Consider the following 72,089-nt stretch of genomic DNA (forward strand, 5'->3'; position numbering starts at 1 on the left):
TCATACCAAGTAGGGGCGTAATTGCTGGGGGCAGTGCTCAAATATTGCCGGCATTTGTTGCCAAATTGCGAGTATTGTGACAAGGTCCAGGGTACTCGCTGGAAGGTGTCCCTCAGAGATGACAAATCTGGGATCTTACGATTTACCAACAGATCGCCTATTGCCACGTCCCCTAATACAGCCCACATTCCCATATCATCTCTGAAATCGGCTTTAAGCAGGTAGGGTAGAAATTTGATGGGTGTAAAGGGGGAGATGCAACGAGTGGGGTGCAAATATTCTGATAGTTTGTGCCAAGAATCAACCACACCCTTAAGCGTATTAGGAATACTATGCCCACTGGGAGGTTTATGACCAACGTCCCATAATATAGCTAGCCCTCTGGGGCCTAATAGCTTCCTCGCTATTTGACACCCCAATTTATCCACCTTGAGATTTATGATCTCAGAATGCATCCTCATTTGAATTGCTCTATAATACCCATTCCCATCCGGCAGTCCAAACCCGCCCTTATGTTTGGGTAGTATTAACCTCTTATATGCAATCCTGGGCTTGGCCTGATTCCACACAAACGAGGAAAAAATTTTCCTTATCTGATCCAAGAATTGACGGGGTAATGCTACTGGTAAAGTCTGCATTAAATACAATAGTTTGGGCAAGACATAAGTTTTAATAACATTTTTCCTCCCTAACCATGTCAAAAAAAGTATTTTAAGTTCTTTTAGTTGCAGCTTAATGCTCTCCAGTAGTTTGGGGTAATTTTGGGAGAAGAGTTGATCAGGATGTTTCGTTATTTGTACTTCAAGGTAATCACTACTCTCGGTTTTCCATTGGAAGGGGTAATGTGCTTTAAGGTGAGCTATGGTCGACTGCGGAGTGTTAACCCCTAAGGCGACGCATTTGGCTAAGTTTATTTTAAAATTAGACATAGTCCCGAAATTATCCAGTTGTCTTAGTAGCGCGGGGAATGCAGCTCTAGGATTTGACAACAAAAGGAGCATGTCGTCGGCGAACCGTATGCGTTTGGGGGCCAATCTTAAGTCCCTGTATCTCATTGTTCTGTCTAACCGCTTGAAGAAAGGTTTCTAAACAGAGGATGAACAGGGTTGGTGATAATGGGCAGCCCTGCCATGTCCCATTCCTGATATCAAAATGGGCAGAGAGATTGCCATTTATGCAGATTTTTGCCGTGGGGGAGGAGTACAGGGACAACTCCGCGTTCACAAATTGGGAAGGGAAACCGAATTTGTGAAGAGAGGCCGCCATAAACTGCCAGTCCACTCTATCAAACGCTTTTTCAGCGTCAGTACTCAACAAAGTAATACTAAGTTCTCGTGACAAAGCATATTTTTGTGCCATTATAACCCGGAAGGTGCTATCCCTGCACTCCCTACCACCCACAAAGCCTGACTGCTCAGGAGAAATCAGGCTCTTGAGTAGGGGGGAAACTCTGTGGGCCAAAACCTTCGCCCATAACTTAACATCGGAGTTAAGCAGTGAAATCGGCCTATAGCTAGATGGTAGGTTTGGGTCTTTCCCAGGTTTCGGCAGAACTGTAATATGGGCTTCCAGTGCCTGCTTAGGTAATGGGGTTCCATTCAGTAGTGAGTTAAAAAGGGAGACAATATGGGCCTAGTACTGGAAAAAACTTTTTGTAGTATGCCACCGTCAGCCCGTCAGGACCTGGACTTTTCCCTTTAGGTGTTGATTTTAGGACCTTCTCTACCTCCTGAAGTGTTATTGGGGCAATTAAAGTCTCTCTTTCCTCTGCCGACAACGATGGTAAACTCAGTGCCTGTCTTTCCCTTTCTAATTTGCAGCTCCTCACTCGTCTCACCTTTCCGCAAGTTATACAGATCGTGATAATATTTAGTGAATACATTAGAAATCTCCATGGGATCTACCGTAATCTTCCCCTCCTGAGTCGCCATTTGCTTAATGAAGGTCTGCTCTGTTCGTTTTTTGATCATGGCGGACAAGACTTTGCTGCCTCTGTTCCCATGAATGTAGTGTTTGTGCTTCACCCTTAAATAGGCTTTAGCAGCTTTAACATTAAGCAATGACTTAAGTTCCTGTCTAAGCCTCACAAGTGTCTCTAAATCCTTAACTGCTAAGGATCTTTTATGGACTCTTTCAACTTGGGAAATACGGGCCAATAACTCTGTCAGTTGTTTTGTCCTTTCTCTTTTAAGATGCGCACTTAAAGCTATAAATTCCCCTCGTATAACCGCCTTATGTGCTTCCCACGTAATAGCGGGTGTGGTTGCGGTGTTCACATTGAGATCAAAGTACTCCTGTAGTTTCCTGGTGATAGTATCTACCTCAGATCGGGTGTCCAATAGCGTATGGTTTAGCCTCCATGACCACTCTTTCCCTCTCATGTTAGGGACCTGCAAGGCACAGTGCACCATAGCATGATCAGAAATCGCTATGCAATCTATAGCAGCCGATTGAACCAAGGGCAGGCTGGTTTCCTGAATCATAATATAATCCAGTCTCTGGTACGATTTATGAGGGTTCAAATAGAAAGTGTTATCTCTTCTATCCCCATGAACCGACCTCCACACATCCACTACATGAATATCCCGTATGCGAGTCTGCAAGGACTTCAGTGCCCTGAACGATATAGCCAATTTCTTGGATGAAGAATCCAATAGCGGATTCAGAGTCAGATTAAAATCTCCTCCAATAATCAACCAACCAGAGGCAAACGCGGCTATCTTGTCCAAGGTTTCTATGAGCCAGTGGACTGTTTTTATATTCGGTGCATATAGATTGCATATCGTATATTTAGTATGCCCTATCTCGCAGTTCAGCAGTAGGTATCTGCCCCCAGGATCTGACAATTGTGAATGGAGAGTGAATGGAACATTCTTTTTAAACCCAATACTCACTCCCCTGGAAGCAGCATTATCGGAGCACGAATGGTACCAATAGTGGAAAGTAGAGTTACCCAGGTTGGGAGTATGACGGGTCGTAAAATGAGTTTCCTGCAGCATAATAACATCAATCGCTGCCTTTTTAATACTCCGGAACACACGGCTCCTCTTCACCGGGTTGTTGCAGCCATGTACATTGTATGTGGCGATATTTAAAACTAACGGTGCCATTCATGTGCCAATAAAATGAGATAAAATCCCTTGCAAGCATAAGAACAACCAGAAGGTGGAGCACAAAACAATAGTTGAGAATAATAACCAACTGAATATGAAACCTGCATATATGAAACATGGTAAGAAACCCTTAGTGAGTTCCTGATAGTAGAAGGGGGTAGGTAACCAAATAACATCAATATACCCTGATCGGCCTAGACTCCCCCACAAACCTATTGTGCAGATAATAAATCTACCCAATCATAATTATGCCATGAGGGCAACTTAACTGACCAGCCAGAGATTGCATTAGTGAAATAATGAACAGTAGATTCATAACCATATGAGCAACTAATAAGATATGGAGAGCATAAGGGGGAAAAGGGGGGAGATGTAAATTGCATTAGTAAAGTACCCTAATAAACAATGTCCCCTTATGCTTACTGGATCGTAAGCATCCGCGTCGTGGCCCCAACTTCAAGTGTCCATATCTCTGTTTGCTATCTTCCTGCTGCCGCCGATTCTCTGTTGCTTCGGCTTCTGCCAAGGAGAGGCCTGAGGCAGTGGTGGGAGTTCTTCCTCTGAAGGGACAGGTAGCCGGGAAGGAACATCTACAGGCGCCAGCTCTAACATTTCCCAAACTGGTGTTAAGTCCGCAGGCGTTCTGACCGTGAACTGGCGATTCCCCGCTGTGATCAAGATGCCAAATGGGAACAACCACCTATAAGGCAACTTAGAGGACCGGAGGAGGTCAGTCAGCGGTTTAAGCATTCTTCTTTTCTGAAGCGTGAAAGCCGCCAGGTCCTGGTAAATGTGAATGCTTCTCCCCTGTAATTGTATTTCTCCTTTAGCTCTTGCTTTTTGTAGAATGTCCTCTGTGTCCCTATAGCTCAGTAAGCCACAGATAATGTCTCTAGGGTTTTCCGCCGATCCAGGTTTTGGCCTCAATGCTCTGTGTACTCGTTCCACTATGACACCTTTAGCCCGGTCTGGCCCAAGCAGTGAAGTGAAGAGTAGGCCTATGGAGCTCATCAAATCCTCCTTCTCCTCTGCCTCTGGCAATCCTCTAATTCTGATATTGCACCGTCTACTCCTGTTCTCTTGATCTTCCATCTGGAGGAGTAAACTGTTTGTGGCTCTAGTATGTGCCCCCAGCGTGTCCCTGACCGCCGTATTGAAAGACAGCATAGCATCTTGCACTTGCTCCAGGGATTCAACTCTGTCCCCAATATGGCGTACATCCGCCTTGATGGTGGCGAGGTCCGCTGCAATCGGGGCCAGCGCTTTGTGGAGTGCTTTCTCCAGAAAGTCTCGGGTGAGTATTGCTGAATCGTCTTCAGGACGTGACCCACATACCTCTCCCGTTTCTGTGTGCTGAACGTCATGACTCAGATCACCAGAGGCGCCGTCTTCCCCATGCCGCTTCTGCGCCATCTTGCCTGAGCGTGCGGGTGTCTGGGGAGTCGATTTCTGGAAGTATTTCTCCATGCCGGGCTGCTGCGGAGGGTCTCGCTTCTGGTCGGTAGCGACTCTAGCAGGAGCCTTAGGTTGGATCTTCATCCCTGCTCACGGGTAATGCTAATAAATAGGCTGTAGGGAATCTAGTGGCGGGAGCTCCGCTCTCAAGCAGCCGCCATCAAGCTCGGTCAGGCCACGCCCCCCGATTTTTTCAAAAGTTTAATATAAATTTGTTTTACTGCAAAACCTTGTCAAAGTGTTTTCTCACTGATTATATACTATCTACTAAAGATGAGCGAACCAGTCTGTAACGAACCGGGTTCATTTTGAACTTTCCAAAATTTAGTTTAGCAGCCAAAACCAAAGATTTTCTGGCTCATTTTGGAGCATCACAACTTTACTGCACATATCAGCGGGAAAATGCTTTAGGGAGAAAGAAGAAGGATTTTCACATAACCCTAAGAGAAAGTGTGCAGGTGGGGTTGCCCTAATTGGCTCACAGATTGACAGCCAATCAGAACTGCAGCAGGCAAGGGTGACTTGCAGAACGAGCAGAACATCATTCTGTGTTGGGCTGAGAATGAGGTTGGATGGGTATGAGCATTGTCTGCAAGAAAACTATCTTAGGGGCAGTGTCCAGTCACAATCAAGCTTCTATTCTAGTGTCAGGGACTGTGAAGGTAAAGTCTAGAAAAGGCAATTGTGTACAATAGGAAAAGACTAGTGTTGAACGCGAATATTAGAATAGCGAATTTTAATGGCGAATATTGAAACTTCGAGAATTTGCGAATATTTAGAATATAGTGCTATATATTTGTTATATTTAATATTTTTTTTTTTTCATTCCTCCCTGCTTCTTGCTTGTGGGCCAATGAGTCATGAGTTAAGCAGGGATTCGGGAGTAGGGTTGAGTAAACCCGAACTGTAAAGTTAGGGTCCTGTAAAGTTAGGTTTTTTTTGTACCCGAACCCGAACCTGAACATTTTCATAAAAGTTTGGGTTCAAGTTTGGTGTTTGGCAATTTAATGGCGCTTGTTGAAAGGCTGCAGGGCAGCCATTCAACAACTATTTAACTTGTGTGCCCTTAAAAGCCATCACAGCCATACCATACTAATGGCATAGCTGTGATTGGACAAGTGAAGCATGTGACCCAGCCTCTATATAAGCTGGAGTCACGTAGCATCGCACGTCACTCTGCTCTTACCAGTGTAGGGATAGGATGCTGCTGCTGCTGTGAGGGAGAGATTAGGAAAGACTCTGAATCTGATATCTGCACTAGGTGCGAAGTCTACGATCTACAACGATTTTTTTGTCTTGGTACAATGCAACAATGTTGTACCCTGCCCTGAGCCCAGCGGCACTGAACAAAAAGTTTTCATCCCTCTGTTAGTTATGTGGGCGTCGGCAGCCATTTTGTGCAAGTGCAGTGCACCAGCACTGCATATTTGCCAGGGACAATCATTTAATCCTAGTTCAGTGGGCGACATATACCCATTTTACAAGTGCACCTGCACTGCATATGTGCCAGGGGTGGAGAAAATAATACTATCTTTGAGTTCAGGGCCCCAGGGGGTGACATACAGGTCCTTCTAAAAAAATTTGCATATTGTGATAAAGTTCATTATTTTCTGTAATGTACCGATAAACATTAGACTTTCATATATTTTAGATTCATTACACACAACTGAAGTAGTTCAAGCCTTTTATTGTTTTAATATTGATGATTTTGGCATACAGCTCATGAAAACCCAAAATTCCTATCTAAAAAAATTTGCATATCATGAAAAGGTTCTCTAAACGAGCTATTAACCTAATCATCCGAATCAACTAATTAACTCTAAACACCTGCAAAAGATTCCTGAGGCTTTTAAAAACTCCCAGCCTGGTTCATTACTCAAAACCGCAATCATGGGTAAGACTGCCGACCTGACTGCTGTCCAGAAGGCCATCATTGACACCCTCAAGCAAGAGGGTAAGACACAGAAAGAAATTTCTGAACGAATAGGCTGTTCCCAGAGTGCTGTATCTGGACTGAGTCTGGAGTAGAAACATCCAGAGCCACCATGTACAGGCGTGTGCAGGAAATGGGCTACAGGTGCCGCATTCCCCAGGTCAAGCCACTTTTGAACCAGAAACAGCGGCAGAAGCGCCTGACCTGGGCTACAGAGAAGCAGCACTGGACTGTTGCTCAGTGGTCCAAAGTACTTTTTTCGGATGAAAGCAAATTTTGCATGTCATTCGGAAATCAAGGTGCCAGAGTCTGGAGGAAGACTGGGGAGAGGGAAATGCCAAAATGCCTGAAGTCCAGTGTCAAGTACCCACAGTCAGTGATGGTCTGGGGTGCCATGTCAGCTGCTGGTGTTGGTCCACTGTGTTTTATCAAGGGCAGGGTCAATGCAGCTAGCTATCAGGAGATTTTGGAGCACTTCATGCTTCCATCTGCTGAAAAGCTTTATGGAGATGAAGATGTCATTTTTCAGCACGACCTGGCACCTGCTCACAGCGCCAAAACCACTGGTAAATGGTTTACTGACCATGGTATTACTGTACTCAATTGGCCTGCCAACTCTCCTGACCTGAACCCCATAGAGAATCTGTGGGATATTGGGAAGAGAAAGTTGAGAGACGCAAGACCCAACACTCTGGATGAGCTTAAGGCCGCGATCGAAGCATCCTGGGCCTCCATAACACCTCAGCAGTGCCACAGGCTGATTGCCTCCATGCCACGCCGCATGGAAGCAGTCATTTCTGCAAAAGGATTCCCGACCAAGTATTGAGTGCATAACTGAACATAATTATTTGAAGGTTGACTTTTTTTGTATTAAAAACATTTTTCTTTTATTGGTCAGATGAAATATGCTAATTTTTTTAGATAGGAATTTGGGGTTTTCATGAGCTGTATGCCAAAATCATCAATATTAAAACAATAAAAGGCTTGAACTACTTCAGTTGTGTGTAATGAATCTAAAATATATGAAAGTCTAATGTTTATCAGTACATTACAGAAAATAATGAACTTTATCACAATATGCAAATTTTTTGAGAAGGACCTGTATCTACATTTTGTTCTGTAAAGTACCCCTGTGCTGCATTTGTGAGAGTGAAATAAAATCTGTGAAATAAATCTGTTCCATTGTGGGGTGACATATCCACATTTTTTTTCTGTAAAGTACCCCTGTGCTTCATTTGTTAGAGTGAAATATAATCCATCAGTTTCATTGTGTGTGAAAAAAAATCATTTTTTTAAAAAGAAAGTACCATTGCTGCCTGCACTGCATAGCAGACAGAGCAAAAATCTTCAAACATTTGTCTGTTCCATTGTTGGGCGAAATTAACCCATTTTTGCTGTAAAAAAAAACCCTGCTCTGCCTAAGTCACAGGGACCCAAAAAAATTTAAATTGTCTGTTCCATTGGTGGGTGACATTAACCCATTATGGCCTTAAAATTAACCAGGCATGGATCCCTTAGGACTTGTCCGTACCGTGTGCAGAATGGACATGTATACCGGCCTTTACCAGCCATTGTTATACTCCAACACACTTTCTCTTTGTTTTATTTTTTTATATTTCCCAATGATTTGGGGTTTACCCTCATTTAAACCAAACAATAAAATAAAAATTAAAAACAAAAACAAAACCCAATGTTGCCTACCTCCTCCTTCATCGCCACTTCCACCTACACCGCCACGTCCACCGCCTCTTCAACCTCCTACTCCATATGGACCTCCTCCTCCTCGATCAAGATCATTATTTCTTATTTTTACGCATTTTATGTTATTTTAAGTAATTTCCCTATCCACATTTGTTTGCAGAGCACTTGCCATGCTCTTTTTGCTGCCTTTTGCAGTGAAATATAATCAGTAAATACAAACCGGATTCCCAAAAAGTTGGGACACTATACAAATAGTGAATAAAAACTGAATGCAATGATGTGGAGATGGCAAATGTCAATATTTTATTTGTAATAGAACGTAGATGACAGATCAAACGTTTAATCCGAGTAAATGTATCATTTTAAAGGAAAAATACGTTGATTCAAAATTTCACGGTGTCAACAAATCCCTAAAAAGTTGGGACAAGTAGCAATAAGAGGCTGGAAAATGTAAATTTGAGCATAACGAAGAGCTGGGAGTCCAATTAACACTAATTAGGTCAATTGGCAACATGATTGGGTATAAAAAGAGCTTCTCAGAGTGGCAGTGTCTCTCAGAAGCCAAGATGGGTAGAGGATCACCAATTCCCACAATGTTGTGCAGAAAGATAGTGGAGCAATATCAGTCCATATCTTTCACCTATAGAGAACATTTGGCGCATCATAAAGAGGAAGGTACAACAAAGAAGGCCCAAGACGATTGAACAGTTAGAGGCCTGTATTAGACAAGAATGGGAGAGCATTCCTATTTCTAAACTTGAGAAACTGGTCTCCTCGGTCCCCAGACGTCTGTTGAGTGTTGTAAGAAGAAGGGGAGATGCCACACAGTGGTAAAAATGGGCTTGTCCCAACTTTTTGGGGATTTGTTGACGCCATGAAATTCTGATTCAACATATTTTTCCCCTAAAATGGTACATTTTCTCAGTTTAAACTTTTGTTCCGTGATTTATGTTCTATTCTGAATAAAATATTAGAAGTTGGCACCTCCACATCATTGCATTCAGTATTTATTCACGATTTGTATAGTTTCCCAACTTTTTGGGAATCCGGTTTGTAATTTAGTATGTGATGCTGTATTCTCCTGTATATTTTGTAGCACTGAATGCAATCTCGACCTAAATCTGTCTTTAAAGGCTGTGTACTGTACAACTTTTGTGGCAATCTTTTTAATTATTGCATTGTACTTTGAGCTAAAAATCATTTTTCAATTGGTCTTTAATAAAAATATAAATACTTTTTTCTGTACATAGCAGAGGTGTTTGAGTAGCAGACTCTGGATTTTCTTTCTGTTCTGTCAGTTGAGGAGCTGATGGGCTCCTTATCTTTGCTCTCTGATATTATAAACACTCATTATAGCTCAGTTCTTATCTTACTCATAAGAATGTGGTTTAAATAAGTGTTTATCACCTCTTATTAGTTCATTGATAAGGTTTATTAGATGGCTGGCAGAAAGTGAAAGTCACACAGTTAGAAAAACAATTAACCCTTAGTGACAGAACTGCTCAGTATCTAATATATAAAGCTGAGTGCATGTATATGTGTTAGTGTATGTATATGTGTGTGTGTGTGTGTGTGTGTGTGTGTGAGTGCATGTATGTATGTCCGCTAAAGAAATCTGCACTATTGCATTTACAATCATAAAACCATTGTAAGTCAGTGGGTGCCGGATCTGTTTTCTTTTGTGTCCGAGAAAACGGACCCAACACCATTGACTTACATTGTGTGTCAGGACGGATCCGTCTTGCTCCACATCCCATGACACACTCAAAATCGCTGCTTGCAGCATTTTTCTTTCTGGCATGGGAACGCAAACAAACGGAACAGAATGCATTGTGGTGCCTCCCGTTCAGTTCAGGTTTGTCCGCATGGACAGTGAATAGGGACAAAACTGAAGCTTTTTCCTCTGGTATTGAGGTATTGGTCCTATGACAGAACTCAATACCAGAAATGAAAAGCGCAGATGTGAATGTAGCCTAAAAACAGCCGGGTATATGATGTGACTATTATTAAAAATATAAAATAATGCAGTTTACTGTATTTTATGATTATAGTATTTTACCTGTAACATTTGTAAACTCTCCTTCTGAGCATGGGACGCAGTCATAGCAGCAGATGTGATATCCTTCCCTGAGAATCTTTCTGGTTCCTGGAGGACAAAGTTCGCTACATCGACCTTTTGGCATCTATTAATGTAAGTAATTTATGCTGAAAAGTTTTAAATAAGCAATAAACATATTATTTTTTATTGACTTGGATCTGCAGACTATAGACTGAGAAAGTCATCATTTACTATTTTTTTGAGTCATAAATAGATGTTTTGCTCATTATTAGAGATGAAAATTTGAATTGGCTGGTTCGCCGAATAAAAAAAAAAACTTTGCTCCATGACGAAATACTTTGTCACAAAGCGCATTTTTTTACAATTAGCGGGTGCAATGACATGGAGCTGCGATAGCACTGCTCCCCATCATTGTACCCCTCAGATGCTGGGTTCATACTGTACATGATTGTGGCATCTGAGAGTAATAATACAGCGTAAAATTAACATAAAAAAAATATTAAATCGGACTTACCGCCTTCATTTTCTCTTGACGGGCCGGCCGCTGCCATCATACGTCACCACACACAGGATTTTGGCTGAGATCTTCTATCAAGATGGTGGCGGCCAGCCCTTCGCGAGCAACTGGAGGAGGTAAGTATGATCATTTAGTTTTTTACACTATTTCAGGTTAAATCGATTCACTACCACAAAGCACAAGGAAATTCGGCTTTGCTGTGAATTGAATTTATCCTGAAATTCCGATAAAATTCACCTACATTGGATTTTATTCGCTCATCTCTATTCATTCTACTCTACCATCATCAAAGAATCCAAAATTCACAATATTAAAATCTTAAGGTTTTACTCATATCTGTAGTGAAATTGTGCACCTAGGGGTTTGAGGTTTATGTCACTTTAATGCAAAGGATTAATCAGAGGATATAACTAACTCAAGTGGACCCCACTCTATTATTGGAGGTCACGCCAACTCCAGTTCCCCAACTCCACTATAACCTGCAAAAACACACATCAAAGAAAGGTACAAGGCATCCATATCAAAACATGGTTCCCTTTATTTATTTTTTATAACATTTTTATTCTGAAAAGCATAAATATAGTAACAGATACAAAAGTTGGTCAACGTGACCTATCAAAGACACATCACAGTTAGAGTTGAGAACTAGAGATGAGCGAACATCTTAAAAATTCGATTCAGCTGGTTCGCAAATTTTCTGGAAAAATTAGCTTCGATCCAAATTTATTTGTGGCAAATCGTGTTGAAAAGACTATTTCCGGGGGCGTGGCTAGCTGCGGACTGAGGAAGACGTCTCTCTCCTCAGCTCTGAGACTGCAGACCTAATCTGACCTCATCCGCTCATTTTATAAAGTATAAAGACCTCATTTATGGTCTTAGGGGGCTGCTGATAACGTCTGCCAGGATTTGAGACCTCTCCGGGATCATAGGACAGCCCCGTTCTGAAGCTATCTGTGAGGCCTAGCTGAGAAGGAATCCCCGGCCTAGATTTGCAAGGGGGCGCGGTGGATTACAGAACCTGACTTCCGTCCTAGTCCGCAAGAACCAAAGTCCGGTTATAATAGATCGGTGAGACTACAAAATACACTCCGACCGGACTTGGAGGAGCTCACCTCGGACCGGATCGCAAGCTCAGACCCGCGGCCTGAAGTTTCAACAAGATCGCGCTGCGCCGAAGAAGACTAACACATACAGAGCCGGCTGTTACCTACTAAGTTCACTCCCTGGGATCGGAAGAGATAATCCTCATTAGACGGAGAATCACCACAAGTGCCGCACTCCAGGTTACCGCCATAAACAGCACTCACCTGGACAACGTGGAGACCCGCCATCTTGCCCTGCAGGAGGGAGCCGGTAAGAGACTGTTTCCTCTGCGTAGTTGTTTAGCAAGGAAGCGGTAACCCTACAGAAACCCGTTCTTATCGACAGTCGCAGACTCAGCGACAAGATCCCTCAACATACAGTAACACTCACCTCCTAACCACAGGCCACATACCTACAAATAGAGGACCAGTCAGACGCATCTCAAGTGCGTTATTGAGCTCTCATCAGAGGAAGCGCTGGCCGGAGGGTTTAGGTAAGGAGACAGTGCCTGATCGGGATTTAGATCAATTCACATAGGTCTGAGGGGCCTTTCAACCCCCCCCCTTATACCCAAAACCAGGCTTCACTCACCCCTACTGAAGGCATAGCCTTAATTTTTATAAAAAAATTTCTGGACCTCCACATTTAATATAGGAGATCTAATCTAAGTATATATTTAAAGGGACATTGCACTTCTGTCTGGGAGAAGTCCACCGTTACTAATCTTAATCAGACACTTTGCATCATCTAACCGACTTAAATGGCCACAGCCCTAATTTTTACGGGACCTCTGTCAACATAAAAGGAAGCCCCTATCCTTAATCCAGAGAATCAGCTTACACATGCCAATGTACTAATATAATATACCGGAAAAGGTATTTAGAAGCTAAAATAAAGAGTCCACTCGAGTCCACATATGGTGAAAATAGGCAAATATAAGGGCCATTCACAGGAATCTTAAATGCCCTACAAAAATTCAGCTCTAGTGCAATCTGACTTAGACAATTACGTCATGAAAAAAACTCTACCACCAACATCTTTGCACCCAGCCGCAACAAAAGGCACGCTGTCTCACCTAGAAAATGAACATCTTGAAAGAGATAGTGATGATGAAGATCAGGTGGAGACTCATTCAGACCTACCTATCTCCAGGTCATTCATTTCTCAAGCTTTGTCTAAGGCTTTAAACCCAGTGATGGAAGAACTTAATGTAATAAAAAATGAAATGAGACAAATCGGCCACAGAGTAGAAGCTTTAGAAGCTACACAGTCGACTTTAACCAATTACACAAAACAAAACTCAGAAGCCCTAGCTGTCTACAAACTGCATATAGATCAGCTATATGACTACATAGAAGATCAAGACAATAGAGGCAGACGGAACAACATACGTCTAAGAGGAATCCCAGAATCAGTAGCTTCGGACGCAATACCTAAAGCAGTCTCAGAGATCTGTCTATCACTGCTAGGTGAAGATTACTCAGAATAAAAGGATAAAGTCTCTATTGAAAATACTTGTCCTCTCTAGCGCTGCAAATCCAAAAGACAATGTGGGAAAAAGTCCGCTATGTAGGTAAATGTAGAAGAGGATTGCGCTGCAGGAAAGGAATCTTCTTGTAAATGTAAGTTCCCTTTTGAAAGTCTTAAACCAATGGGATCACAGACCAACTTTACAAACCTTCACTGGTATGGAAATCTGTGGTATAGAAAAAACGCACTATGGTGTAGCGAGTTCAAACATCTAACGCACCATGTGAACAGGATATACTCACAAGATTCCAGATAGGTAAGTGCACGTACAGATCTAAAAGATGTTTCCTATAGGGCTCTGCTGAGAGGAGACAACTATAGTGTAATATGCAAAGACACGGTGCACGCCTGCAAGACAATTGTACTCACAGAACTTCACTGGAAAAATGCATGAAGAATCCTGGCAAAAACTTCACAGGCAGCTGGGCAGATCGAACAGACGGAGGTCCAGGGGCGTCGGTATAGGAAATTTTGAATATCAATCAGCAGATTGAATACTCCTACACCTGGATGGTATCGGACCACAGCTTTCAGAAAGATCTCAGTAGAGGAATCGCAGATGTAATACGCACCAAAGGGTCAGATGAAAATATATTTAATATGTTTGATAAAAACAAAAAGTTACAGCTAAAACTGTTTTAAAATATCTCTGTAAAGCCCAGAGCAATACTTCTTTTCCAAGATCTAGCACCAGCTACCCTTAACAAAAGACGCGCTCTCAAACCCCTGACGGACTTTTTGAGACATAAACGCATCCCCTATCGATGGCTGTTCCCATTTGGTTTACTAATAACCTGGCAGGATAAGAAATTCGTCATTAGAAACCCGAGGGACCTACCGGAGATATTATCTACCATGAATATTACAGATGTGGACGTTTCTGATTGGACCACCTCAAATGATATCATTATTCCAGAAGAGATCCCACCATCCACACTGTGGGAGACGGTACCTACGGGAAGAGCTCTGAAGAATAAGAAGAGACACGGGAAGATGACTCCACGACGTATTATTATGGGGGAGGACTGACCGAGCCGTCCAGACAAGTCCCTACCGTCCTGCAATTAAGCAGGCATCGATTCAACACAATATAGACCTCATATGGTCTGATTCATGTACAGGCATTCCCACAGGGTTATCTTTTCTCTAATATGTTTTGTTCACCACTCACCTCTCGGGTGGTTTCCAATCTGGAGAGATGATGGAGATTGGATGTGGGACCGCCTGATTTAATTTCATTTAACACATGAATATTCCTTCACTTAATATGTTTTTGACTCTGTTCAAATGTTTTAAAATATGCCTCTTCATGGTTTGCTACAACTACTATGCAGCTCTCTAAGTTATTAGTGACCTGCTTCCCTCTGATATTTTTCAGAAGGTTAACATTTACTAAGTCCCTTTTAGGACTAACAGTTCCTCCTGCAGTTTTAGCAAACGGGAGGACCAACTGTCTTTATGTTCTCATTAATATGATGTTTTATTTGTGTTTTGTCTCAGTTGCAGCAACTCTTCCCTTCCCCCCCTTTCCTATATGTGTCCTGGGATACTTAAGTCCATCAACCTTCAACCTGGCCTGGAAGTCGTCAACTACAATATACACACTCAGGGGTATGTACGAGTCTTACATCCACAATCATGCACTTGTTTTATGGCGGAGACACGGATAGCTTCGTACAATGTTAGGGGCTTTAAACCCCCAGCTAAACGTTGTCAAATCATAAAGCAACTGCATAAAGAAAAAGCTAACATCATATTTATACAGGAAACACATTACAAACACAATAAAGTACCCAATTTTTCCCGTTCCTATTATAATTTATGGTTCCATAGTTCATCTCCATATTCAAACAGATTAGGGGTCAGTATAGGATTTCACAAACATCTGGATTTTGATTTAATTGACTCCGAAGTAGATAATGAGGGTAGATTAATTCTCGTGAAAGGAAACATTAATAAACAAAGATATACCTTAGCAAACATCTACGCTCCTAATTCAAAACATAGTCAGTGGTTTAGCTCATTCTGGGAAAAACTGGAGGGGTTCAGAGAGGGCATACTGATCTTAGCCGGAGACTTCAATCTAGCTCTCAACCCAAGGATTGATACGTCCACAGGTAAATCAAACGTGCCAAAGTCTACACTAGTCAAGGTTAAAAAACTCCTGCATAAAAGTTCCCTGGCAGATGTTTGGCGCTCTCTTAACCCCACGTCAGCGGATTTCACTCATTTCTCAGCACCGCACAATTCCTACCATAGAATTGACTACATATTCATATCATCAGATAAACTACAGATATGCACTGATGCCCATATTGGCTCAATATTACATTCAGACCATGCTCCAATTTTTATGTCACATAAACAACCCAATGCCTACCCTAAGTCCTTTTTGTGGAGATTAAATGAAACACTCTTAGATAACCCAGAGGTTAAAACTAAGATTAAAAATATACTTCAGGAATACTTCTCTATTAATACAACAGAAGATGTTTTCCCCAACATCGTCTGGGAGGCACAGAAATCAGATAATAGCGAATCTTTATAGTAAGATAGCCAAATTGGAGAATTTACACAAAAAGATCGCTGAACAGTAAAAAACTAGAGGAGCTTATGTCAACTAGAAATGAGTTAAAAGGGATATTAAATACTCAATCAGCTAAAATATACCTGTCATTGAGACCAAAAAAAATTCGCTCACGGAAATAAGCCCACCAAATTCATGTTGGCCACACTATGTCAACGGAAAAGAAAGCAAAGAATATCAGCTATTAAGGGCCCAGACAACACATTAACCAAAGATGACAATTATATAGCAGATGTGTTTAGGAAATTTTACTCTGACCTTTACAATATAGATAAGTCTGACTCTGAAAAGACCAGAGCAGATAAACTAGCTAGAACAAGAGAATTTCTACAGAACATAAACCTTCCCTCAATCACCAAAGAACAAGTTCTCAAACTTACCTTACCTATTAATGAAACAGAAATCACTTCAACTCTTTCCCAAATAGCCAAGGGAAAGTCCCCCGGCCCAGATGGTCTCCCTATCCTTTATTATATAGCCTTTAGGGACACCTTAACACCCTATATGCTTAAAACATACAATGCAGCCATGTCTGGTAGCCCTTTCTCACCACAAACTCTAAGTGCCCATATAACCCTAATTCACAAGCCACAGAAAGACCCTACAATGTGTTCAAACTACAGACCCATTTCATTGTTGAATTTAGACATCAAAATATTTGCTCGCATTCATTCAGCAAGAATAAAACCGATATTAAAAGACTTGATTCACCCAGATCAGACAGGGTTTATACCTGGCAGAGAAAGAAAAGACAATACTTACAAGATAATAAATTATATTGCTTTAGCGAAAAAAGTAAACGGCTCCATGGTCTTACTAGGTGCAGACGCAGAAAAGGCATTCGATAGAGTGGCCTGGCCCTTTATCAAAAATACAAAGTCCATGATGGGATTCCCATCTTCTTTCATTGAAGCAATCTTCACAATGTATGAAAAACCGAGTGCCTTTATTAAAGTAAATGATATCATCTCCTCAGCGGTGAATATTAACAATGGAACCAGACAGGGCTGTCCCTTATCCCCAATTTTCTTTATATTGACAGTTGAACCTTTGCTACAATCTATTAGGAAATCCCAAGAAAGCAAAGGTCTAATTTGCAATGAAATGGAATTCAAGCAAGCTGCATAGGCAGATGACCTCCTTTTAATGATCACAAACCCTAGAAGAGCTTTTCCAGCAATTGTTAACTTGTTTTGCAATTTTGGCTACATCTCTAATTTTAAAATTAACCTATCAAAATCACAAGCGCTAGGAGTTAATATCCCGGATAAAGAAATCCGAATCTTAAAGACCATCTCTTCCTTTGAATGGACCTCCACCACTTTGAAATTTCTAGGGATCAACATTTCAGCAGATTATAAAAAACTTTATGAACATAACTACCGCCCACTACTGAGAGATATACCGGAGATTCTCGGTTCATGATCACCTTCCTTTATATCCTGGTTAGGAGGTAGGAACATATTTAACTCCCTAATAGTACCGAAAGTCACATATATTCTGCAAGCACTTCCATTAAAACTCCCACGTAGCTTTTTCGCATCCTTTAGGAAGATTTGTTCAGCATATGTTTGGGGAGCGAAAAAACCCAGAATCGCTCATAAAATCCTCTTACTCCCTCCAGACAGGGGGCGGAATTGGTCTCTCTTCTTTAGAAAGATTTTACAAAGCTGTTCTTATCAGCCGTATAGTTGACTGGATCCGCAAACCAGCCCACAAACATTGGATAACCATAGAGGAGATCCTAATGGATACCCCCTTGAGGAAGTTGATTTTCTCAGAACATTCAACACTCATCCCTATTACTAGAGATAATAACCTTCCCACAGCTGCCTACGGTATCTGGCAATGCCCGGAAATAAGAGACCTTTGCTCTAAATACCCATCTCCACTGTTAACCATTGGAGATTGTTTCAAAATGTCTGAGGACGGCTTTCAATCTTTACCACCTCAACTCCGGAATTCACAAATAGCCCCTATAGAGCTCTTAGATCCTGATGGAGCTATCTTAGACTTAAATGCTATCAAAGATAAATTTAAACTTCCAACACTTAATGACCTTCGCACCACACTAAAACATGTATGCTCAAAGGATAATTGGGGGAAAAAAATACATGGTTTGAAGACCTTCTTAGGCTACTTTCACACTAGCGTTCGGCTGTCCGCTCGTGAGCTCCGTTTGAAGGGGCTCACGAGCGGACCCGAACGCTTCCGTCCAGCCCTGATGCAGTCTGAATGGATGCGGATCCGCTCAGACTGCATCAGTCTGGCGGCGTTCAGCCTCCGCTCCGCTCGCCTCCGCACGGACAGGCGGACAGCTGAACGCTGCTTGCAGCGTTCGGGTGTCCGCCTGGCCGTGCGGAGGCGTGCGGATCCGTCCAGACTTACAATGTAAGTCAATGGGGACGGATCCGTTTGAAGATGCCACAATATGGCTCAATCTTCAAGCGGATCCGTCCCCCATTGACTTTACATTGAAAGTCTGGACGGATCCGTCCGAGGCTATTTTCACACTTAGCTTTTATATGCCAAAATAATGCAGACGGATCCGTTCTGAACGGAGCCTCCGTCTGCATTATTATGATCGGATCCGTTCAGAATGGATCCGATCGAACGCTAGTGTGAAAGTAGACTTATACAAACTAAACAACCTTCAAAAGTGGTGTCCGCTACTTGCAAGAACCTACTTTCTTTAGAATCCCCACCATCCTTATACTTTCTGAGAGAATGGGAAAGTGATCTTAAGACTAAATTCTCCAAATCAGAAATTAACACAATACTTACATCGGCAAAAAATACATCTAGATGTATTACGGTTCAAGAAAATACATACAAAGTAATAGCTAGATGGTATCTTACTCCAGTTAGATTAAGTAAGATGTACAGGTCCACTTCTGACCGTTGTTGGAGATGCAACAGTGATAGAGGCACATACCTACACATATGGTGGTCCTGCCCTAAAAAAAGCACTTTCTGGACAGAAATACTAGACATTCTGAACACCATCCTCAAAGACAAACATCGCACACTACCTCAATGCCCCAAAATAGCTCTCTTAAATTTACTTCCAGACACTAAATCTAACGTGTCCCTTAAAGTGTCAGACTGGGTCGACAGAGTTGAATCACTAGCTAGACTAGAAGAATTATCCCACTGGGAACTGAGATCCCATGATAAATATGTAGCCATATGGCATGGATGGAGACTCTGGAGGAAAGGTTTGGGGACAGTCACAAATGACGATTAATGTTTTAGTTTTTTCCTCTGACCTTTCACTTCCAGATTCGCTATTTTGGACCTTTGGTAGGGACAAGTCGTCATAGCGGGCAGACTCTTACCCTTTACCCGTATATCAGACATTCCGAGGCAGGTTACTGCATAGACCAATCCAGAATATCTACTTCTCCACTCTCTACCCTTCCCCTCTTCCCTCACGTTCTTATCCCTTTGTCTAAATTGTGAGTCTCTGATGTTTCCCCCCCTCCCCCCGCCACACGGCATGGCTTTATCTTATGGCATAGGTGTTTGACATTATGTCTTGGATTCCTCTGATACATTCAGATTTACTCCATGCTAATTCCAGTCTTAACTAAGTTCAGACGTACATCACAGCTAATTTGACCACAATGCTTTGAAGCTAGACTTTTGAACTTTAATGTGCCACACTAGCAGATGTGGGAAGTATTACTATGTTATGATGCACCTTTTGGATCACCTGACAGTAATGACCTATCCAAATGTCTGTATGCCTATTGAGTATGCCATTAATTAATTCCTTAATGTATGCCGTAAGTTCAAAATGTTTAAATACGTTGAAATGTTTACTTACTTTTAAATGTTTACATACATTCAGAAGTCTATGTACTTTTGGAACTATTCATACCTTTGAAATCAATAAAAAGATTTTAAAAAGAAAAGAAAAGGCTATTTCCTGTCTGCAGAGAGCCGTTATAGTGGTGTAGAACACTGTGTCTTGCAGTAACACACATAGAGAGTCTGCTGTGGTAGTGAAATAATACTCTGAGTCAGTATGACATGCAGATGACAGGCGTCACCATTAGAACCACTGAACACTTCACTTATTTGGTAGGTCACGGGGCCAAAACTGACCAAATAACTAATGTGTGAACTCAGCCTTACAGGTCAATGTTAGCATCAAGAAGAATCACACTCCTTTTTCACCTGCATCAGCTGATTCCACATAGATTTCTACAGAACCTGTTCTATTAAACACTTCTACAAGTAGAGCCCCCGACAGAGTGGAGATGGTGTCAGCAGTAAGTTTGTGTTGGCGTCACTGATTATTTTGCTCTTCCTCTGATCCGTCAGAAGAATAACCCAGAAAAAACGGAACCTGTTTGTGGAGCATACGCCTTCACTCGGTCAGCATTTGCTCAGTAATCCCTCAGTATTGCTAATGCACAAAATAATAATGTAAAATTCGGTGTCTCCATGATAGATCTGCCGCGTGGAGTTCCCCCCACAGCTTCTACACACTTTCAAAATAAATAAAATTTATAAATTATCCCTCAGTGGGGAAAATAGATGCCGGATCACCGGGAAGCTCCATGACCTTCCTTTCCTGGAGCTGCTGTCGGGAGCCGCGGTTCATTTCTGAGATGCGCTGGGAATCTGAAGACCCTCTGCATCTCAGTGCACCACAGGATGTCCTTTTCCTCCTGTTTTAGGAAAAAAAATTATATATATATATTATTAAATTTATTGAACATTTTTACTAATAAATGTACTAAATATAAATAATTTTGTATTAGAGGCCAGTTCCCCCATAAGTATCTTCTGGATGAGCAGACAATAATCCAGCCCTTGCATTAATCTTGACAGGATTTGGCTCCAGGTGGAGAGGATTCGGTTTTTTTTGTTATGCTTTCTCCATTGCAACACCACGTCATTGAGTAAACTGAAGACTGGCTGATTCTCTCCTGTCTTATGCAACATTCAATATTTATTATTAAATATAATCATTTTATTAAACCAAAACTTGATTAAAATGATAAAAAAGGATACTTAAACTGGTCTAATAACTCAAGTATGAACTCAGCCTTACAGGTCGATGTTGGCATCAAGAAGCAAGCATCAAGAAGATCAAGCATCAAGAAGAATCACACTCCTTTTTCACCTGCATCAGCTGATTCCACATAGATGTCTAAAGAACCTGTTCTATTAAACACTTATACAAGTAGAGCCCCCGACAGAGTGGAGAGGGGGTCAGCAGTAAGTTTGTGTTGACGTCACTGATTATTTTGCCCTTCCTCTGATCCGTCAGAACAATAACCCAGAAAAAACAGATCCTGTCTGTGGATCATACGCCTTCACTCGGTCAGCATTTGCTCAGTAATCCCTCAGTATTGCTAATGCACAAAATAATAATGTAAAATTCGGTGTCTCCATGATAGATCTGCAGCGTGGGGCTCCCCCACAGCTTCTACACACTTTCAAAATAAATAAAATTATCCCTCAGTGTGGCAAATAGATGCCAGATCACCGGGACGCTCGATGATCTTCGTTCCCAGGAGCTGCTGTCGGGAGCCGCGGTTCATTTCTGACATGCGCTGGGAATCCGAAGACCCTCTCCATCTCAGTGCTTCACAGGATGTCCTCTTCCTCCTGTGTTAGGAAAAAATTTAATGTTATTATTAAATTTATTAAACATTTTATTATTAAATACTTATATAATATTTTTTTAAATTAGGTGTCTGCAGTGTAGAGGTCCCCCACAGCTTCTACACACTTTCAAAATAAATAAAATTAATAAATTATCCCTCAGTGGGGCAAATAGATGCCGGATGACGGGACGCTCCATGACCTTCCTTCCCAGGAGCTGCTGTCGGGAGCCGCGGTTCATTTCTGAGATGCGCTGGGAATCCGAAGACCCTCTCCATCTCAGTGCACCACAGGATGTCCTCTTCCTCCTGTGTTAGGAAAAAAAAAATTTTTATTATTAATTTTATTGAACATTTTTACTATTAAATGTATTAAATATAAATAATTTAGTAGAGACCTGTGGGCAGGCAGGCAGGTTCCCCCATAAGTATCTTGCTGGATGAGCAGACAATAATCTGGCACTTGCATTAATCTTGACAGGATTTGGCTCCAGGTGGAGAGGATTTTTTTTTTTTTTAATGCTTTCTCCATTGCAACACCACGTTGTTGAGTAAACTGAAGACTGGCTGATTCTCTCCTGTCTTAAGCAACATTCAATATTTATTATTAAATATATTCATTTTATTAAACCAAAACTTGATTAAAATTTTAAAAAAGTATACTTAAACTGGTCTAATAACTCAAGTATGAACTCAGCCTTACAGGTCGATGTTGGTGCCAAGAAGAAGCGCACTCCTTTTACACCGTCGGCAGCTGATTCCACATAGATGTCTACAGAACCTGTTCTATTAAACGCTTATACAAGTAGAACCCCACGACAGAGTGTAGAGGGTGTCAGCAGTAAGTTTGTGTTGAAGTCACTCATTATTTTGCCCTTCCTCTGATCCGTCAGAACAATAACCCCCAAAAAACGGATCCTGTCTGTGGTCAGTAATCCATCAGTATTTCTAATGCCAACAAAACAGGAGTGGATCTAAAACAGACATGACACGTGAATGGAATATTTGCATGTCTTCTGTGTTTTGTACGGACTCCTGCTTTTGGCTACCAAATCATAAGCCAATTCTGATGGGACCATGCAGGCCTTACAGCTGCATCTCATCTTTCCTTCCTTCTGACAGATCAGAAGAAAGGTAAAATAAATGATGATGTCAGCAAGGCCAAAAGGCAAAATAGTGGACCTTTCATGAAGTGCTGAGGTGGAAATAGCATGAGGAGACCACAGAGTGGACCAATGACCAAGTCTGGAGGTGGCGGCAGCATCAGTAAGCCACAGAGTGGTACGGTGACATAGTGGGTGACATAGTGTAGACATGGCAGCATCAGTAGGCCACAGAGATAAGGAAGTTAATGGATGAGGTGGACATTTTTATTTACACCAGAATAATTCACCAAAGATTATACCGCATATAAGTGCAGCGTTTAACGCAGAATACAAGTTTTTTTTCCACCAAAATAGTTTAAAAGAGATTTTACAGCATATAAGTGCAGCGCTGATCAACAACTATCTTTTTATTTTTCTACTGATATATGCCTCTTAAGCCTTTACCACATATAACTGGAACAGTGAACACCTAATATTTTATCTTTTTCCACGTATATACGCCACTAAAGGCTTTTCAACAGAGGGTGATAGGCTGTCTGTAAGGTTAAAAAAAACAACGGCGCCTGAGGTGGAATGATCTGAAGTGAACGGGACGTTAGTGGAGGAGGTAGGTCCGCGCTGAATGAGCGAGACGCAGTCCTTGTGCAGTTTCTAGGCTGCAGAAAAGTCCCCGTAGTGTACAGTAAGCAATACCGCAGATAGATGCGGGCTGGTGTGAATTATTTAGCATTTTTGTGCAGGGTTAGTGCATAGTGTATTCACTTGTATTGGTGCGACGCTCTTATGGACGTCGTCATGTAAGTGTGCAGTGTGTGAAACGTAAATACAAAATTTCAACACAATGCAATTCAGTCTATACCGCAAAAAGGACTTTCCATAATTAAAACTGCAGCGCTGAATGCTGAATATATCTTCTTGATTTTTGTACAGAAGTACGCCACTAAAGGCTTTACCGGATATAACTTCAACAGTAAACGCTGAATATATTGTTATTTTTCTAATGATAAATGGCAAAGGATTTTCAAGATATAAGATCAGCAGCGAATGGCGAATGTATAATTATTTTCCTACTGCAAAACGCCAGTCAAGGCTTTACCAGATATAACTGCATGTCAAGGAACCATGAACCAGACGTACAACAAGAGATAAGTGGAAAATAAGAAGGTTTTATTGAAGAGCAAGCCGTAAGCAAAGTCCGAACGGATGGCTAAACCGAAGCAGGGTCTTGCGGAGACAGAGGTCAGGAACCAGAAGGGTAGTCAGACGAAGCCAGGAACAGGAACCAACGGGGTAGTCAGACGAAGCCGGAATCAGGAACCAACGGGGTAGTCAGACGAAGCCGGAATCAGGAACCAACGGGGTAGTCAGACGAGGCCAGGATCAGGAACCAGAAGCAGCAGCAGTCTTGGAAGCACGTGAACACAGGAGGACCAAGCAAGGAACTGAAGCCACAGACATCCTATATATATGAGCTAGGCATCCAGCTCCTCCCAGTGGGAAGGAGGAGCCGCAGGGTGGGAGGCTACAAGAAACCCAGAAACCAAGATGGCCGCCAGCACATGTCAAACGAAGGGAACAGCAAGGAGGTAAGACCATGACAGTACCTCCCCCTCAAGGGCCCCTCCTCCGCGGAGTAGGGAACGGTTTCTGAGGGAAGCGTGCGTGGAAGGCTCGGAGCAAGACAGGAGCATGTACATCTGCGGAGGGAACCCAGGAACGCTCCTCTGGACCATAACCACGCCAATGGACCAAAAACTGCACCCGGCCGCGGACCAAGCGTGAGTCCAGGATATTGCTCACCTCATACTCCTCACGATTGTCCACTTGGACCGGACGAGGCCGAGGAATCGAGGAAGTGAAACGATTACACACCAGTGGCTTCAACAGGGAGACATGAAACACGTTGGAGATCCGCATGCCAGGAGGAAGCGCAAGGGCATAGGCTACCGGGTTTACCCTGCGAAGCACTCGGAAGGGACCAACAAAGCGAGGCGCCAGCTTGGGAGTGGGCACTCGAAGGTTGAGGTTGCGGGTGGACAACCATACGCGGTCTCCGACCTGGTAGGAAGGAGCGGGCGCTCGTCTGCGATCAGCCTGGAGTTTCTGGCGCTGCGCAGAGACCTCAAGGGACCTCTGGATCTGTACCCAAGAAGCACGTAGGACGGAAAGGTGATCCTCCACAGCCGGAATATCCTGGGGAGAGAATACCTCCGGTAACACGGCAGGTTGGAACCCATAATTGGCCATGAAGGGAGACGTCCCAGAGGAAGAGTTCACCGCCGTGTTCCTGGCAAACTCAGCCCAAGGCAGGAGGTCAACCCAATTGTCTTGGTGATCGGAGACATAGCAACGAAGGAATTGCTCCAAGGCCTGATTGGATCGTTCTGCGGCCCCATTGGACTGAGGGTGGTAGGCCGAGGAGAAAGAGAGATGAATCCCCAACTGGGAGCAAAAGGCGCGCCAGAACCTGGACACAAACTGACTCCCCCGATCCGACACAATCTCCTTGGGCAAACCGTGCAACCGGAAGACCTCCCTGGCAAAAATCGAGGCCAACTCTTGTGCAGAGGGTAACTTCTTGAGAGGAACACAGTGGCACATTTTGGAAAACCGATCCACAATCATGATAATGACCGTATGGCCTCGGGATGCAGGGAGGTCCACAATGAAATCCATCCCCAGGTGTGACCATGGACGCTCCCCGGTGGCTATGGGTTGCAAAAGGCCCAACGGAAGGTGCCGAGGGGACTTACTCTGGGCACAAACGGAGCATGCCGCTACATATGCGGCGATGTCGGAACGTAGAGAAGGCCACCAGAACAGACGTGAAACCGCCCAGGACAGCTGATTCTTTCCAGGGTGCCCCGCGGCCTTGGAGTTATGGTAGGTTCGCAACAACCGAGTGCGCAACTCCTCAGGCACAAAACATCTGCCGTTGGGTCTCCCAGAGGGAGCACCAGATTGAGCCGCCAAAATCTGCTCACCCAGAGGAGAAGTCAGGCTGGTGCGAATAGCGGCCAGGATCTGATTCGGGGGTATGACCGTAGTCGGAATTGACTCCTCCCCGGACAGCTCGGAGTACTGCCGTGATAAGGCATCCGCTCTGATGTTCTTGGAGCCGGGTAGGTAGGAGACCACGTAATTAAAACGTGACAAGAACAGAGCCCATCTGGCCTGACGTGGTGTCAATCTCTTGGCCTCAGAGAGGTAGGTCAGATTCTTGTGGTCCGTCAGGATGAGAACCGGAACCACCGAGCCCTCGAGCAAGTGCCTCCATTCTTTAAGGGCCTGCACGATGGCCAATAACTCCCTGTCACCAATCTGATAGTTGCACTCCGCGGAAGACAGTTTCCGGGAGTAAAACCCACAAGGAAGCAGAGGACCCTCTGGTGTTCTACGCTGAGACAGGAGGGCGCCTACTCCCGTCTCAGACGCGTCCACCTCGAGGACAAAAGGCAACCCAGGGTTGGGATGCGACAGAATCGGAGCCGACACAAAGGCGGACTTTAGAGCCTCAAAAGCTCGGATGGCCTCGAGCGGCCAGACCTGAGGATTACTGCCCTTCCTGGTCAGATCCGTGAGAGGCTTGGCTAGCATGAAAAAGTCCCTGATGAACTTCCGATAATAATTGGCGAAGCCCAAAAAGCGCTGCAGGGCACGAAGCCCACTGGGCTGGGGCCACTGTAAGACAGCCGAAACCTTCTCAGGATCCATGGAGAACCCCTCAGCGGAAATGATGTAACCTAAGAAGGTTACCTGGGATCGGTGAAATTCGCATTTCTCAAGCTTACCGAACAGCTTGTTCTCTCGTAAGCGTTGCAACACTCGTCTGACATCCAGAATGTGGGCCTCCATGGATGCAGAATATACCAAGATGTCATCCAAATAGACCACCACACACTGCTGCAACAGGTCACGGAAAACATCGTTGATGAATTCCTGGAAGACTGCGGGCGCATTGCACAACCCAAAGGGCATAACCAAGGATTCATAATGACCGATCCTGGTGTTAAACGCGGTCTTCCACTCATCGCCCGCCTTGATCCTTACCAGGTTATATGCCGCCCTCAGGTCGAGTTTGGTAAAGACCGTGGCCCCTTTGAGGCGATCGAACAGCTCGGAAATCAAGGGTATCGGGTAAGCGTTCTTGATCGTGATGCGATTGAGACCCCTGTAATCGATGCAAGGCCTCAACTCGCCGCCCTTCTTTTTCACAAAGAAAAATCCAGCCCCTGCCGGGGACGAGGATTTGCGAATGTGTCCGCGTGAAAGCGCCTCCCTCACGTACTCCTCCATGGCCTCATTCTCCGCTACCGACAGTGGATAGACTTTGCCACGAGGAGGAACGGCACCGGATTGTAACTCTATGGCACAATCGTATGGGCGGTGCGGAGGTAGGGCAACCGCGCGCACCTTATCGAATACATCCCGGTACTCTTCGTATTCAGGAGGCAACAGAGAGTCCGAGGAAGTACACAGCAACTTGACAGGCCCATGGATGCAACTAGCCCCACACTGCGGTGACCACGAGAGGATCTCGACCGATCTCCAATCGAAAGTCGGATTATGCTTCTGGAGCCAGGGGTACCCCAAGACCACCGAGTAGTGTGGAGACGAAATAACCTGGAGACAGACCGACTCTCTGTGAACGGCACCAATGGCTATCCCCACTGGAAGGGTCTCATGATTCACGTGTGGCGGCAGAAGGGGTCTGCCGTCTATCGCCTCAAGAGCCAGTGGGGAACCTCGAGGCTGCAGAGGAATGGAATTGGCGGCAACGAACACTCTATCAATGAACAAACCACCAGCACCAGAATCCACCAACGCCTGGGTCGTCACCGAGCCCCCGACCCAGGAGAGGACAACCGTGATCAGTGGTTTGTCAACACGGGAAACCGGGGACGAGGAGACTCCACCCAAGATCTGCCCCCGACAGGACCTCAGGTGCGAGCGTTCTCCCGGACGGTTCGGACATGCCAACCGAAAATGCCCACCGAGACCACAGTACATGCATCGGCCCTCGCGTCTCCGGAGTACCCTCTCCCCCTCAGACAGGCGAGCAAACCCCCGCTGCATGGGTTCACCCCCAGACAAGTCATCCCCAGGAGGCGTGGGAGGAGAGGGAGGCACGGGTGGGACAGCAAACGTAGGCGCCAATCTGTTAGGAGACCTCCGCAGGCTCTCCTTAAAGGAAGGTCTCTCCCTGAGTCTGGTGTCAATCAAAATCAGGAAAGAAATATGAGACTCGAGCTCCACTGGTAGGTCCTTAGCTGCAACCTCATCCTTCAAGGCATCCGAGAGACCATGAGAGAAAGCAGCGACCAGAGCCTCATTATTCCAGCCCACCTCTGCTGCCAGGGTACGAAACTCAATGGCGTATTCAGCTACGGATCGTGAACCCTGTCTGATGGACATAAGGAGCTTCGCAGCAGAGGCAGCACGAGCCGGCACATCGAATACCTTCCGAAGAGAAGCAACAAAACCGGAAAACTCGGCAACCACCGGATTGTTGTTCTCCCATAAAGGGCTGGCCCAGGCTAAGGCCTTGTCCGAGAGCAGCGAGATCAAGAAGCCCACCCTTGATCTCTCAGTAGGAAAGGCATGTGGCAGCAACTCGAAGTAAATGCCCACCTGGTTAAGGAAACCTCGGCACTGAGTTGGCTCTCCCCCAAAGCGCTGTGGAAGGGGGGCAGAACCGGTCATACCCTGAAACACCACAGGCGCAGCAACAGGTGTCAGGGTAGACTCTGGCGCAACAACCGGAGCGGCAGTAGGAGCGGGCCCAGGAGCGACAACCGACCCATCGGCAACGGAAGCTAAATGAGCCGTGCGTTCAAGCAGGGTTTGCAACGCCACAGCGAACCGACCCAACAGGTGATCCTGCTGATCAAGTCTGGCAACCAGCGTAGGTAGCGAGGGTGGCCCTGTACCGTCAGAATTCATGGCTTGGTCCTAATGTCAAGGAACCATGAACCAGACGTACAACAAGAGATAAGTGGAAAATAAGAAGGTTTTATTGAAGAGCAAGCCGTAAGCAAAGTCCGAACGGATGGCTAAACCGAAGCAGGGTCTTGCAGAGACAGAGGTCAGGAACCAGAAGGGTAGTCAGACGAAGCCAGGAACAGGAACCAACGGGGTAGTCAGACGAAGCCGGAATCAGGAACCAACGGGGTAGTCAGACGAAGCCGGAATCAGGAACCAACGGGGTAGTCAGACGAGGCCAGGATCAGGAACCAGAAGCAGCAGCAGTCTTGGAAGCATGTGAACACAGGAGGACCAAGCAAGGAACTGAAGCCACAGACCTCCTATATATATGAGCTAGGCATCCAGCTCCTCCCAGTGGGAAGGAGGAGCCGCAGGGTGGGAGGCTACAAGAAAACCCAGAAACCAAGATGGCCGCCAGCACATGTCAAACGAAGGGAACAGCAAGGAGGTAAGACCATGACACTGCAACAGTGCAGTGCATATAAATATATATATATATATATATATATATATATTATTATTTTTTACTGAAATACGCCCCTATATGCTTTCTCCAGAAATAACTGCAGAAGTGACCTGAGAAAACATAGTTCTTTTTGGACTGAAATAGGCCACTATACGCTTTTACCAGAAATTACTGCAACAGTGCAGTGGGTATATATTTTTCTTGTATTACTGAAATACATCCCTTTACAGTTTCACAGAAATAACTGCAAAAGTAAACTGAAAATATATATTTCTTCTTGGACTGAAATAGGCCACTATACGCTTTTACCAGCAGTGCGTATGTATTTTAATTTTTTAAATAAAATAAGCCCCTATACTCTTTCACCAGAAATGACTGCAAAAGATTTTAGCGTAAATAACATTATCAACAAAAGTGACCTGCGTATATATTTATCTTTTTCCACAGATAAAAGAAACTAAAGGCTTTTTAACCACTTCAGCCCCGCTAGCTGAAACCCCCTTCATTACCAGAGCACTTTTTACACTTCGGCACTACACTCCTTTCACCGTTTATCGCTCGGTCATGCAACTTACCACCCAAATGAATTCTACCTCCTTTTCTTCTCACTAATAGAGCTTTCATTTGGTGGTATTTTATTGCTGCTGACATTTTTACTTTTTTTTGTTATTATTCAAAATGTAACGATTTTTTTGCAAAAAAATGACATTTTTCACTTTCAGCTGTAAAATTTTGCAAAAAAAATGACATCCATATATAAATTTTTCGCCAAATTTATTGTTCTACATGTCTTTGATAAAAAAAAAATGTTTGGGCAAAAAAAATAATGGTTTGGGTAAAAGTTATAGCGTTTACACACTATGGTACAAAAATGTGAATTTCCGCTTTTTGAAACGGCTCTGATTTTCTGAGCACCTGTCATGATTCCTGAGGATCTACAATGCCCAAACAGTAAAAAAAAAACACAAATGACCCCATTTCGGAAAGTAGACACCCTAAGGTATTCGCTGATGGGCATAGTGAGTTCATAGAACTTTTTATTTTTTGTCACAAGTTAGCGGAAAATGATGATGATTTTTTCTTTTTTTTTTTTTCTTACAAAGTCTCATATTCCACTAACTTGCGACAAAAAATAAAAAATTCTAGGAACTCGCCGTGCCCCTCACAGAATACCTTGGGGTGTCTTCTTTCCAAAATGGGGTTACTTGTGGCGTAGTTATACTGCCCTGGCAATTTAGGGGCCCAAATGTGTGAGAAGAACTTTGCAATCGAAATGTGTAAAAAATGACCGGTGAAATCCGAAAGGTGCACTTTGGAATATGTGCCCCTTTGCCCACCTTGGCAGCAAAAAAGTGTGACACATCTGGTATCGCCGTACTCAGGAGAAGTTGGGGAATGTGTTTTGGGGTGTCATTTTACATATACCCATGCTGGGTGAGAGAAATATCTTGGCAAAAGACAACTTTGCCCATTTTTTTTATACAAAGTTGGCATTTGACCAAGATATTTTTCTCACCCAGCATGGGTATATGTAAAATGACACCCCAAAACACATTCCCCAACTTCTCCTGAGTACGGCGATACCAGATGTGTCACACTTTTTTGCTGCCAAGGTGGGCAAAGGGGCACATATTCCAAAGTGCGCCTTTCGGATTTTGCAGGCCATTTTTTACACATTTTGATTGCAAAGTACTTCTCACACATTTGGGCCCCTAAATTGCCAGGGCAGTATAACTACGCCACAAGTGACCCCATTTTGGAAAGAAGACACCCCAAGGTATTCCGTGAGGGGCACGGCGAGTTCCTAGAATTTTTTATTTTTTGTCGCAAGTTAGTGGAATATGAGACTTTGTAAGGAAAAAAGAAAAAAAAAGAAAAATCATCATTTTCCGCTAACTTGTGACAAAAAATAAAAAATTCTAGGAACTCGCCATGCCCCTCACGGAATACCTTATGGTGTCTTCTTTCCAAAATGGGGTCACTTGTGGCGTAGTTATATTGCCCTGGCAATTTAGGGGCCCAAATGTGTAAGAAGTACTTTGCAATCAAAATCTGTAAAAAATAGCCTGTGAAATCCGAAAGGTGCTCTTTGGAATATGTGCCCCTTTGCCCACCTTGGCTGCAAAAAAGTGTCACACATCTGGTATCGCCGTACTCAGGAGAAGTTGGGGAATGTGTTTTGGGGTGTCATTTTACATATACCCATGCTGGGTGAGAGAAATATCTCAGCAAAAGATAACTTTTCCCATTTTTTTATACAAAGTTGGCATTTGACCAAGATATTTTTCTCACCCAGCATGGGTATATGTAAAATGACACCCCAAAACACATTGCCCAACTTCTCCTGAGTACGGCGATACCAGATGTGTGACACTTTTTTGCAGCCTAGATGCGCAAAGGTGCCCAAATTCCTTTTAGGAGGGCATTTTTAGACATTTGGATCCCAGACTTCTTCTCACACTTTCGGGCCCCTAAAAAGCCAGGGCAGTATAAATACCCCACATGTGACCCCACTTTGGAAAGAAGACACCCCAAGGTATTCAATGAGGGGCCTGGCGAGTTCATAGAAATTTTTTATTTTTTTGCATAAGTTAGCGGAAATTGATTTTTTTTGTTTTTTTCTCACAAAGTCTCACTTTCCGCTAACTTAGGACAAAAATTTCAATCTTTCATGGACTCAATATGCCCCTCACGGAATACCTTGGGGTGTCTTCTTTCCGAAATGGGGTCACATGTGGGGTATTTATACTGCCCTGGCTTTTTAGGGGCCCTAAAGCGTGAGAAGAAGTCTGGAATATAAATGTCTAAAAATGTTTATGCATTTGGATTCCGTGAGGGGTATGGTGAGTTCATGTGAGATTTTATTTTTTGACACAAGTTAGTGGAATATGAGACTTTGTAAGAAAAAACAAAAACAAAAACAAACAAAAAATTTCCGCTAACTTGGGCCAAAAAAATGTCTGAATGGAGCCTTACAGGGGCAGTGATCAATGACAGGGGGGTGATCAATGACAGGGGGGTGATCAATGACAGGGGGGTGATCACCCATATAGACTCCCTGATCACCCCCCTGTCACTGATCACCCCCCTGTTAAGGCTCCATTTAGACGTCCGTATGATTTTTACGGATCCATGGATACATGGATCGGATCCGCAAAACACATGCGGACGTCTGAATGGAGCCTTACAGGGGGGTTATCAATGACAGGGGGGTGATCAGGGAGTCTATATGGGGTGATCAACCCCCTGTCATTGATCACCCCCCTGTAAGGCTCCATTCAGACGTCCGCATGTGTTTTGCGGATCCGATCCATGTATCAGTGGATCCGTAAAAATCATGCGGAAGTCTGAATGGAGCCTTACAGGGGGGTGATCAATGACAGAGGGGTGATCAATGCAGGGGGTGATCAGGGAATCTATATGGGTGATCACCCGCCTGTCATTGATCACCCCCCTGTAAGGCTCCATTCAGACGTCCGCATGTGTTTTGCGGATCCGATCCATGTATCAGTGGATCCGTAAAAATCATGCGGACGTCTGAATGGAGCCTTACAGGGGGGTGATCAATGACAGAGGGGTGATCAATGCAGGGGGTGATCAGGGAATCTATATGGGTGATCACCTGCCTGTCATTGATCACCCCCCTGTAAGGCTCCATTCAGACGTCCGTATGTGTTTTGCGGATCCGATCCATGTATCAGTGGATCCGTAAAAATCATGCGGATGTCTGAATGGAGCCTTACAGGGGGGTGATCAATGACAGAGGGGTGATCAATGACAGGGAAGTGATCAGGAAGTCTATATGCGTGATCACCCCCTTGTCATTGATCACCCCCCTGTAAGGCTCCATTCAGAGGTCCGCATGTGTTTTGCGGATCCGATCCATGTATCAGTGGATCCGTAAAAATCATGCGGATGTCTGAATGGAGCCTTACAGGGGGGTGATCAATGACAGAGGGGTGATCAATGACAGGGAAGTGATCAGGAAGTCTATATGCGTGATCACCCCCTTGTCATTAATCACCCCCCTGTAAGGCTCCATCCAGACGTCCGTATGCGTTTTGCGGATCCGATCCATGTATCCGTGGATCCGTAAAAATCATACGGACGTCTGAACGGAGCCTGACAGGGGGGTGATCAATGACAGGGGGGTGATCAATGACAGGGGGGTGATCAGGGAGTTTATATGGGGTGATCATGGGTGATCAGGGGTTTATAAGGGGTTAATAAGTGACGGGGGGGGGGGGTGTAGTGTAGTGTGGTGTTTGGTGCGACTGTACTGAGCTACCTGAGTCCTCTGGTGGTCGATCCTAACAAAAGGGACCACCAGAGGACCAGGTAGCAGGTATATTAGACGCTGTTATCAAAACAGCGTCTAATATACCTGTTAGGGGTTAAAAAAATCAGATCTCCAGCCTGCCAGCGAGCAATCGCCGCTGGCATGCTGGAGATCCACTCGCTTACCTTCCGTTCCTGTGAGCTTGCGCGCCTGTGTGCGCGCGTTCACAGGAAATCCCGGCCCTCGCGAGATGACGCATATATGCGTGACTCTACGCAGGGCTGCCACCTCCGGACGGCACATCTGCGTTAGGCGGTCCGGAGGTGGTTAACATAGCACTTGCACCCCAATAACTAATTGCTGGAATGACAGAGCGGTATTATGAGACTTTCTGGATCCCCATGCAATGTTTCTCTGCACTTGTAAAATCGATTGTTTTCATTGACTTTTCACAATGAGGATTTTCCTATAACTCTCTCTGGCATCTGCACATGTGAAATGATTCCTCTCACTGTCCTTTCCCTGCACTTGTGAATTGCTGGTTTTCACAATGAGGAAATTCCGATGACTCTCCCTACTAGCATCTGCACACGTCTCTCCCTGACTGTGAAATGATTACTCTCACTATCCTTTCCCTGCACTAGTAAATCGCTTCTTTCCTTTTTTTATTTTTTTAAACAATTAGTTTTTCTTTTACTCTCCCTAGCACCGCCATACACGTCTGTCCCTGAACATTGTACGATGGTGAATGGCAGCATCTAAGATGGCCACCGTATTTATAGGGCTGTAACATCACCGGGCTGGCTGACTGCTGATTGGCTGCATGCATGGCATTATGGGTCATCCCGCTTTCCCAGAGTTCCTTGCCCCATTGTCAAGGAACCATGAACCAGACGTACAACAAGAGATAAGTGGAAAAGAAGGTTTTATTGAAGAGCAAGCCGTAAGCAAAGTCCAAACGGATGGCTAAACCGAAGCAGGGTCTTGCGGAGACAGAGGTCAGGAACCAGAAGGGTAGTCAGACGTAGCCAGGATCAGGAACCAACGGGGTAGTCAGACGAAGCCGGAATCAGGAACCAACGGGGTAGTCAGACGAGGCCAGGATCAGGAACCAGAAGCAGCAGCAGTCTTGGAAGCATGTGAACACAGGAGGACCAAGCAAGGAACTGAAGCCACAGACCTCCTATATATATGAGCTAGGCATCCAGCTCCTCCCAGTGGGAAGGAGGAGCCGCAGGGTGGGAGGCTACAAGAAAACCCAGAAACCAAGATGGCCGCCAGCACATGTCAAACGAAGGGAACAGCAAGGAGGTAAGACCATGACAGTACCTCCCCCTCAAGGGCCCCTCCTCCGCGGAGTAAGGAACGGTTTCTGAGGGAAGCGTGCGTGGAAGGCTCGGAGCAAGACAGGAGCATGGACATCTGCGGAGGGAACCCAGGAACGCTCCTCTGGACCATAACCACGCCAATGGACCAAAAACTGCACCCGGCCGCGGACCAGGCGTGAGTCCAGGATATTGCTCACCTCATACTCCTCACGATTGCCCACTTGGACCGGACGAGGCCGAGGAATCGAGGAAGTGAAACGATTACACACCAGTGGCTTCAACAGGGAGACATGAAACACGTTGGAGATCCGCATGCCAGGAGGAAGCGCAAGGGCATAGGCTACCGGGTTTACCCTGCGAAGCACTCGGAAGGGACCAACAAAGCGAGGCGCCAGCTTGGGAGTGGGCACTCGAAGGTTGAGGTTGCGGGTGGACAACCATACGCGGTCTCCGACCTGGTAGGAAGGAGCGGGCGCTCGTCTGCGATCAGCCTGGAGTTTCTGGCGCTGCGCAGAGACCTCAAGGGACCTCTGGATCTGTACCCAAGAAGCACGTAGGACGGAAAGGTGATCCTCCACAGCCGGAATATCCTGGGGAGAGAATACCTCCGGTAACACGGCAGGTTGGAACCCATAATTGGCCATGAAGGGAGAAGTCCCAGAGGAAGAGTTCACCGCCGTGTTCCTGGCAAACTCAGCCCAAGGCAGGAGGTCAACCCAATTGTCTTGGTGATCGGAGACATAGCAACGAAGGAATTGCTCCAAGGCCTGATTGGATCGTTCTGCGGCCCCATTGGACTGAGGGTGGTAGGCCGAGGAGAAAGAGAGATGAATCCCCAACTGGGAGCAAAAGGCGCGCCAGAACCTGGACACAAACTGACTCCCCCGATCCGACACAATCTCCTTGGGCAAACCGTGCAACCGGAAGACCTCCCTGGCAAAAATCGAGGCCAACTCTTGTGCAGAGGGTAACTTCTTGAGAGGAACACAGTGGCACATTTTGGAAAACCGATCCACTATCATGAGAATGACCGTATGGCCTCGGGATGCAGGGAGGTCCACAATGAAATCCATCCCCAGGTGTGACCATGGACGCTCCCCGGTGGCTATGGGTTGCAAAAGGCCCAACGGAAGGTGCCGAGGGGACTTACTCTGGGCACAAACGGAGCATGCCGCTACATATGCGGCGATGTCGGAACGTAGGGAAGGCCACCAGAACAGACGTGAAACAGCCCAGGACAGCTGATTCTTTCCAGGATGCCCCGCGGCCTTGGAGTTATGGTAGGTTCGCAACAACCGAGTGCGCAACTCCTCAGGCACAAAACACCTGCCGTTGGGTCTCCCAGAGGGAGCACCAGATTGAGCCGCCAAAATCTGCTCACCCAGGGGAGAGGTCAGGCTGGTGCGAATGGCGGCCAGGATCTGATTCGGAGGTATGACCGAAGTCGGAATCGACTCCTCCCCGGACAGCTCGGAGTACTGCCGTGATAAGGCATCCGCTCTGATGTTCTTGGAACCGGGTAGGTAGGAGACCACGTAATTAAAACGTGACAAGAACAGAGCCCATCTGGCCTGACGTGGTGTCAATCTCTTGGCCTCAGAGAGGTAGGTCAGATTCTTGTGGTCCGTCAGGATGAGAACCGGAACCACCGAGCCCTCGAGCAAGTGCCTCCATTCTTTAAGGGCCTGCACGATGGCCAATAACTCCCTGTCACCAATCTGATAGTTGCACTCCGCGGAAGACAGTTTCCGGGAGTAAAACCCACAAGGAAGCAGAGGACCCTCCGGTGTTCTACGCTGAGACAGGAGGGCGCCTACTCCCGTCTCAGACGCGTCCACCTCGAGGACAAACGGCAACCCAGGGTTGGGATGCGACAGAATCGGAGCCGACACAAATGCGGACTTTAGAGCCTCAAAAGCTCGGATGGCCTCGGGCGGCCAGACCTGGGGATTACTTCCCTTCCTGGTCAGATCCGTGAGAGGCTTGGCTAGCATGGAAAAGTCCCTGATGAACTTCCGATAATAATTGGCGAAGCCCAAAAAGCGCTGCAGGGCACGAAGACCACTGGGCTGGGGCCACTGTAAGACAGCCGAAACCTTCTCAGGATCCATGGAGAACCCCTCAGCGGAAATGATGTAACCTAAGAAGGTTACCTGGGATCGGTGAAATTCACATTTCTCAAGCTTACCGAACAGCTTGTTCTCTCGTAACCTTTGCAACACTCGTCTGACATCCAGAATGTGGGCCTCCATGGATTCAGAATATACCAAGATGTCATCCAAATAGACCACCACACACTGCTGCAACAGGTCACGGAAAACATCGTTGATGAATTCCTGGAAGACTGCGGGCGCATTGCACAACCCAAAGGGCATAACCAAGGATTCATAATGACCGGTCCTGGTGTTAAACGCGGTCTTCCACTCATCGCCCGCCTTGATCCTTACCAGGTTATATGCCGCCCTCAGGTCGAGTTTGGTAAAGACCGTGGCCCCTTTGAGGCGATCGAACAGCTCGGAAATCAAGGGTATCGGGTAAGCGTTCTTGATCGTGATGCGATTGAGACCCCTGTAATCGATGCAAGGCCTCAACTCACCGCCCTTCTTTTTCACAAAGAAAAATCCAGCCCCTGCCGGGGACGAGGATTTGCGAATGTGTCCGCGTGAAAGCGCCTCCCTCACGTACTCCTCCATGGCCTCATTCTCCGCTACCGACAGTGGATAGACTTTGCCACGAGGAGGAACGGCACCAGATTGTAACTCTATGGCACAATCGTATGGGCGGTGCGGAGGTAGGGCAACCGCACGCACCTTATCGAATACATCCCGGTACTCCTCGTATTCAGGAGGCAACAGAGAGTCCGAGGAAGTACTCAGCAACTTGACAGGCCCATGGATGCAACTAGCCCCACACTGCGGTGACCACGAGAGGATCTCGGCCGATTTCCAATCGAAAGTCGGATTATGCTTCTGGAGCCAGGGGTACCCCAAGACCACCGAGTAGTGTGGAGACGAAATAACCTGGAGACAGACCGACTCTCTGTGAACGGCACCAATGACCATCCCCACTGGAAGGGTCTCATGAGTCACGTGTGGCGGCAGAAGGGATCTGCCGTCTATCGCCTCAAGAGCCAGTGGGGAACCTCGAGGCTGCAGAGGAATGGAATTGGCGGCAGCGAACACACTATCAATGAACAAACCACCAGCACCAGAGTCCACCAACGCCTGGGTCGTCACCGAGCCCCCGACCCAGGAGAGGACAACAGTAATCAGTGGTTTGTCAACAAGGGAAAACGGGGACGAGGAGACTCCACCCAAGATCTGCCCCCGACAGGACCTCAGGTGCGAGCGTTCTCCCGGACGGTTCGGACATGCCAACCGAAAATGCCCACCGAGACCACAGTACATGCATCGGCCCTCGCGTCTCCGGAGTGCCCTCTCCCCCTCGGACAGGCGAGCAAACCCCCGCTGCATGGGTTCACCCCCAGACAAGTCATCCCCAGGAGGCGTGGGAGGAGAGGGAGGCACGGGTGGGACAGCAAACGTAGGCGCCAATCTGTTAGGAGACCTCCGCAGGCTCTCCTTAAAGGAAGGTCTCTCCCTGAGTCTGGTGTCAATCAAAATCAGGAAAGAAATAAGAGACTCGAGCTCCACTGGTAGGTCCTTAGCTGCAACCTCATCCTTCAAGGCATCCGAGAGACCATGAGAGAAAGCAGCGACCAGAGCCTCATTATTCCAGCCCACCTCTGCTGCCAGGGTACGAAACTCAATGGCGTATTCAGCTACGGATCGTGAACCCTGTCTGATGGACATAAGGAGCTTCGCAGCAGAGGCAGCACGAGCCGGCACATCGAATGCCTTCCGAAGAGAAGCAACAAAACCGGAAAATTCGGCAACCACCGGATTGTTGTTCTCCCATAAAGGGCTGGCCCAGGCCAAGGCCTTGTCCGAGAGCAGCGAGATCAAGAAGCCCACCTTTGATCTCTCAGTAGGAAAGGCATGTGGCAGCAACTCGAAGTAAATGCCCACCTGGTTAAGGAAACCTCGGCACTGAGTTGGCTCTCCCCCAAAGCGCTGTGGAAGGGGGGCAGAACCGGTCATACCCCGAAACACCACAGGCGCAGCAACAGGTGTCGGGGTAGACTCTGGCGCAACAACCGGAGCGGCAGTAGGAGCGGGCCCAGGAGCGACAACCGACCCATCGGCAACGGAAGCTAAATGAGCCGTGCGTTCAAGCAGGGTTTGCAACGCCACAGCGAACCGACCCAACAGGTGATCCTGCTGATCAAGTCTGGCAACCAGCGTAGGTAGCGAGGGTGGCCCTGTACCGTCAGAATTCATGGCTTGGTCCTAATGTCAAGGAACCATGAACCAGGTGTGCAACAAGAGATAAGTGGAAAAGAAGGTTTTATTGAAGAGCAAGCCGTAAGCAAAGTCCAAACGGATGGCTAAACCGAAGCAGGGTCTTGCGGAGACAGAGGTCAGGAACCAGAAGGGTAGTCAGACGAAGCCGGAATCAGGAACCAACGGGGTAGTCAGACGAGGCCAGGATCAGGAACCAGAAGCAGCAGCAGTCTTGGAAGCATGTGAACACAGGAGGACCAAGCAAGGAACTGAAGCCACAGACCTCCTATATATATGAGCTAGGCATCCAGCTCCTCCCAGTGGGAAGGAGGAGCCGCAGGGTGGGAGGCTACAAGAAAACCCAGAAACCAAGATGGCCGCCAGCACATGTCAAACGAAGGGAACAGCAAGGAGGTAAGACCATGACACCCATGTCCTCACACCTGTAGCCGCCATTTTAGATGCAATTTTAGCTGCCTGCCATGTTAGGAAAAGATGTGATTCGTTACCATGAAGCGTGAGGAAATTTGCATTCATTCAGAATAAAATTTTTCCTGAAATTCTGAACGAATTCGACTTTGTCAGCTTCGATTCACTCATCTCTATTGAGAACATCAAATCAAAGGGAGTGTAATAACCAAAAAGAAGGGAGTGGGGATATAGGTGGGGTAGGGGGGTAGGAAGGAATAGGGGAGAGGGGAGAATGGGGGGGAGGAGAATGGGCTCCTGTCTAAGTTGTCACATATAAATGCCTATGAGAGTACACCAGGAGGGGATTATGTCTGCGAGGGATTGGAGGTGGTTGAATCAAGACCTCTGTTTTTCCTCCACAGGTCCCATAAGGCCGCAAGTTTTTTTGCCATGTGGCGTTTCCAGTGGGTCAATTGCTCAAAGCGGTATAATTGATCCCCTCCTTTTGCCAGTGTGAAATCGTGGGGGCGTCAGCTTGTTTCCAAAAATTGGCCAATAAGATCCGGGCCGCTCCTAGTAGTATTTGGATTACATGTTTGGCAGTAGTAGAGATTTGAATGTGGTCCTATGGGATATGGACCTGTACACAAAAGAGGCGAATCGACAGCTACAGAACAGAACCTTCTATGTTCCTTTACCATCTGATCCTACAATGGTTTTTAAGAAGAAGCTCGATCAATTACTAAAAACAGCACGAGACATGTTTATCATCACTAAGAAGAAGCATTTGTTTTTAGAGGTGAGTCATCCTATCATTCCCACATTCTACATGCTCCCGAAAGGACCTCCGCAACCCCCCGAGTCGACCCATTGTGGCCGGCATCGGGGGCCTGTGTGAACAGGCTTGCACTTATGTGGACTTCTTTCTTCAACCCATTGTTTTAGGACTACCCTCCTATGTACGTGATTCTCTCCATCTGATAGAAATACTGGAACATTTACCAATCGCTCCCAATGTATTGTTGGTAATCTGCGATGTCGAGTCTCTTTACACCAACATTGCACACAAGGACGGCATCAGGGCCACAACCCATTTTTTGGAAAAATCAATTTCGGAGGAGCCGGCCCATCGCGCCTTCCTGGTAAGTCTCCTGCATTTTGTGTTACATCACAATTATTTTGTTTTTGACCGAATTTTTTATAGACAGGAGTCTGGGACTGCGATGGGTGCACGCTGTGCGCCCTCCTACGCAAACCTATTTTTAGGCTGGTGGTAGGAGACCTGCGTGTACCCGTCGCCGTCCTTCAGTGGGGGCGTGGTGGGTTGGTTCCGCTACATTGACGACGTCCTGTTTCTTTGGCAGGGCTCCAGGGAGACCTGTATTCAGTTTATTGACACGTTGACTATCAACGATCTTAACATCCATTTGACGTATACTATATCGGATGATGTGGTGGATTTCCTGGATTTGAAGTTACGCAAAGAGCATGAGCGGATTATTACATCTCTTTTCCGAAAAAGCACGGCTACCAACAATTTACTACATTTACTACAATTCACTAAAGCTTTCATCCAACACACATGAAGAGAGGGATCCCAAAAGGGCAGTTTCTCAGGCTGCGGCGCAATTGCACCAGTGTAATGGACTTCAAGACAGCATCAGCAGACCTAACTACGCGGTTTCGAAAAAGGGGGTACCCTAGGAGGCTTATCACTCGATCGTATGAAGAAGCCAAGAACGCTGACCGGATGCAACTATTCGCCCCAAAATTAAAAACCAGGGATGGTAAGGTGCATTTGATTACGCGTTATAACAATCAATGGTCAGCATTATATAAGATCCTGGAGAACCACTGGTTTTTGCTCACCTCTGATCACAGATTGACACCATACATGGATGAAAAACCGAAAATTATTGCCCGAAAAGCACCCTCACTCAAGGACAAGCTTGTCTGTAGTCACTTCCAGCGTCCTACACGGGGACTGAATAGAGGCATCAAGCTCAAAGGCACACATCCCTGCGGCCAGTGTAATATTTGTCCATATATGCTGGGGAAAGATAATTTCATGAATGGTGAGGAACACATACGTCTAAAGCACTACATCAACTGTCGCACGAGAAACGTGGTATATGGGATCATTTGTCCATGTAGGCGAATATATGTGGGACAGACCTCACAGGAACTGCGTAAACGGATCCAGCAGCATATGTCTAATATTAACCTGGCCGCCCGGGACCGGGCTGATGAGGAGAAGACTCTTACCTCTGTGGCTTCACACTTTTTGGATCATCATGGGGGTAAGTACAATGACCTACAAGTTGTAGGTTTGGAAAAAATCTACTCTAGTATTAGGGGGACACACATAGCACAATGTTTGTTGAAGGCGGAATCCCGATGGATTTATAACCTTGACTGTTTATCTCCACAGGGTCTTAACGAGGAGCTTTTATTTACAGGTTTTTATGTCAGATGATTTGTTGCACTTTTTAACTGTCTGTTTCTCTCTTTTTCTTTTTGTTTGTATAACTTTAGATACACATGTTGTTCACATCCTATGTGATTATTTGGTCTTCGATTCTGGGATTGGGTCATCCTCTTCTGCACTTCGGTTGAAAAATCACTTGAACATCGTTCATCACATTGAATCTCACTGGATCATCATGTTCTTTCCTCAAGGACTCTTTTGTTTTTTGTGGACTTGTGATCATTAGTCTACTCCAACCCATTCATGTCCCCACATTATCTGAATTCGATAATCCTTGGATGCTGCAATTCCTGGTGTGGCCATCTTTTGAAGAACAACCTTCTCTGATTTTGGGACCTGGACGTGGGGTGCTGCAGATTTGGGCATGGTGCTCTAAACTCTTTTCTTTCTATTTTTCTTCTTATTTAAAATCTTTGTTCCTATCCCCTCCTCTCCCCCCCCCCCCTTTTTTTTTTTTTTTTTTTATATATAAAAATTAAATATTTTTATAGGTAGATACACCATAAAATCTCTAAACTAGACTTAATTTAGGGGTGATCAACAACCAAAATTTAGGGACAAGAGGCCTATCCAAACACGTTTTGGTGCGATATCATGTAGCCGAATTAACAGACCAGGTCATTCCCTTGACAGGTAGTTGATTCTGTGCATGATTCAATCACGATATCCACTTTTGGTTTTTATTTCTGGGCATTTATATTGCCCCTTAATGCACTAATTAATACATCAAAATTCAAAAAATAAACTAAAAAATATGAAAAATAAAAAATAAAAAGTCCTTAAAATATAAAAAATAAAAAATAATAAGAAATATATATGTAAAAAATTTAAAAAATAAAAAATAATAAATATATATAATAGTAAAAAACCATCAATATTAAATAATTATAAACAATAGTACAAAAAATTGATTTATTTTGTGGATTCTGAGGTACAATAACCATTATTACTTGTCACTTTTTCTGTGTTTTTATTAATTTATTGTATTTCGTTTTTGGTGTTTTCTCCATGTCTCTTTGTTTGGATTGACATCTGTCTCTTTTTTCTTATCTCAGTCTTTGGCCATTTTCCCCGATATTATTTTCTTTATCTACTGTTCACTATAAGGGACACATTTTGTCTATTGCTTGTTTCACCTTCTTGCTCTGCGCGTATCTGTAGCTCCCCCCGCCGCGTCACGCACCGGTACCTATTTCATTTCCGGTTGTTGACACGCAGTGGGAGCCCTGTGAGCCGGCACGTGCTGCTACATCCGGTCCTTGGAACGCAGCACGGGCCGGCCTGGACGGGCGCATGCGCGGACGGCACATCCGGATGCCGTTCGCTTCCCACAACTTATCCATATCTACAACATAGGAGACTTCCCCATTTCGCCCCTCTGTCGCTCCATGATGGCGAGGTGGTTACCGCCCCCTCTTCCATCTGGAATCAGTGTTCAGCTGCAAGGTATTAGTACATTGATTATTTAGTATACATATATCTGATGATTACCATTAGGAACCAGGCACTCCTGAGGAAGCCAGCAAGTCTGGCGATACGCGTTGGGCTTTTCTTCTGACCGCCACAGATACCCCTCATCATGCCATTTTTATGATAAGTATTTATTATCTATTGTTGATGGATTTCATGCACTTTATATTATCACATGCTGATCGATGTGGGGGTTCATACATGAATTTGTGGTGATTCAGATGGGCATGAGCTGATATACGGCTTACATGGCCCAGATTTGTTGTATACAACGATTTTAAATATCTTTTTTATGTGTCTGTTTCCTGAATAAACTCATATTTTTGTAGATGTGCGGCTCCCATTTCAGTATTCTTTTTCTCCTTTGTTACAGAGATTTGAATTTCTGTCATAAGGCCTAGTAGGAAAATCCGAGGGGATACTGGGAGATGGAAATTACATAATAGAGATAGCTGCTCGTACACCGATGTCCAAAATTCTTTGATCTTGGGGCAGTGCCACCAAATGCGGATGTAGGAGCCTCTCTCAATCCCACACCTCCAGCACATGGGATCACTGTCTGGAAAAGGGGCTTTAATTTTAACAGGCATGTAATGCCATCTCGTTACCACCTTATAATAATTTTCCTGCAGTTTTACACATCTAGAAATTTTTGGCGATGAAGACAGTAGTTGTGTCTTTTCACTTTCTGAAAATTCCACACCAAGGTCTCTCTCCCACTTAGATAGGCAATAGTAATGAATAAAGAATTGAGATCTTTTTAATGGGTTCTTTCTGTTGTATACCTAGCTTCTCAAACAGAGAGTGTTCAGTGAGAGTTGCTAAAGTTGAGGTAAATGGTTAAAGAATCAGAGGGTCAGATGTCAGTGTTTTCCTCAGTCTACCCTTATGCCAATAACGTAGTTTCTTACTAACTAGTGCTGACTAGAGTTGAGCAAACGTACCGAACTTTAGGGTTTTCAGCGATTTTTATGCCGCTTTTTGAAAGGCTACAAAGCAGCCAATCAACAAGCGTCATACTACTTGCCTCAAAAGGCCATCACAGCCATGCCTACTATTGGCATGGCTGTGATTGGCCAACTGCAGCATGTGACCCAGCCTCTATTTAAGCTGGAGTCACATAGCGCCGCCGATCACTCTGCTCGGATTAGTGTAGGGAGAGGCTGCAGCTGCTGTGAGGGAGAGATCAGGGAGCAATCTTATTAAGAACTGGTTTATGTACTCAGCGATCTACAGAAAAAGTGTTTTGTGGGTGCAGTGCACAATTTTTTTAAGCCTGCCCTGAGCCAACTACTACTGAAAATGAACTTTTTTTCCTTCAGTTAGTCAATATCAATACATGATCGGCAGCCATTTTATGCAACAATAGTGCACCAGCACAGGCTATCTGCAAGTCCAGAAATACAGCTTTTTCATACTGGGGTGAAAAAACCCTATAATATATTGCACATCTGGGATTACACATGCATAAGTCACTATCACATTTAGTTTTAATCACTGAAAAAAATATGTTAATAATGGTCGTATAACGAAATATTTATCGCAGAGGTCGACCACCTAAAATATAACTTTTAATAAACAATATTAAAAATTACCATGAATCCCTCACTTGGGGACAATAGAACAAAAAAGACAAACAAATGCGTACACAAGGGCTAGATCAAGCACAGAGGGAAATAGATGGTATGGCAGGGAGTGGGTGGGCCAGAAGGGTCCCTAGTATAACCCTAAGGTATCCCTTCCTAATGTATCCCTTTAAACAGGGCACTTATCAGAGATAAAACGTGCTGTACTTATCTGAGGGAAGTGTGTCCAGGCGGTTCAGGGTGCTCCAGGGGGCACTGAGATGAGGCTCCAGATAAGTACAGCACGTTTTATCTCTGATAAGTGCCCTGTTTAAATGACAAATACAGCACCGTTGATTTATTGCTATGTGAACGCCGATACTTATTTTGCCGCATGCCGTGTTGGTGCTCCAGTATTTTTGTTTATACTTTTTTCTATGGATTGTGCATGTATTGATTTAGCGGTGTGACTGCACTGCATTGGATTCTCTCTAGTTGTCTCCTGACGAACCAAATTCAATGGGGAAACACGTCGAAACAAGAACCTTTAATTGAATTTTTGACAATCTTTCGGTATTTATATCTTACCATATTATATGACCTGGGCATCCATAAGGGTCTATTGTGTCTTTTGTAGGGCTGTTCTAAGGACAGTTAGGGCAGGTACGGGGACAGAGTGCTCCCACCATTTGGTTGCATCTCTGGGCTCAGCATTAGGAAGGGATACCTTAGGGTTATACTAGGGACCCTTCTGGCCCGCCCACTCCCTGCCATACCATCTATTTCCCTCTGTGCTTGATCTAGCCCCTGTGTACGCATTTGTTTGTCTTTTTTGTACTATCACATTTAGGACAGAAATACAACTTTTTGGTTAGAGTGAAAAAAAACCCTCTAATATACTGCACATCTGGGATTACACATGCATAAGTCACTGTCACATTTAGGACAGAAATACGGCTTTGGCATACTGGGGTGAAAAAAGCCTCTCCTATTCTGCACATCTGGGATTACACTTGCATAAGTGAGTGTCACATTTAGGCCATAAATACGGCTTTTTGGTTACTGGGGTGAAAAAAGCCTCTCATATACTGCACATCTGGGATTACACATGCATAAGTCACTGTCATATTTAGGACAGAAATACGGCTTTTTGGTTAGGGTGAAAAAACCCTCTAATATACTGCACATCTGGGATTGCACATGCATAAGTGACTGTCACATTTAGGACAGAAATACAGCCTTTTGGTTAGGGTAAAAAAAACTAATATACTGCACATCTGGGATTACACATGCATAAGTCACTGTCACATTTAGGCCATAAATACGGCTTTGGCATACTGGGGTGACAAAAGCCTCTGATATACTGCACATCTAGGATTAGACTTGCATAAGTGACTGTCACATTTAGGCCAGAAATACGGCTTTTTGGTTACTGGGGTGAAAAAAAATAGAGTGCAATACCCTACATCAGGGTTTATATTGGCGGATAATTATTTTTAACATACTTAACCACTTTTTTCTTTGCTTTGTGAATGCTAACTGTGAGGCAAACATCTAATAAGGGACGCGGTCATGGTTGTGGAGGTGGTGTTGGTGGAGCCTCTGGTGCAGGGAGAGGACGTGGCCGTTCTGCCACAGCTACACGTCCTACTGAACCTACTACCTCAGGTCCCAGTAGCCGCCAGAATTTACAGCGATATTTGGTGGGGCCTAATGCCGTTCTAAGGATGGTAAGGCCTGAGCAAGTACAGACTGTGCTGACAGGGTTTCCTAAGGGCATCCACCTAGCCCTTCCCTAGGGGTGGTAGACATAGAATGCACTGACGCACAACCACTTATGTTTCCTAATGAGGACATGGGAATACCACCTCAGCACGTCTCTGATGATCACGAAACACAGATGCCAACTGCTGTGTCTTTCTGCAGTGTGCAGATCGAAAAGGAGGTCAGGGAGAAAGACTGGGTGCGAGACGATAAGGTCCTAGACCCCACGTGGAATGAAGGTTGTGCCACTGACTTTCAGAGTTCGGAGGAAGTGGCAGTGGTGAGACCGATCCAACAGCGTAGCAAAAGCGGAAGCACGGTGCTAAAGCAGAGCAGCCGTTGCCAAAACAGTTCGCCTGCTAATGGCCACCGTCAACAGGCACCGAGCACACCAAAGTCAGCTTCAAGGAGTTCCCTGGCATGGCACTTCTTCACACAATGTGCTGACGACAAGACCCTGGTTCGAACGCTGTGCCATCAGAGCCTGAAGCGAGGCATTAACGTTCTGAACCTGCATGACCAGGTATCTACATGCGAGACACGGGCTGCAGTGGAGTAAGCACCTTCAAAACCAAGAAAGGGCTCAGGCCCCTCCTGCTCCCTCTTCTGCTGCTGCCTCGGCCTCTTCCTCCGCCTCTGGAGGAATGTTGGCACCTGCCACCCAGCAAACAGAGGATGTGCCACCAACAACACCACCTCCGTCACCAAGCATCTCCACCATGTCACACGGAAACGTTCAGCTCTCCATCTCACAAACCTTTGCTAGAAAGCGTAAATTCCCACCTAGCCACCCTCGATCCCTGGCCCTGAATGCTACTGGCCTTTGAAATGCTGTCATTCAGGCTGGTGGAGATGGACAGCTTCAAACAGCTCATGTCGCTTGCTGTCCCACAGTACGTCATTGCCTGCCGCCGCTACTTCTTCATGAGAGCCGTGCCCTCTCTGCACAACCAAGTATCGGATAAAATCAAGTGTGCACTGCGCAACGCTATCTGTGGCAAGGTCCACCTAACCACAGATACGTGGACCAGTAAGCACGGCCAGGGACGCTATATCTCCCTAACTGCACACTGGGTAAATATAGTGGCGGCTGGGCCCCAGGCGGAGAGCTGCTTGGCGCATGTCCTTCCACCGCCAAGGATCGCAGGGCATCATTCTTTGCCTCCTTTGGCCTCTTCTTCCTACTCGGCTTCCTCTTCATCTTCTACCACCTCCTCATCCGGTCAGCGACAGACCTTCACCACCAACTTCAGCACAGCCAGGGGTAAACATCAGCAGGCCGTTCTGATACTGATGTGTTTGAGGGACAGGCCCCACACCGCGCAGGAGTTGTGGCGGGGTATAGAACAACAGACCGACGAGTGGTTGCTGACAGTGAGCCTCAAGCCCGGCCTGGTGGTGTGCGATAATGGGCGAAATCTCGTTGCAGCTCTGGGACTAGCCGGTTTGACGCACATTCCTTGCCTGACGCATGTGCTGAATTTGGTGGTGCAGAAATTCATTCACAACTACCCCGACATGTCAGAGCTGCTGCATAAAGTGCGGACCGTCTGTGCGCGCTTCCGGCGTTCTCATCCTTCCGCTCGTCTGTCTGCTCTACAGCGTAACTTCGGCCTTCCCGCTCACCGCCGTGCCCACCAGGTGGAACTCCACCTTGCACATGCTGGAGAGACTGTGCGAGCAGCAGCAGGCCATAGTGGAGTTTCAGCTGCAGCACGCACGGGTGAGTTGCTCGGCGGAACAGCACCACTTCACCACCAATGACTGGGCCTCCATGCGAGACCTGTGTGCCCTGTTGCGCTGTTTAGAGTACTCCACCAACATGGCCAGTGGCCATGACGCCATTATCAGCGTTACAATACCACTTCTATGTCTCCTTGAGAAAACAATTAGGGCGATGATGGAAGAGGATGTGACCCAGGACGAGGATGAGGAAGAGGGGTCATCTCTATCACTTTCAGGCCAGTCTTTTAGAAGGGTCTCAGAAAGAGGATTTTTGCAACAGCAGAGGCCAGGTACAAATTTGGCCAGCCAGGGCCCACTACTGGAGGATGAGGAGGATGAGGAGGAGGATGGGGATGATGCATGTTCACAGCGGTGTGGCATCCAATGCAGCTCGGGCCCATCACTGGTGCGTGGCTGGGGGGATACAGAGGATGCAGACGATACGCCTCCCACAGAGAACAGCTTGTCTTTCCCTCTGGGCAGCCTGGCACACATGAGCGACTACATGCTGCAGTGCCTGCGCAATGACTGCAGAGTTGCCCACATTTTAACGTGTGCTGACTACTGGGTGGCCACCCTGCTGGATCCACGGTACAAAGACAATGTGCCGTCCTTAATTCCCTCACGGGAGCGTGATCGGAAGATGCACGACTACAGGTGCACGCTGATAGACACATGCTCCTGATCGCATTCCCAACTGACGCCGGGGGACAAGTGGAAGCACAAGGCGAAGGCAGGGGAGGAGGAAGAGGTCGCCAACACAGCTGTGTCAGCGCCAGCACCTCAGAAGGCAGGGTTTGCATGGCCGACATGGGGAAAAGCTTTGTCAACTCGCCGCAACCACCGGCCCCAACTGCTGATATGGAGCGCGTTAGCAGGAGGCAGCATTTGAACAACATGGTGGAACAGTACCTGTGCACACGACTACACATACAGACTGATGGTTCAGCCCCATTCTTCTTCTAGGTCTCCAAATTGTCCACATGGCCTGAGCTTGCCCTGTATGCCTTGGAGGTGCTGGCCCTGCAGCCAGTGTACTCTCTGAACGTGTATTTAGCACGGCAGGAGGCGTCCTTACAGACAGAAGCAGCCGCCTGTCCACAGCCAGCGTGGACAAGCTCACGTTCATTAAAATGAACCAGGCTTGGATCCCACAAGACTTGTCTGTACCTTGTGCAGAATAGACATTTGTACCACCATCAAACATACATTCTTGTACTCAAGTCAAGTGCAGTGATTCTTTTTTTTTTGTCCCAATATTTTGGAGGCTACCTACCCAATAAAAAAAATAAAAAAAATAATAAAAAATGCATTGTTGGCTACCTCCTCCATTGCTGCCTCCACCTACAACACCACATTCACCGCCTCCTCAACCTCCGACTCCATATCCACCTCCTTCTCTGAGTTGCAGGTTAATAATTTGTAATTTTTAGTTATTTTATTTCATTTTAAGTTATTTCCCTATCCAAATTTGTTTGCAGAGCAGTTGCCATGCTCTTAAGCACATTTTACTGCCTTTTACATCCCTCTAGCCTTTTGAAGGACGATTTTAGAGCCATTTTAATAAAAAAAAAAGTGACAATTTTAGTGCCCTAAATTGAAAAAAAATATTATTTTCAATTGCCGGGTGCCATTTTGCCATTTTTGGCGTATACAAACACCTGCTTTGCCTGGGTGACAGGGGCCTAAATCTCTCAAAATCCTCTGTTCTATTGCTGGGTGACATGAACCCCCTTTTGCCGTGAATGAACCCCTGCTGTCCCTGGGTGACAGGGGCCTAAATCTCTCAAAATCCTCTGTTCTATTGCTGGGTGACATGAACCCCCTTTTGCTGTGACTGAACCCCTGTTCTGCATTGCTGACAGAGAACTAAATTTAGTGAAAACATCTGTTACTGATCGGAAGATGCGCGACTACAAGCGCACGCTGATGATAGCATTCCCACCTGACAGCGGGGGCACAGTGGGAGCACAAGGCAAAGGAGGAGGAAGAGGTCGCCAACACAGCTGGGGCACCGCCAGCACCTGAGAAGGCAGGGTTAGCATGGCCAAAATGTGGAACAGCTTTGTCAGCCTTGGAGGTGATGACCTGCCCTGCAGCCAGTGTATAGTGTGAACCATTATCACAGGCCGCAGCCAATGTGGACAAGCTTACGTTTATTAAAATGAACCAGGCACGGATCCCACAGGACTTGTCCGTACCTTGTGCAGAATAGACATTTATACCAGCCTCAACCATCCATTCTTGTACTCAAGTGCACTTATTCTTTGTTTTATTTTGTTATATGTCCCAATCTTTTGGGAGATACCCCAATTTAAAAATAAAAAAATAACACAAATCAGTGTTGGCTACCTATTCCTCTTTCACCGCCACTTCCACCTACACTGCCACGTCAACCTACACCTCCACATCCACCCATCCACCGCCCCCTCAACCTCCTACTCCTAGATCCAGATTGTTATTTTAAAATTTTCTGTATTTTATGTTTTTTTAAGTCATTTCCCTATCCACATTTGTTTGCAGAACAGTTGTCATGCTCTTAAGCACATTTTGATGCCTTTTGCAGCACTCTAGCCCTTTCCAGGACTATTGTAGAGCCATTTTAGTGCCCAAAAGTTTGGGTCTACATTGACTTCAATGGGGTTCGGGTTCAGGGTCAAGTTTGGGTCAAGGGGAAATCTTCTTCTGCCTAAGTGGGGGGGGGGGGGGGAGAGAACTCTGCTTCTTTGTAGACATCTGGGAGCAAGTAATATCAAATCCTTGAGTAACCAGTGTAATAAGAGAAGGGTATCAAATAGAACTACAGTCTCTTCCCACTCAAAAGTTTATAAAAAACTGTTCTTCCTCAACAATCCTACCTAACTTCAAGCATTTCAGAGCTTTTACAGTTAGGAGCAAAAGAACCTGTCCCTTTTACAGAAGAGGGCAAAGGTCATTATTCCAGGCTCTTCATCATAAGGAAACAGAATTGTAAATTCAGAACTATAATAATTCTAAAACCTCTAAACAAATCTATTGTTTACCAAAGATTCAAATGGAGACGGTAAAGTCAGACGTAAAATTTAGAAAAAAAGACTCTAGATCTAAGAGACGCCTACTACCACATTCCAATCCATCTCAGCTCCAGGCATCTCCTATGATTTGCAGCCCCACTAAAATATCACACCCATCATTTTCAGTTCACTTGTTTACCCTTTGGAATCTTGTCAGTGCCCAGGGTTTTCACCAAGATAATGGCGGAGGTGGTAATAGGCCTCAGACAACAGGGCATTCTAATAATCCCTTACCTGGACAACCTTCCCTTAAGTGGACAACCTTTTTTTTTTTTTTTTTTTGCAATAATCTTAAAAACAAAAAAAAATGTTTAAGAGCAATGTTATTTACGTTGATAATATATCTTATTTCTTGATATGAAAGATTCAAGTATACAATGTTGAAATAAATAAAACAGGTAGCAAGTATATCACAGTTACATTGCATAGACAACTTGTAGAGAAACGTGTGTAAAAGTTTGGTAAGAAAAGCATAAGAGTAGGCACAATAGGATGTAGACCATATGTATATAATTGTATCTAAATTGTATTTAGTTTTTCCAGAGAGACCAAATATGGATGAAGGTGCTCCTAGTTTTAAGCTCCCAGTGTTAAAGCTCCTCTAGTCGATAAAATGTATCCGCTTTGTTGTTCCATTGTTGTATAGTGGGGGTCTCTATTGAACGCCACATAGTGGAAATCAGGATGTGAGCTGCGGATATCATATAGGAGAAAAGAAGAGCTTTATGGGGGTCTCCTCAGCGGATGCCAAATGATAAGAGAGCAATCTCAGGTGTACAGGGAAATTTAGATCTACATATATTGTTACTTATGCAGACTATGTTTGCCCACCAGGTAAGTATCAATGGACAGCTCCACCAAATATGGAGAAATGTACCTCTACTTTTTCCACATCCCCAGCATTGGTCCGAAACACTGGGATAGAAAAGAGCTATTTTATCTGGAGTTCTATACCATCTAGACAGCACTTTGTATCTGTTTTCTTGCACCCAAACACAACGTGAAAGTTTGTGAGGAATGGTAAAAAGTTTAATAATTTCTTGTCGAGAGAATTGTCTTCCCAGATCTTTCTCCCATATTATTGCAGGTTTGGCATCCACAGAGGGGAGGTTTAGTTTTTTATATAAAGTTGAGATCAATTTGGGGGGGTATTTAGTATTAGATATAAGTTTCTCAAACCACTGTTGGGGAGATCCAGTGCTCAGTTTTTTATTCCAGAAAGCAATCTCTTTTTTGAGAAAGTTAAGGGTCAAAACCTGAGGGTTAGAAATATTAAAGTGAGATCTTGGCGAGAGTTCTGGTGGGACACACCCATCAGCGTTTATTAGGTCATTTATTAAGAGCTGAGAGTTATTGATTCCTGAGGGACATGAATCCCTTATATCCTTGGGAGCCAGAGATATGTCTCTGATTTGAAGGAGGGGTGAGGGTAGGGTCAAGGCTCGATGATTGGAGGAGAACCACCCCCACACTTTTAAGGTGGAGCGAATAATAGGGTTTGGAATAGAAGAGCTTGTGAGGGGTGGTCTGTCCGCCAACAAAAGAGCCCTAAAGGAGTTGGGAAGAAACACAGACTCTATTGAAAGCCATTGTTTGTGGTTTGAATGTCTGAGCCAATCTTCCACCCTACTTAGGTGGATAGCTTTCATATATAAAACACTAGTAGTACACTGGCGCTTACACTAAAAATAAACTGACGCAGCGGTACCGCAACGGTATTGCCCCCGTTGAAGATCAAGTGAATGATGTATAATATGTGTGTTAGGTACTGCGCGACATGTACCCCCCTTTTTGTTCTCCCTGCCTATTCAGCACTATAAGGGTACACAGTAAATAATACAGTAGCTCACAGATTTTTAGAATACCTTATCCTGGATGTTCATCTGCGAGGGCTGTTCTTCTGCGTCCTTCTATCTTCTTCTTTTCTTTTTCAAGTGCCGTTCGGGATAAAATACAGAGCTTGCCCCGGCCGGTGGCACAGCTCGTGGTTTGAAAAAGCCGCTTGTTCACGCTTGCACGGAGTGCTGCGTGACATCACGGCAGTAGCTACGGTGAACCAGGAGGACCAAAATTTCTCCAACGCATTTCGATTAGATCGCTAATCTTCGTCAGGGATGACTATTCTGGTTCCTGGTGCTGCTTTTGAAGGTCAGTGTCTCCTCCCTTCCTTAACCCCTTCATCCCTGGCGCTCTAGTTTGATGTTATTGGAAAGCAAATAATTCTATCTCTGAGTTCAGTCCTGAGGGTGCTAAATTGTTTAAGTTAAATATCCAATCACAAATAACTAGTAGGGTTCAGCCCCCCCTCAAACCTTCCCCCATCCCGAACAGCACTTGAAAAAGAAAAGAAGAAAGAAGCTAGAAGGACGCAGAAGAACAGCCCTCGCAGATGAACATCCAGGATAAGGTATTCGAAAAATCTGTGAGCTACTGTATTATTTACTGCGTACCCTTATAGTGCCGAATAGGCAGGGAGAACAAAAAGGGGGTACATGTTGCGCAGTACCTAACACACAGCTTTCATATATAGTTCGGGGTCCGGTAGGCCTATGCCACCATGATGTCTGGGTTTAGTTAAGGTTGATAAAGAGAGTCTAGGTCTCTTTTTCTGCCAAATAAACTGGCGGATGCATAAGTTTAAAGATCTAAAGAAAGATCTCGGAATGGTTATAGGGAGGACTTGAAGGAGATATGTGAGTCTGGGAATTACCAGGGACATGACCATATTTTTCCTACCGAACCATGAAAGGTAAGGAAGATCCAGGGACTCCAACTGAGCAACAATGGTCACCAAAAGGGGGGTGTAGTTAACATGGAATAGATCCGGTAGATGAGATGTAAGTTTGATACCTAGATAAGTTAAATGACGCGATGACCAATTGAAAGGGGAATCTCTTTGAAGATCTTTTATAAGTTTGGTGGGAAGGCCTAAGTGTAAACTCTGGGACTTTTTTGGGGTTATTTTGAAGTTAGAAAGGAAACCAAATTTTTGTTGGAGGCAGGTTATTAATGGCATTGATTTGGTAGTATTAAACATAGAAACATAGAAACATAGAATGTGTCGGCAGATAAGAACCATTTGGCCCATCTAGTCTGCCCAATATATCTGAATCCTATGAATAGCCCCGGCCCTATCTTATATGAAGGATGGCCTTATGCCTATCCCATGCATGCTTAAACTCCTTCACTGTATTTGCAGCTACCACTTCTGCAGGAAGGCTATTCCATGCATCCACTACTCTCTCAGTAAAGTAATACTTCCTTATATTACTTTTAAACCTTTGCCCCTCTAATTTAAAACTGTGTCCTCTTGTGGTAGTTTTTCTTCTTTTAAATATGCTCTCCTCCTTTACCGAGTTGATTCCCTTTATGTATTTAAAAGTTTCTATCATATCCCCTCTGTCTCTTCTTTCTTCCAAGCTATACATATTAAGGTCTTTTAACCTTTCCTGGTAAGTTTTATCCTGCAATCCATGGACCAGTTTAGTAGCTCTTCTCTGAACTCTCTCTAGAGTATCTATATCCTTCTGGAGATATGGCCTCCAGTACTGCGCACAATACTCCAAGTGAGGTCTCACCAGTGTTCTGTACAGCGGCATAAGCACTTCACTCTTTCTACTGCTTATACCTCTCCCTATACATCCAAGCATTCTGCTTGCATTTCGTGCTGCTTTATTACATTGTCTTCCCACCTTTAAGTCTTCTGAAATAATTACTCCTAAATCCCTTTCCTCAGATACTGAGGTCAGGACTGTGTCGAATATTCTATATTCTGCCCTTGGGTTTTTACGCCCCAGGTGCATTATCTTGCACTTATCCACATTAAATTTCAGTTGCCAGAGTTCTGACCATTCTTCTAGTTTTCCTAAATCCTTTTCCATTTGGCGTTTCCCTCCAGGAACATCAACCCTGTTACATATCTTTGTGTCATCAGCAAAAAGACAAACCTTACCATCGAGGCCTTTTGCAATATCACTTATGAAGATATTAAACAAAATTGGTCCCAGTACAGATCCCTGTGGAACCCCACTGGTAACATGACCTTGTTTTGAATGTTCTCCATTGACTACAACCCTCTGTTGCCTGTCACTCAGCCACTGCCTAATCCACTCAACAATATGGGAGTCCATGCTCAATGACTGCAGTTTATTGATAAGTCTTCTATGTGGGACAGTGTCAAAAGCCTTACTAAAATCTAGATATGCGATGTCTACTGCACCTCCACCGTCTATTATTTTAGTCACCCAGTCAAAAAAATCTATAAGATTTGTTTGACATGATCTCCCTGAAGTAAACCCATGCTGTTTTTCATCTTGCAATCCATGGGATTTTAGATGTTCCACAATCCTATCCTTTAATAGGGTTTCCATTAGTTTGCCTACTATTGATGTCAGACTCACTGGTCTATAGTTGCTCGATTCCTCCCTACTACCTTTCTTGTGAATGGGCACGACATTTGCCAATTTCCAATCTTCCGGGATGACTCCTGTTACTAATGATTGGTTAAATAAATCTGTTAACGGTTTTGCCAGCTCACCACTAAGCTCTTTTAATAATTTTGGGTGTATCTCATCAGGCCCCTGTGATTTATTTGTCTTCACTTTAGACAGCAAACTTAGAACATCTTCCTCTGTAAAGACACATGCATCAAACGATTTATTAGTCATCCTTTCTAGTGGAGGTCCTTCTCCTTCTTTTTCTTTTGTAAAAACCACTATTTTCTTACCACTATTGGTGGTAAGAATTAGAAGGTCGTCAGCAAAGGCTGCTAACTTGAATTCCTGTACTCTAATTTTAAGCCCAATGATACCCTCTTCTTGTCTCAAGGCTTGTAATAGAGTTTCCATTACGAGGACAAATAGTAAGGGTGAAAGTGGGCAACCCTGACGCTTTCCATTTTTTTATAGAAAATCTATCTGAGCTGAGATTGTTCACTAACACCGAGGCAGAAGAATTCACATACAAAGCAAATATTGCATGGATGTATGGAATAGGAAAGTAGAACTTATGGAGGGTGTGCTTGATGAAGGACCATTCAATACGGTCAAATGCTTTTTCGGCATCGGTACCAAGTAATACTAGGGGAATTTTTTTGTATGAGGCAAAGAAGAGGGCATCCAGGATCTTGGTAGTGTTATCTTTACCTTCTCGACCTTTCACAAATCCCACCTGGTCAGAATGGATCAGGTTAGGAAGTAAGGATTGAAGTCTAATGGCCAACATTTTAGCAAGGATTTTTAAGTCTATGTTTAATAAAGATATGGGACGGTAATTAGCACAAGATGTTAGGTCTTTTCCATCTTTGGGAATTATTGTGATTAGTGCTTTGGTCATGTCCGATGACAAGGGCTGGCCTTTTAATGCTAAGTTGCAAACGGGGAGTAAGTGAGGGAGCAGATAATTTTGGAAAGAGGAGTAATATGTGGTTGGGAAGCCATCAGGGCCAGGGCACTTATCCTTGGGGGTTGACTTGAGAGCATTTTTAAGTTCTAAGAGTGAAAAATGTTTGGCCAAGGGATCATGTTGGATATTGGACAAGGTATGGAGATTTAAAGAGTCCAAAAATGTGGTGATAGCAGGGCCCCTGTCTAGTTCAGTGAAATAGAAAAAACGATTCTGGCACCTATTTTTCTTCCCATAAAATCTTCCTCTTTATCCAATCACATCATATGCGGGACAGTATCACAAACAAGCTGTTCCCTTGTCTAGTTCCCCTTCAACTCCTTCCTTTTGTGAAAGATTATACAGGGCTTTGTAGAACAGTCTGAATTGTTCAGCGATGGCTTCAGATGAAAAAAGTTGATGGCCCAGAGGGGATTTGATGGAAGTTACATATCTCGCCAGTCGTTTACACCTTATGCGTTGCATCATGAATTTTGATGCTTTATTGCCATGAGCAAAATATTTTTGTTGCGAGGAAAAGTAATATTTAGCTGATTTTGCATTTAAATGGTTTTTAAGTTCTGTTCTAAGGGCAGTTAGTTTAGACAGATGTTGGGCTGCTAGGGATCTTTTATGAAGGGATTCTAGGTTGTGAATATTGTCTAATAAGGAGGAAATGTATTTATCAGATTGTTTCTTTAAAAAAAAGCAATATGCTAATAAAGTGGCCCCTGATGAACCCTTTGTGAGCATCCCATAGGGTTTGAGGGGAAATGTCTGGTGTATTATTAATGGCAAAATATTCATCTAAGAGGGATGAGAAATGTTTCTTATGGCCCTCGTTGCTCAGTATGGACTCGTTCAATCTCCAAGTTGGGGGCTTACAAGGTATTGATGGGGAGGGTAGAATGCAAAAAATCGGGGCATGATCTGAGATCGTGATATTTCCGATTCTCGTCTCTTTACAGAGGTGTATTTGGTCTTTGGGAGTGAAAATGTAATCATTCCTACTATAAGAATTTCCTGGAGCTGAGTAAAAGAAGTAATCTATGCAGGAGGGATTGAGGCATCTCCATATATCCACAAGCCCCAAATTGTAGAGTCTGGAATTTAGTCTTTTAAGGTTTCTTGCTGAGAAAGAGGATTTTTTGGAAGAGCTGTCAACTAATGGTTGTAAGGCGATATTAAAGTCGCCTGCTAAGATGAGTGTTACCTCCTGCATAGAGTCCACCAAGTTTAGAATGGAGATCAGCCAGGTGATCTGATCATTATTGGGAGCATATACATTTACAAAGGTATACATCTTATTTCTGATATTGCCTTTTAAAATTATATATCTGCCCTCAGGGTCCTGTGCATGAGTGGAGTACAGAAAAGGAACATCCTTCCTGAATCCCACACTCACTCCCCTGGAGGCCGCCCCATCAGCCCCACAATGGTACCAGTTTGGAAATTTGGAAAATGATAGATCCGGGTATTTCCCGTATTTATAATGGGTTTCTTGAAGAAAAACTATGGAGCACTTTTCCTTCCATAAGAGGGAAAAAAATTGTGATCTTTTTGAAGGGGATCTAAGCCCGTTTACATTAAATGATGATAATTTAAGGTCTGTCATAATGAGCAGAGAAAATAAGTTCTCACGGCAATCTGATCCAGTCTGTGGAAGGGGTGTCTAATTTTGGAATAGTGGAGCATTGTGGCAGCCTCCAGGAGTAGGGATGAGCGAACTCGAACTGTATAGTTCTGGTTCGTACCGAATTTTGGGGTGTCCGTGACACAGACCCGAACCCGGACATTTTCGTAAAAGTCCGGGTTCGGGTTCGGTGTTCGTCGCTTTCTTGGCGCTTTTGTGACGCTTTCTTGGCGCTTTTTGAAAGGCTGCAAAGCAGCCAATCAACAAGCGTCATACTACTTGCCCCAAGAGGCCGTCACAGCCATGCCTACTATTGGCATGGCTGTGATTGGCCAGAGCACCATGTGACCCAGCCTCTATTTAAGCTGGAGTCACATAGCGCCGCCCGTCACTCTGCTCTGATTAGCGTAGGGAGAGGTTGCGGCTGCGACAGTAGGGCGAGATTAGGCAGATTAACTCCTCCAAAGGACTTGATTAATCGATCGATCTGCAGCTGTGCATCATTGTGCTGCTGAAATTCAATTGCTCACTGTTTTTAGGCTGCCCAGACCGTTTGTCAGTCACTTTTTTCTGGGGTGATCGGCGGCCATTTTGTGTCTTGTGGTGCGCCAGCACAAGCAGCGACCAAGTGCATTTAACCCTCAATAGTGTGGTTGTTTTTTGGCTAAAGCCTACATCAGGGTGAAGCTGTCACACCAAGTGCATTTAACCAGCAATAGTCTGTTTATTTTTTGGCCATATACTACATCAGGGGCAAGCTGCGCCCGTCACCAAGTGCATTTAACCCTCAATGGTGTGGTTGTTTTTTGGCTAAAGCCTACATCAGGGTGAAGCTGTCACACCAAGTGCATTTAACCAGCAATAGTCTGTTTATTTTTTGGCCATATACTAAATCAGGGGCAAGCTGCGCCCGTCACCAAGTGCATTTAACCAGCAATAGTCTGTTCATTTTTTGGCCATATACTACATCAGGGGCAAGCTGCGCCCGTCACCAAGTGCATTTAACCCTCAGTAGTGTGGTTGGTCAAGCTGTCACACCAAGTGCATTTAACCAGCAATAGTCTGTTCATTTTTTGGCCATATACTACATCAGGGGCAAGCTGCGCCCGTCACCAAGTGCATTTAACCCTCAGTAGTGTGGTTGGTCAAGCTGTCACACCAAGTGCATTTAACCAGCAATAGTCTGTTCATTTTTTGGCCATATACTACATCAGGGGCAAGCTGCGCCCGTCACCAAGTGCATTTAACCCTCAATGGTGTGGTTGTTTTTTGGCTAAAGCCTACATCAGGGTGAAGCTGTCACACCAAGTGCATTTAACCAGCAATAGTCTGTTTATTTTTTGGCCATATACTAAATCAGGGGCAAGCTGCGCCCTGTCACCAAGTGCATTTAACCAGCAATAGTCTGTTCATTTTTTGGCCATATACTACATCAGGGGCAAGCTGCGCCCGTCACCAAGTGCATTTAACCCTCAGTAGTGTGGTTGGTCAAGCTGTCACACCAAGTGCATTTAACCAGCAATAGTCTGTTCATTTTTTGGCCATATACTACATCAGGGGCAAGCTGCGCCCGTCACCAAGTGCATTTAACCCTCAGTAGTGTGGTTGGTCAAGCTGTCACACCAAGTGCATTTAACCAGCAATAGTCTGTTCATTTTTTGGCCATATACTACATCAGGGGCAAGCTGCGCCCGTCACCAAGTGCATTTAACCCTCAATGGTGTGGTTGTTTTTTGGCTAAAGCCTACATCAGGGTGAAGCTGTCACACCAAGTGCATTTAACCAGCAATAGTCTGTTTATTTTTTGGCCATATACTAAATCAGGGGCAAGCTGCGCCCGTCACCAAGTGCATTTAACCAGCAATAGTCTGTTCATTTTTTGGCCATATACTACATCAGGGGCAAGCTGCGCCCGTCACCAAGTGCATTTAACCCTCAGTAGTGTGGTTGGTCAAGCTGTCACACCAAGTGCATTTAACCAGCAATAGTCTGTTCATTTTTTGGCCATATACTACATCAGGGGCAAGCTGCGCCCGTCACCAAGTGCATTTAACCCTCAGTAGTGTGGTTGGTCAAGCTGTCACACCAAGTGCATTTAACCAGCAATAGTCTGTTCATTTTTTGGCCATATACTACATCAGGGGCAAGCTGCGCCCGTCACCAAGTGCATTTAACCCTCAATGGTGTGGTTGTTTTTTGGCTAAAGCCTACATCAGGGTGAAGCTGTCACACCAAGTGCATTTAACCAGCAATAGTCTGTTCATTTTTTGGCCATATACTACATCAGGGGCAAGCTGCGCCCGTCACCAAGTGCATTTAACCCTCAGTAGTGTGGTTGGTCAAGCTGTCACACCAAGTGCATTTAACCAGCAATAGTGTGGTTATTTTTTGGCCATATCCCAGTCTAATTCTGTCACTAAATCCATACCGGTCACCCAGCGCCTAAATACTAGGCCTCAAATTTATATCCCGCTAAATCTGTCGTTACCGCTGTACTGTTGTGGCTGGGCAAGTTATTTAGTGTCCGTCAAAGCACATTTTTTGTTCAGGGTTGAAATACAATTCCCAATTTAGCAATTTCAGAATTTAGTGGTTTCTGCTATATCAGAGCTATTTGAAATCTATCCCTAAAAGGGTATATAATATTCAAGGTGCACATAGGGTCATTCAGAATAACTTCACACACACGCTACTGTGCATTTCCAAGTCTAATTCTGTCAGTAAATCCATACCGGTCACCCAGCGCCTAAATACTAGGCCTCAAATTTATATCCCGCTAAATCTGTCGTTACCGCTGTCCTGTTGTGGATGGGCAAGTTATTTAGTGTTCGCCAAAGCACATTTTTTGTTTTGGGTTGAAATACAATTCCCAATTTAGCAATTTCATAATTTAGTGGTTTCTGCTATATCAGAGCTATTTGAAATCTATCCCTAAAAGGGTATATAATATTCAAGGTGCACATAGGGTCATTCAGAATAACTTCACACACACGCTACTGTGCATTTCCAAGTCTAATTCTGTCACTAAATCCATACCGGTCACCCAGCGCCTAAATAGTAGGCCTCAAATTTATATCCCGCTAAATCTGTCGTTACCGCTGTCCTGTTGTGGATAGGCAAGTTATTTAGTGTCCGTCAAAGCACATTTTTTGTTCTGGGTTGAAATACAATTCCCAATTTAGCAATTTCATAATTTTGTGGTTTCTGCTATATCAGAGCTATTTGAAATCTATCCCTAAAAGGGTATATAATATTCAAGGTGCACATAGGGTCATTCAGAATAACTTCACACACACGCTACTGTGCATTTCCAAGTCTAATTCTGTTAGTAAATCCATACCGGTCACCCAGCGCCTAAATACTAGGCCTCAAATTTATATCCCGCTGAATTTGAATACAATACATTGGGCCAAATAATATTTTTGTTGTTGTGGTGAACCATAACAATGAGGAAAACATCTAGTAAGGGACGCGGACGTGGACATGGTCGTGGTGGTGTTAGTGGACCCTCTGGTGCTGGGAGAGGACGTGGCCGTTCTGCCACATCCACACGTCCTAGTGTACCAACTACCTCAGGTCCCAGTAGCCGCCAGAATTTACAGCGATATATGGTGGGGCCCAATGCTGGTTGTAAGGATGGTAAGGCCTGAGCAGGTACAGGCATTAGTCAATTGGGTGGCCGACAGTGGATCCAGCACGTTCACATTATCTCCCACCCAGTCTTCTGCAGAAAGCGCACAGATGGCGCCTGAAAACCAACCCCATCAGTCTGTCACATCACCCCCATGCATACCAGGGAAACTGTCTCAGCCTTAAGTTATGCAGCAGTCTCTTATGCTGTTTGAAGACTCCGCTGGCAGGGTTTCCCAAGGGCATCCACCTAGCCCTTCCCCAGCGGTGAAAGACATAGAATGCACTGACGCACAACCACTTATGTTTCCTGATGATGAGGACATGGGAATACCACCTCAGCATGTCTCTGATGATGACGAAACACAGGTGCCAACTGCTGCGTCTTTCTGCAGTGTGCAGACTGAACAGGAGGTCAGGGATCAAGACTGGGTGGAAGACGATGCAGGGGACGATGAGGTCCTAGACCCCACATGGAATGAAGGTCGTGCCACTGACTTTCACAGTCCGGAGGAAGAGGCAGTGGTGAGACCGAGCCAACAGCGTAGCAAAAGAGGGAGCAGTGGGCAAAAGCAGAACACCCGCCGCCAAGAGACTCCGCCTGCTACTGACCACCGCCATCTGGGACCGAGCACCCCAAAGGCAGCTTCAAGGAGTTCCCTGGCATGGCACTTCTTCAAACAATGTGCTGACGACAAGACCCGAGTGGTTTGCACGCTGTGCCATCAGAGCCTGAAGCGAGGCATTAACGTTCTGAACCTGAGCACAACCTGCATGACCAGGCACCTGCATGCAAAGCATGAACTGCAGTGGAGTAAACACCTTAAAACCAAGGAAGTCACTCAGGCTCCCCATGCTACCTCTTCTGCTGCTGCCGCCTCGGCCTCTTCCTCTGCCTCTGGAGGAACGTTGGCACCTGCCGCCCAGCAAACAGGGGATGTACCACCAACACCACCACCACCTCCGTCACCAAGCGTCTCAACCATGTCACACGGCAGCGTTCAGCTCTCCATCTCACAAACATTTGAGAGAAAGCGTAAATTCCCACCTAGCCACCCTCGATCCCTGGCCCTGAATGCCAGCATTTCTAAACTACTGGCCTATGAAATGCTGTCATTTAGGCTGGTGGACACAGACAGCTTCAAACAGCTCATGTCGCTTGCTGTCCCACAGTATGTTGTTCCCAGCCGCCACTACTTCTCCAAGAGAGCCGTGCCTTCCCTGCACAACCAAGTATCCGATAAAATCAAGTGTGCACTGCGCAACGCCATCTGTAGCAAGGTCCACCTAACCACAGATACGTGGACCAGTAAGCACGGCCAGGGACGCTATATCTCCCTAACTGCACACTGGGTAAATGTAGTGGCAGCTGGGCCCCAGGCGGAGAGCTGTTTAGCGCACGTCCTTCCGCCGCCAAGGATCGCAGGGCAACATTCTTTGCCTCCTGTTCCCACCTCCTCCTTCTCGGCTTCCTTCTCCTCTTCTTCCACCTGCTCATCCAGTCAGCCACACACCTTCACCACCAACTTCAGCACAGCCCGGGGTAAACGTCAGCAGGCCATTCTGAAACTCATATGTTTGGGGGACAGGCCCCACACCGCACAGGAGTTGTGGCGGGGTATAGAACAACAGACCGACGAGTGGTTGCTGCCGGTGAGCCTCAAGCCCGGCCTGGTGGTGTGTGATAATGGGCGAAATCTCGTTGCAGCTCTGGGACTAGCCAATTTGACGCACATCCCTTGCTTGGCGCATGTGCTGAATTTGGTGGTGCAGAAGTTCATTCACAACTACCCCGACATGTCAGAGCTGCTGCATAAAGTGCGGGCCGTCTGTTCGCGCTTCCGGCGTTCACATCCTGCTGCTGCTCGCCTGTCTGCGCTACAGCGTAACTTCGGCCTTCCCGCTCACCGCCTCATATGCGACGTGCCCACCAGGTGGAACTCCACCTTGCACATGCTGGACAGACTGTGCGAGCAGCAGCAGGCCATAGTGGAGTTTCAGCTGCAGCACGCACGGGTCAGTCACACTACAGAACAGCACCACTTCACCACCAATGACTGGGCCTCCATGCGAGACCTGTGTGCCCTGTTGCGCTGTTTCGAGTACTCCACCAACATGGCCAGTGGCGATGACGCCGTTATCAGCGTTACAATACCACTTCTATGTCTCCTTGAGAAAACACTTAGGGCGATGATGCAAGAGGAGGTGGCCCAGGAGGAGGAGGAGGAGGAGGAGGAGGAGGAGGAGGAAGAGGGGTCATTTTTAGCACTTTCAGGCCAGTCTCTTCGAAGTGACTCAGAGGGAGGTTTTTGGCAACAGCAGAGGCCAGGTACAAATGTGGCCAGACAGGGCCCACTACTGGAGGACGAGGAGGACGAGGATGAGGAGGAGGTGGAGGAGGATGAGGATGAAGCATGGTCACAGCGGGGTGGCACTCAACGCAGCTCGGGTCCATCACTGGTGCGTGGCTGGGGGGAAAGGCAGGACGATGACGATACGCCTCCCACAGAGGACAGCTTGTCCTTACCCCTGGGCAGCCTGGCACAACATGAGCGACTACATGCTGCAGTGCCTGCGCAACGACAGCAGAGTTGCCCACATTTTAACCTGTGCGGACTACTGGGTTGCCACCCTGCTGGATCCACGCTACAAAGACAATGTGCCCACCTTACTTCCTGCACTGGAGCGTGATAGGAAGATGCGCGAGTACAAGCGCACGTTGGTAGACGCGCTACTGAGAGCATTCCCAAATGTCACAGGGGAACAAGTGGAAGCCCAAGGCCAAGGCAGAGGAGGAGCAAGAGGTCGCCAAGGCAGCTGTGTCATGGCCAGCTCCTCTGAGGGCAGAGTTAGCATGGCAGAGATGTGGAAAACTTTTGTCAACACGCCACAGCTAACTGCACCACCACCTGATACGCAACGTGTTAGCAGGAGGCAACATTTCACTAACATGGTGGAACAGTACGTGTGCACACCCCTCCACGTACTGACTGATGGTTCGGCCCCATTCAACTTCTGGGTCTCTAAATTGTCCACGTGGCCAGAGCTAGCCTTTTATGCCTTGGAGGTGCTGGCCTGCCCGGCGGCCAGCGTTTTGTCTGAACGTGTATTCAGCACGGCAGGGGGCGTAATTACAGACAAACGCAGCCGCCTGTCTACAGCCAATGTGGACAAGCTGACGTTCATAAAAATGAACCAGGCATGGATCCCACAGGACCTGTCCGTCCCTTGTCCAGATTAGACATTAACTACCTCCCCTTAACCATATATTATTGGACTCCAGGGCACTTCCTCATTCAATCCTATTTTTATTTTCATTTTACCATATATTGCGAGGCTACCCAAAGTTGAATGAACCTCTCCTCTGTCTGGGTGCCGGGGCCTAAATATATGCCAATGGACTGTTCCAATGTTGGGTGACGTGAAGCCTGATTCTCTGCTATGACATGCAGACTAATTCTCTGCTGACATGAAGACAGATCCTCTGTTACGGGACCTCTCTCCTCTGCCTGGGTGCTGGGCCTAAATATATGCCAATGGACTGTTGCAGTGGTGGGTGACGTGAATCCTGATTCTCTGCTATGACATGAAGACTGATTCTCTGCTGACATGAAGCCAGATTGTCTGTTACGGGACCTCTCTCCTCTGCCTGGGTGCTGGGCCTAAATTTATGAAAATGGACTCTTACAGTGCTGGGTGACGTGAAGCCAGATCCTCTGTTACGGGACCTCTCTCCTCTGCCTGTGTGCTGGGCCTAAATATATGCCAATGGACTGTTGCAGTGGTGGCTGATGTGAAGCCTCATTCTCTGCTATTACATGCAGACTAATTCTCTGCTGACATGACGCCAGATTGTCTGTTACGGGACCTCTCTCCTCTGCCTGGGTGCTGGGCCTAAATTTATGAAAATGGACTCTTACAGTGGTGGCTGACGTGAAGCCTGATTTTCTGCTATGACATGCAGACTGATTCTCTGCTGACATGAAGCCAGATCCTCTGTTACGGGACCTCTCTCCTCTGCCTGTGTGCTGGGCCTAAATATATGCCAATGGACTGTTGCAGTGGTGGCTGATGTGAAGCCTCATTCTCTGCTATGACATGCAGACTAATTCTCTGCTGACATGAAGCCAGATTGTCTGTTACGGGACCTCTCTCTGCCTGGGTGCTGGGCCTAAATTTATGAAAATGGACTGTTGCAGTGGTGGGTGACGTGAAGCCTGATTCTCTGCTATGATATGAAGACTGATTCTCTGCTGACATGAAGCCAGATCCTCTGTTACGGGACCTCTCTCCTCTGCCTGGGCCTAAATATCTGACAATGGACTGTTGCATTGGTGGCTGACGTGAAGCCTCATTCTCTGCTATGACATGCAGACTAATTCTCTGCTGACATGAAGCCAGATTGTCTGTTACGGGACCTCTCTCCTCTGCCTGGATGCCGGGGCCTAAATATCTGAGAATGGACTGTTCCAGTGGTGGGTGACGGGAAGCCAGATTCTCTGCTATGGGACCTCTCTCCAATTGATTTTGGTTAATTTTTATTTATTTTATTTTTATTTTAATTAATTTCCCTATCCACATTTGTTTGCAGGGGATTTACCTACATGTTGCTGCCTTTTTCAGCCCTCTAGCCCTTTCCTGGGCTGTTTTACAGCCGTTTTAGTGCCGAAAAGTTCGGGTCCCCATTGACTTCAATGGGGTTCGGGTTCGGGACGAAGTTCGGATCGGGTTCGGATCCCGAACCCAAACATTTTCGGGAAGTTCGGCCGAACTTCTCGAACCCGAACATCCAGGTGTTCGCTCAACTCTATCCAGGAGATAAAGCATCTGGTTTACATCTTGTCCCCTGAATGAGGAGTTAGGAGTTATACACATGTGTTTCAAAACTAAGAAAATATAAAAAATACATAAGACAATTAACAATACTGCAGAATAACAGTAAGAAAACAGATAGCAACAAAATTAACATTTTGATGCTTGAGAGCTTCTTCGTAGGGGGGTACGGTGGATTTTACCCTAAGTAGGTATCTTGCCATAATTGGGACAGAGGAAAGTAAGAAAAATAGACTTCAAGAGAAGAGTAATAAAGGAGGGGGTAAGCGGGAGTATAGTGGAGTAGGGGAAAAGTAAAGGCAGAGTATGAGGGAAAAAATTAGTGATTAGTGGTTAGTAAATGGTCTCGGTTATTCTTCTGGGAGTCAGGTTGCCGCTGTAATGTTTCGATCTTTGTCTTTTCTGAGTGGTTGACTTCTCCCATGGGGACATTTTGAGTAGAATTGGCAGCATGGCTATATCGGATACTGCGTCCCAATCCATAATGTCCAATGGAGCGATGTCCATGATGGAGAACGCTTCCATTAGATCTGAGTAGGAGGTGATCTTTATCTGTTTGCCAGAATATTTGAATGTAAGTCCGAAGGGAAATGTCCATCTGTGGGGAACTTGTTTTGAGCGAAGGTGATCAGTGAGAGGTTTTAGGTTTCTTCTTTTTTTTTATGTGATAGGAGAGAGGTCCTAATATATAGTGATTGATGATTCACCAAAGGTGATGTCGTTTGAGGCTCTGGCTGCATAGAGGATCTTTTCTTTCTCTGCAAAACTCAAGAACCGACAGATTACATCTCTGGGTGGTTCGGTGTCCAAAGGTTTTGGTCTGAGAGCTCTGTGAGCTCTTTCTATTATCATCTGGGAGGGTTCACTATTATTCAGGAGGGAATCAGCAATCTGTATGATAGTGACCTTAAGATCGCCATTAGGTACCGACTCATGTATGCCTCTAAACCGGGGATTGTTCCTCCTTCCCCGATTTTACTGATCTTCCATTGCAGCATGGAGGTGGTTTATGTGGTGCTGACACAAGGCGAGGGAGTTGGAGACTGCTGAGCTGTGTTCTAAGGCGGCCTGTTGCACAGCCTCCAGAGATTCAACCCTGTGGCCTACATGTTGTATCTCTTGTGTCAGCACTGAGATCTTGTGCTTGAGGGGCGACAGGGCTTCTGCTAACGCCTGTTTGATAAATTTTCTGGATACTGTTAGTGCCCAGGAGCATTGTGACTCACCCCCATCGCTGTGTAATGAATGGACCGGCACTCCGTAATTTCTTTGCAAAAAAGACTTCTTTATTCGTCACCCATATGTGACGCGCGTTTCGGCACTGACATGTGCCTTTGTCAAACAACAGGTGATAGGAGCTACTATCACCTGTTATCACCTGTTGTTTGACAAAGGCACATGTCAGTGCCGAAACGCGCGTCACATATGGGTGACGAATAAAGAAGTCTTTTTTGCAAAGAAATTACGGAGTGCCGGTCCATTCATTACATTTTGATGGGGATCCGACCTGCTGACCGTGCACCCGGACCTTAATGAAAGCGCAGTGCCGTCCATTTCTTCTGAATTCACCCCCATCGCTGTCGTCTTCAGACCAGCCTTTATCAGAAGCCGCTGCAGCACGATCGTCAGCCGGCGCCATCTTGGGATCTTTGGTCACGGACGCTGCAGCTTGCTTTTTCAGATATTTTGCCATCCCTGATCCCAGATTTGGACCTTTGGGGATTACGGCGGTTCAGTGGGCTTCTGTCCCCCGATTATTTCCATCCTGAAGTCTGGTGGCTAACGTTAGCTTGTCCCTTTAGCAAGGAAGAGCACGGAGCTCAACCAAGCATGTCTTTACAGCGCGGCTGTTGGCTCCGCCCCCCTGTACAACCTTTGTAATAGTGGGGACAACAAAGGGCTTCTCCAGGTTCATCTTCAGATTGTCACATCACATTTTCAGACACTAGGATGGATAATTAATTGGGAAAATCCAGTCTGATAACAGAAAGCCGGAAACTATTTCTAGGGATTTTGCTGGATTCTTATCTCCAGAGATCGTTTCTACCTGCTCAAAAGATTTAGGCTCTCAAAGACAAGATACACCAGTTCCAGAGAAAACCACTATGTATAGTTAGGGAGAGCATGATAATCTTGAGAACCCTGTCCTCATGTATACCGGCGGTAGCCTGGGCCCAGTTTTATATGAGACCCCCTTCAGGAATTTGTTCTCAGGAGTTGCAACAGATCTCACATAATTCTGGAGCAGAAAATTATTGTGACCAGGGAAGTAAAGAACTCTCTGGATTGGTGGCGTCAGGACAAGAACTTGGAAAACATAATATTTTGGGAACTGAAGTCAGCCGTTTCCCTGACAACAGACACAAGCACTTGGGGCTGGGAAGCTCACATAAACCAGGAAATATTTCAGGGAGTCTAAACCAATGCCATACAACTTCTCTCATTCAATTACAAGGAGCTAAGAGCAATATGGGAAGCCTTGAAAGTGGTGCAGGATCACTTAAAAACCAACACATCCTTATCCATTCGGACAATTCAGTAGCATTCATTCACACTGTCACTTACTAAACTTAGCGTAACAGATTTTCAAGTGGGCAAAGAGAAATGTACTATCCCTCTCAGCTGTACACCTAAAGGGATTGCTGAATTCAAGGGCAGATTTTCTCAGCAGGCAGAGTCTCGCTCCAGGCGAATGGTCCCTCTCTTAGGAAGCCTTCCAGAGGATCATGGATCGATAGGGAACCCCAACTCTGGACTTATTTGCCTCAAATAAAAATCAAAGTACCTTTATTTTTCTTCCTCAATCCCAGGGATTGTCCCACAGCTGTGGATGCCTTCAGTCACCATTGGTCAGTGAGTCTGGTGTGCGCGTTCCCTTCATTTCCACTTATCCCCAGAGTCTTGCAGAAATTCCAAATGGAAAAATGTACCTTAATTCTAGTAGTGTCCTATTGGCCCAGAAGGGGCTGGTTCGGGCTTATGAGGTCCCTAGGCAAGGAGGATCCTATACTTCTACCCCAGAGCCAGAACCTGCTGACTCAAGGTCCAATCTGCCATTCACATCTCAAGATACTGAGATTGTCATCGTGGATTCTGAGGAATCCATCCTACTCAGATTAGGCTTATCTGAAAAAGTAGTGAAAACCCTACTACTTAGCAGAAAAACTAATACCTCAAAGGCTTACTTAAAAGTATGGAAAAAGTTTGCTTCTTGGAGTGGAGATAAATTCAATTGTCTCCAAATATCCCCCTCATCCTGGAATTCCTGCAAGATGGTCTGGACTTGGGCCTAGCACCAAATACCCTTAAAGTCCAGTGATGCAATCTCATCTTGCCCGTTCAAACCTTTAAAATCATTATCCATTAGATTAAAACACTGATAATACACCGGCACTGGCACAAAGAATGGACTGACGCTGCGGTACCGCAACGGTATCGCCACCGTTGAGAATCAAATAAATGATGTATGCAATATGTATATTAGGGACTGCGCAACGTATACCCCCTTTATTTTCCCTGCCTATCGGCACTTGAAAGGTCTGCAGTGTGTAAATACAGAAACTCACAGATTTTAGAATACCTTATCCTGGGTTTTCATCTGCGAGGGCTGTTTCTCCTGCGTCTTTCTTGATTTTCTAGATATTCCTTTTTTCTTTTTTCTTAAGTGCCGTTCGGGATGAGGAAAGGTGTAGGGGGCTGGACCCTAGTAGTTATTGGAGATTTTTTGTAAACTCCAGAGCTTGCCCCAGCCGGTGGCACAGCTCGTTGTTTGAAAAAAAACGCTCGCACGGAGAGCCGCGTGACGTCACGGCAGAAGCTATGGTGGACTAGGAGGACCAGAGTTACTCCAACGCGTTTTGATTAGTTCGCTAATCTTCGTCAGGGATCTGCCGTGACTTCACGCGGCGCTCCGTGCGTCTTTTTCAAACAACGAGCTGTGCCACCGGCCGGGGCAAGCTCTGGAGTTTACAAAAAATCTCCAATAACTACTAGGGTCCAGCCCCCTGCACCTTTCCTCATCCCGAACGGCATATAAGAAAAAAGAAAAAAGGAATATCTAGAAAATCAAGAAAAACGCAGGAGAAACAGCCCTCGCAGATGAAACCCCAGGATAAGGTATTCTAAAATCTGTGAGTTTCTGTATTTACACACTGCAGACCTTTCAAGTGCCGATAGGCAGGGAAAATAAAGGGGGTATACGTCGCGCAGTACCTAATATACATATTATCCATAAGATGTCTCACACTAAAAACCATCTTTTTGGTAGCCATATCGTCAACTAGACGGGTTTCTGAGCTTCAAGCCCTTTCCATCCAGCAACCCTTTTTAAGAATTTTTGAAGACAAGTTAGTTTTCAAACTAGATCCATTTTTTTTAACCTAAAGTTGGCACTTCTTTTTACAGGTTTCAGGACATTGTCATTTTGTGCTAACCCTAAGAATGGCCAGGAAGCGGCTTACCATGATATGGATGTTAGACATTCTGTTTTACACTATCTAGAAGTCACAAAAGATTGGAGAGTAGATAACAATCTTTTTGTCCAGTTATGTGGGCCAAATAATGGAAAGAGAGCAGCAAAAAGTTCCAACTCCCGCTGGATTAGAACGACTATAACTGAGGCATATGAGGCCACTGGAAAGGAGGCCCATACCTCTCTTAGAGACCATTCTACTAGGGCCATGGCTACTTCATTGGCGCAAAAATCTAAAGCCTCTGTAGAGCAGATTTTTAGAGCTGCTACCTGGAAAAGGGCCCATACTTTCACAAAACATTAATAATTAGATGTATTTGCTAATGAGGATATGGCCTTGGACGAAAAATCCTGTGTGCTGTAGTCCTGTGCCCCTCTCTAAAAAAGAATTGCTTTTGTTGTTAATTCTTAGGATGTGTTTGCAAAATGGGGGGGCTCTACTAATCAATAGGGATGGATCGGTGCTCAATATCTAAGTGTTAACTCCAACACACCAGAAATTAAGAGATAATTGTGGAAGATATGGCACTCATATATCTGGAGGACTGCTTAAACACT

This window comes from Bufo gargarizans, chromosome 1 (assembly GCF_014858855.1).
Source record: "Bufo gargarizans isolate SCDJY-AF-19 chromosome 1, ASM1485885v1, whole genome shotgun sequence".
Taxonomy (NCBI): domain Eukaryota; kingdom Metazoa; phylum Chordata; class Amphibia; order Anura; family Bufonidae; genus Bufo; species Bufo gargarizans.